This window comes from Polypterus senegalus, chromosome 6 (genome assembly GCF_016835505.1).
Source record: "Polypterus senegalus isolate Bchr_013 chromosome 6, ASM1683550v1, whole genome shotgun sequence".
Taxonomy (NCBI): Eukaryota; Metazoa; Chordata; class Cladistia; order Polypteriformes; family Polypteridae; genus Polypterus; species Polypterus senegalus.
In genome coordinates, this window is record NC_053159.1 from 93,819,909 (window position 1) to 93,880,445 (window position 60,537).

General features: G+C 37.2%; 1 protein-coding gene across 1 annotated transcript; it reads left to right on the forward strand.

Annotated features, from left to right (window-relative positions):
- Window positions 1-220: 220 nt before the first annotated feature.
- Window positions 221-56,792, forward strand: map3k2 (mitogen-activated protein kinase kinase kinase 2). The gene is made up of 17 exons (XM_039756522.1): window positions 221-550; window positions 18,838-18,911; window positions 24,870-24,988; window positions 26,601-26,641; window positions 26,780-26,879; window positions 29,498-29,611; window positions 30,832-30,928; window positions 33,680-33,810; window positions 35,344-35,423; window positions 43,134-43,201; window positions 43,405-43,497; window positions 46,904-47,113; window positions 47,941-48,089; window positions 48,288-48,419; window positions 50,165-50,294; window positions 50,428-50,605; window positions 53,162-56,792. The coding sequence occupies exons 2-17, from the start codon at window positions 18,908-18,910 to the stop codon at window positions 53,379-53,381; spliced, it is 1,866 nt and encodes a 621-aa protein (XP_039612456.1). The 5' UTR covers window positions 221-550; window positions 18,838-18,907; the 3' UTR covers window positions 53,382-56,792.
- Window positions 56,793-60,537: the final 3,745 nt, after the last annotated feature.

The window sequence follows — 60,537 nt, forward strand, 5'->3', positions numbered from 1 at the left end:
TACTGTACTTATAACGTAATAATGTTTACTTGAGAGTTTTGAGTCTTTTTACACCGACTCTTTTAAGATCTTTAATTAAATAGTTTTGAACAATTGCTGCATGATGCAGATAGACGATGCATAGGTGTACTATATGTGCTACAAAACAACAGGTCCGAAAGTGATCGAGCGCGCATGCGCAAGAAGTCGTGACATCACCAAGCCGGAGCGCAGGTTGGCAGTGACGCGCAGTATGTGACGTTGTGGGTTCCGTGAAGTCTGGCTTCGTTGACTGATTGCTGATCGAAATAGTAGCGCGTAGAGTGTCACCACCGTGGCGAACAGTAGTCTCCGGGACCCTAGACTGTTTTAATATATATCAGGAATTGTCTTTGTGGTACAGGTCCTGCAAGAACCATTGCGTGGACAAAGAAGGAAGCGCGGCCCGGCGCACGAAGTAGCCCCGGCCTCGATTGGATGGTACATCGGCTTGCAAAAGCCCCATTCGTAGCGGGGCCAAGGCGCTGTTGGTCGGCCTTGTGAATGAGGAAGTGGCTGCTTGGATCCCCAGGTAGGAACCGAGATTGATTCCTCACTGTTAATTCTATACGTACGATGTGACAGGATCAAATTGCTTGGTTTAAGGAGCATGCGGGTACCGTCAATAACTATGATAATGCACTCCCTCGAGATGTTGTGTGTGGCTTGACAGATCTTCGAAAAGACACATTAAGTTCCTGTCACGTTTTAATAATCACATCACGTGTAATACAAGAGCGAGCATTATTTAATTAAGTTGTACGTATTGCACAAATCCAGAGTTCTGTGCAGGAGTCTATTTTGTTTGGACTGATTTCTTCAATGAATTCTGAAGAGACAGCAATTTCGTTTTGCAAAAGGGTTCCTTTCTGGGAAGCAATAGAATATGATATACATTCAGGTAAAACACTAAAAAAGCTTATTCAAAACACCAGACAGAGCGCTTAGTATTAAGAAATAAATGATATTCTGAATGATTATGACAGTGGTCATGGAAACGACCAGTCCTTGACCCTTATGACCTCAAATATACAAGATAGCATTGAGTACATTTTTACTTTAGCGGTGTTATTATTCCCGATGCTACTTTTAGTACAGTTAAACATTATTTTGAATTTAACACATTTTAAATTGACCTGACATCTCAATATGCAATCAGGTTGGATTAAAGTCTGCCACTATTTTTATGTGGACTTGAAAAATCCAAATGTTTTCTTCTGTAAAGGTTCTGATGGGTTTGTTATTTTGTGGGTGCATTTTCATAATATGGTTGTAAATACAAACCTGTGCTGAGTGATCACGATTCTTTCCTGTGATGAAAAATCTGCATTCAGTATTCATTTGAATGGCAGTGCTTTTGCCTACAGGGTTTCAGAAGCATAATGGGGATGTAAACTGCATTTCAGCTTAGTAAATCATCTGATGTCATCCAAGTAGAATTCTTATTTTGGATGAGACTTTTAAACCACAGAGATTGATTTCTTTGTCTCAACCATCATCAAAAACACCTAGTGATGGAATTTCTCATGAAGGAATGGCATATCATCCTTCCAGCGCAATTTTACATTCTTGCAGAAGCTTTGACAAGGCTTATTCAAGTTTTTCTTGTGGCTTAGGTTGATACAGCTGCCTTTTAATGTAATTTACATGAATTTTATTATAAGTGTTATTATCTTTATTTCCTTAGCTATCTGTGTCTATATATAATACAAAGTTGACTGACTGACTCTTTTACTCAACAACAAAAACATTATTTTCCATTTAGTTAAAAAGCTGAATTTGGCAAGATTGTACATCTAGATAAGAAGATATCTACTAAGAAAGGACATTTTGACATATCAATATTTAGCGGTAACCACCCTATCCCCAGTGGGCAAAACTAAATATTCTAAAATCTCAAAAAAGCTTCAACGGATTAGATTGAAATTTAATGACATTATAGAAGGGTCAAAATTAGCCAACCCATTTTGTTTTATTTGTTGGTAAATGTTTTATTTGTTGATATTTATTAATTGTATGTTAACATGCATGTGCTGTGCTTAGGGGTGACTCAGTACTCAAAACACCCAAATCAGTAAATGTGCTAAATGACACCAGTAGAAGGCCGCACAGCACCCAACTTTTGACTGCATATGTAAGCGAATAATTAAAAGAAGTTTTCTGGCTTAAGTGGAAATTCAAGCATGCCATGCTAGAATATAGCACCCATGTTTTAACACATATACGTAAACTAGTCCAAAATCTGCAATATTTCTGGCCCGATGCATTCTGGTTTAGGGATGCTCAACCTGTATGCATTTGCATGTATGGGTTTTGACAGGGGATCCCCATTCCATCCTCTAAAATTGTTTACATTTATATATGCATCTGCTTACTTTGAACGGGGATGCTACACCTGAACTATCAACAAAAGCCAAGTCATTAGGTAAGCAGAAATTAATCTAATGCAGGATTATTTTACTCTTGTGCAATTAATTGTAATTAATTGCATGTTCAAGTGTAAGCAACTCCAGTGACCTAATAATCTTATTACCATTTCTGATTTGGCTGACACCTTTATCCAAGGCAATCTACAACACTTCAGATACAATTTTTTACAATTTCAAAAATGCAAAACTACAAATGTTTTATACAGATGTACCCTGTTAGATATATCAGATTAATTGATGGAACTATAACTGAGGCCCATTCTCTTTTGAAATTTCCCGAAACTAGTATAATATATAATTAAAACAAATGTGTTTACATTTTTAATTAAATTAATGTACTTTTTTGCTGGCTATAATAATTAAATAGTGACAACCACTGCATCTGCTGATTTTTTTCAACTTTCATTAATCTCTGTCACTAAAGTTTTACAATTCAAACTAATGAACTACAGAGGTATTGGATTTCCATTTGACTGGATGCCTAGCTATGTGAGTTGGTCTTTTCTGTTGAATGCATGTATTGCTTATAGATTCATATTATACAGTAGATTGTTGTCTCACTTGTTTTTATAAGTTATTAGTTTAAAATGTATAATTCAGTGATATTTGCCAGTTCAGCTAATGCCATAAATCACTTTCACAGCCTTTTACAACTGTAATAATTGTATACTGATTGGAGCTTTGCAGTAACTTGTACACTTGTAAATGCCTTAAATTTACAGCACTAACATGTTGTCAAATTCATATAGTCCTTTCTGAAATGACTGGAAGTCTGAGGTCTAAGTATGCTTGACAACTGCTAAATTTCACAATAATCTCTTGGTCTTTCTCAGTGCTATATGAATGTTGTCATGTGATTTTAGTAGTTCATCCAACATTGATGATGACTCCCTCACAAGGCAACACAACATAAAACTGTCTTATTGTTTTAGATTTTGCATTACCAATATAAAATGAACATGAAATTAAAATTGACAGTATAGAAAAGTAACAAGGAAAGAAATGTGTTATTTGTAGTATTCATTGCTTGCATACATATTTTGGCTACTGGACATTATAAATTAAGGAAAGCAGTAATAAAAAAACAGCTACAGTACAAACTGTGTATAGGTTTCTTACAAACATGGTTCTTCAGACCATCACTTATTTTGTATCTTGCACCTCAAAAGAACATTTGTTATTGTTAATTAATGAATTGTTATTTTTTGAATAATTTATATTACATAATTAGTGCTGCAACAACTAATCAGTTTCATTGATAATAATCAATATTGAAAACAGAGAAGAGCTACTTAGGTGCACTGCACTTCCCAGCAAACCTGGGAGCAGTGTGCCTTTGGATGGCTTCAGATTTACATGGGGTTGCTGTGTCTGTAGAATATAAACAACACGTCGCTTCTAGCTGAAGTTTGGCCTGACCTAGTTTGAAGAGTGACACTTGCTAGCCATTACGTTACCAAATGAATGGTGGAAAAATCTCCTAGAAATTTACCAAAGTTATCAAATGACCCTTGTATTTGTGTGCCTTAAATATATATCACCATCAGTTTAAATTGAGTGGGATTTGTGTGTTTGTTGGTTGTTAATTATTTATTGCCTTCTTTATTTGTTTAATATATCCTTTATTATCAATTAATTTGTGCTGCTGTATTACATCTCTCTGTGAGTGTGTGAGCTAGTTCAAGGCTGGGTTTGTTCTTGGGTTCTCCGAAATAAATTAAACAAATTGCTGCTATATGGCAGTGTGAGTCTGAGCATCGTGCATCTGCTACAGATTTTGGTGAGCCAGCCAGGATAATATAACACATCCTTGTAGTCCTCTCTTTCACACATAACTATATCAGAAGTCATATCTGTTAAGGGCGCAGTGCAGGGTGAGAAACTTGAATTGAGTGCACCACTTATAGATGTGCGACTGTCAGCTCATGGTCAGGGCCCCCTCAAAGGAGGAGTTGAGCCTACCTGCTTTATTGTGCATCTGCCATCTGGACCCTGCAGAGACCAGCAAATTATGGGTACTGTAAGATTTGTCCCTGTGCCTACAGCAATTAGAGGTACGGGTTGATGATGTCACCAGCAACTTTAAGAAAAGGGATAAGACTCTCCATGACCTCATCGATGCCACAGCCACCTGTGTATCCAGTGAGGCAACTGTTAGGGTGCAGCATCTTGAACAGTCCTTTGCATGGTCTATACAGTGCCATCTCACAGCCACTGATATAGTTGACCCCTGGAGTGGGCTGTGGGTAACAACTAGGAACAGTTGTCCTTGTTGATTGTGGTCCTGTGAATGGAGTTCCCTAAGCTCGCCCGTCAGAGTACACCAATAAGTATTGTCGACTTTGTAGAGGAGGTCGACCTGTTTATGGAACTACATACTCTGAGCTGTGAGGATACCTGAATTTGCCGGTCCACCTCCTGCTTGGTAATTTGCAGAGCAGCAGAAGTATAACTGCCTTTGAGCTGCCTTTTTGAACACTTCAGTCTGATGATTACCAGGCACTGTTAGAAGAGAAGCTCTGGCCCTTTGTGCAGAAACCATTGCTGAGTCTCAGGGACTTTGTCTTTGAGTTCCGGGCTTTGTACTTTAAGAGAATTCTTGACATGCACAAGGAAGAGAGATTGCGATGTGTCCTTAACGCATGTGACTCTTTGGTGGCAGCTACTCGGAAGAGGGTCATGAAATTGGTTGATGAGTTTGTGATGAACACCTCACAGTCTCTAAAGGGCATTGAGTGCAGTTATTTCACCATCAAGAAGTCTACACTGAACTCAGGGCTCTGACCTTGGCCTGAAGAGCACATCTAGGCTAACAAGTTGGGTGTTGTGTCTGTAACAGTTTGTATAACAGGTGTGCTATTTTAAGGGTTGTGCAAATGTTGTGCATGACACAATCTCCTGGGTACATGGGCTAGGTACCTGTGGTATGTGTGGTAATGGCCTTGGACCTTTGGCCTGATGTCCCTCTGTGCATGTAGAACATCATCCAGTTGCAAACCGCCAGTCCTGTATGTCCGGGATTGAGAGAGGGCTTTGGGGAGAGGCCTGACTACATGCGATTATAGGGAACTTCAAGATGCACTGTATTATTGAGTACCAACTTAGGATTGGGCTACCATTATCAGTTGGTAGTGCCTGAGAAACGCATGCCCAACTTCCTACAATACTAACACAACAGCCTGATTAGTGATCACCTTGAATGCACAAAAAAAACTGTTTAAGATCTTGGAGGTGGCATGATGGCCGATGATGAGCATAGACATCTCATCCCATGTTCCAACATGTACCACTTGTCATCAGTACAAGACCTCACCTGGGGCCTCATTTATAACGGCGTGTGTTGAACTTGCACTATAACATGGCATAAGCACAAAAGCAGGAATGTGCGTACGCACAGAAAAATCCAGATGCAGGAATCTGTGCATAGGCAAACTTCCACGTTCTTCCGCTACATAAATCCCTATCAGCGTGAAAAGTAACGCATGTGTCATGCGCCTGCTATCCCGGCCCAACTCCTCCCAGAATTATGCCTCTTTGAATATGTAAATCAATATTAATAACCCTTAAGCTCAGCGTTCTGTGAAAAGACAATTGCAAAACCACGCGGATAAACAGACCAGTTTCACTGAATACCAAGTGGAGGCACGGAAAAACATACAATTTGTTGGTTTAAACAGTGGTATAAACAAGAAAAGGAAGCTGATTGAGTGACATAGCGTTTCGGAGAAACTCGAAAGCTCAAGTTCACAAAGTTGCACAGTGCCCGAAACAAAAAAGAAGTCACATATCAAAGTTGCAGTGAAAAGGCGAGTTGTAGCCCACTGTCTGAGGGTCATATGAAAGCTTATTAGGGTACAGAGAAAAAAAAAAGGTACACAGTGGGGAAAAAGCACGAAATGTCAACTTTAATCTTGAAATTTCCACTTTATAATCATGTACAGTAGTTTATTTTGTCATTAAAGTAGAACATCATAAACTTAATCTTAAAATCATTTAATTTACTAGTTTCTCAAATCCCATCGTAACTAAAGTAGTACATTAAATGCTTTGTTTTGTATTTGATCTTCTATGTGCTCTATGTGTGTGAATCACTACGTGCTTCTTAAACCGGCTTTCTCTGCCTCCAACAGGACACAGAATCCATAACATTCATGATATTACAGCTCTCTGAATAACTAAAATACTTGAGATGTATACGTGATATAATTTTCATAATGATAGGAGTTAAAGCATGTTATTAAACATGGGAACATGGTGGCGCAGTGATTGTGCGCAGCCTTCGATAGAATAATTTATTGCAGCAGTACTGTCTCTTTCAAAAGTACTAACCTCCAATTCCTGTCCTTCCTTCTCTTTCTCCAAATACCCAATCGCCACACAATCAGCTGTGTAATAGATGTTAAACCATCTGTAAGCTTGCAACGCCGATTCTTCAAAACTTTTAAGGAACATTGAAATATCTTCGTAGTACATGTTTAATTATTCTATCCACGCCAGTCCTAGTGAAGCATACAGTGCGAGGCAGGAACAATCCGTGAACGGAGCGGCAGATCCTTGCTAGCGTAGCGACACCGTGTCCTTTAATTATTAACAATATATATTATTTAAACAAAGTTAACATTTTATCTGTATAATATAATAAACATATTTTGCTGCATTTCATCTTAAAAATGATATTGTCATCATATGTAAGTACACGCTTTATAAAGTGGCTCAGGTTGTGGAATATTATAACTGTATCACAAGTTTACAGTGAGGTAGTTGTACTTATAAGTACAAACATTTCTACAAGGAGCAGTTGATGGAATGATTGATTGCGTTTAGAGCTCGTGGGATGAAACTGTTTCTGAACCGCGAGGTCCGTACAGTAAAGGTTTTGAAGTGTTTGCCGTGTGAGAAGCAGTTCAAATAGGAAGCATGGCTGAGGCAGCGTGTGCTTGATGCTGTATACCGATAATTCTCTTTCCAATCAGCTGCTCCAAGTGGTGCAGCGAGAGTAATATGGAAAAATATGATGCGCTATGGCAACCCCTAACAGGTGCAGTGAGAGTAACAACGCTAAAGCAGCTATGGTATTTAGAATAGTTTGACCATTCTGTGGACCATTATATTGTTACTGGTTAATTACAATCAGATTCTTTAAACTAATAAACAATATATTATAAAGCCGTGTCAGAGATGTGGACCTAAAAAAGAAAGATAAACCACACAGGAACAGTAGCATTGCTGTGACGCTGGGTGCCGCCAGTCTGCAAAACCGAGCGGAGAACTTGCGTACGACAAGGTACGAGGTACCGTGGAAATGTGCGTGGCTTTACGCCAAGTTTAGGTTTTATACATCGTGATTTGAACGTGGAAATGTACGTACGCAACATTTCTGTGCGTGCACACCGTTTATACATGAGGCCCCTGGTCTCCCCTTGTTAGTTAAATGATTGTCACCGTCTGCATAAATAGGGTAGGATTTGCATTCGTGTTGGTTATTATTATTTTTGCCTTCTATATTTTTATAGTATAGTCTTTTTACCACCTAACCAGGGTACCTGTCAAAGACAGGTAACAAAATAATCAAAAAACATTTTCTATCTCTTGCCTGACGCGTAACTTCAGTGCCTTTTCTCTGACTTTGCGTGTGTGAATGTCTTTTAACCAGCGCTTCCTCCCTTGAGTGCATTCCTTGCTTCTCAAACTCTGTCATTCTTCCAAGGTACCTTTTTCACTACCTACCTGATATTATATCTGTCGTCTTTGAAAGTGATTCTCTCAGAAGGACTGGGCTGCCTTTACTTCTCCTCTAGTCTCTTGCACTTGCACTTCTTCTTTCTTTGGGTCACTAAAGCCAAACTGACCAATTAGATTGCTCAGAGGGACTCGCAGACCGTAGTGTTTTATTATATAGTAGATTCATTTGTGCTGCTGTGTTATGTTTCTTTCGCCACTTCAACAATTTTTAATTTAAAACCAGCTTCATGTTTTCTTCTGATCAAATGCTCCATCATAGATAAGGGATGCTCTTACGATAAAGGTGTATGAGGGTGTGAGATACACAAAACAGTGCAAACATTGCTTTGGAATAGTTCACTTAGGCACAATGCATATAAAAAAAAGGCAGTGTGCTCCGTGGTTAGCATTTCATAATCTCTTGGACCAATAGCATGAGTTTTCCACGTTCAACAACCGACATTTTATAATACCGGAAATTATATGGTAAAGTCAAGCCCAGACGTATCCGTGGAAGAACTTAAACGCAAGTATATAGGTAAACCAATCCCCTTTTTATGATGGTGTCAATCTGAGCATCTTGCAACTGCTACAGTTTGTTACATATGACATAGTATGTAGTTCACTCAGTATGAAAACACCATTTTGATGTGGTAGCATCCGAAAGGAAAATGCACTGGAATAATGGCAATCCATCAGTCACTTACACTTGGGGATAATCCAGTAGCACTCTGAATATCACTGTTTTTTCTGGCAGTTCAAATTCTGTGCAGAATTCAAGTCATCAACAATATGCAAAACATCTTTTCTAAAGTATTTCTTTTGTTAACGGCTAGGATTTGATAGTCAACTGTATATGAAAATGAGTCTTGAAATATGCAACATTCAGTTCATCTTGAGTGCTTTGCTGCTGTCTAGCAGATTAATTTAAACAGTACAGTTTCTTAAACTACAGGTAAAATTAAGTTATAACGAATCCCAGGGACCTAAAAAATATTTTGCTGTAACAAGATTCTGTATTTGTTACTATATATATATATATATATATATATATATATATATATATATAAAATTCACTAAGGGCACGCAAGACAGAGTGCCATGCCCGCCAACTCACAGAGCCCCGCCTACCAACTCTAAGACCATGGGATACGCTCGACAGAACCCCACCCGCCAACTTTAACCCTCCTACCACATCATGGGATACACATGACAAAACCACACACGCCAACTGTAACCGTTCTCCCGCGTCCAGCTTCGCTCTGGAGGCATGTGCACTGCCTGCTCATGTGCCCGCATGCAACAACTCGCCATACACAGCCTCAGTCGCTTTCATCTGTGCAAAAGTCCACATGCAGCTCTGAGCCACGTTGAATTTTCACTGCACAGAAGACAGAGAGCCCCGCCAGCCAACGCGCAGAGCCCCACCCACCAACGCTAACAGAGCCCCACCCACCAACGCTAACAGAGCCCCGCCCATGGGTTATGCATGAAAGAACCACGAATGCCCACTAACCTTCCTCCCACATCATGGGGAATGCACGACAAGGCCCCGCCTGCCAACTTTTACCCTCCGCAGGCTTCCAACATCGCTCTCGAGGTATGCGCACTACTTGCTCATGTGCCCGCCCCCAAAACGTCAACAAACGTGTCCTCACTCACTTTGGTCTGTGCTACAGTCCACATACAGCTGTGAGCCATGCTGACTGTTCATTTGCCTACCATGGCCAACGCCTCAAATGTATTTCATGAAAACAACATTTCTTTCAATGTTATACAAATTCCTGCTTCCGGTAACTGTTCGTTTCTGGCAGTCGGATATTTCTGGAAAAATGTCATCGACGAAAGTGTTGCTCTTGAACTTCGCAACATGGCTGTAACCTTTGTTTGCCAACATTGGGATAACTTCGCGGACATGCTGTCTGTTGTTCTTAGTTACGGAAGCATAGTCATGCAGTCTGCTCAACAGTACGCTGAGTACATGAATACGTCCGGAGTTTATGGTGGCGAGGCAGAAATTGTGGCAATGTCACAAATGCTTCCAGCTACTATCTCCATTCACTTCCAGAAACGTCATTATGCCTCTCCTCGAGTTTACAATCCGGGCCAACGTCTCTCCATATCCCTGCTCTTTAGCGGTCCTTTGGATCATGGGCATTATGAAGTTCTCTTGCCTCTCAAATACACACGTGATAACCTTCTGGTGCCATCTGTTGAACAACGCATTCCACACAGGACTTTCAATGCACCATTTGTTCCAAAACTTTCCGACTGCAGAGATATCTCAAAGCACATTTATAAACACACTCCACTGAACGAATGCTGCAATGTGAACATTGCCAGCAGTGCTTCAAAACAACTCGCACTCTGAAGAAGCACTTGCAAACTCATTCCACTAACACCTTCAGTTGCACATTTTGTCTTTGCTCAAAAACCTTCATGCAAAAGAAATATCTCAAAGCACATTTAAACACACACTCCACTGAAAAAACGCATTCCACACAGGACTTTCAATGCACCATTTGTTCAAAAACTTTCTGACTACAGAGATATCTCACCACACATTTAAAAACACACTCCACTGAACGAATGATGCAATATGAACATCTTTTCATTCACTGAGAGTTGTATCCTCAAACCCTCCCCATTTGGACAACTGTGTCTTTCAGGAAGTGTTCACTCATCAATAAATAATCATATGCGGCGTATGCTACACCGCAGGTTGGCTAGTAGTGCTTTATTTAACTTGTGCCCAGGTGTCTGCAATCATTTCAGTAGCTTCTTTTGTGTTAATTTTAATCTCCTCCTCCAACAAGTTATGCTGACGAGAATTTTTTTTAGCATTTCCTTGCGATAATACACTTTCAGGGTGCGAATGATGCCCAAATCCAGTGGCTGAAGCACTGCTGTGCAATTGGGTGGGAGGAATTTAACGCGAACACTATCTAAATGTGGAAGCATGTTGTGGGCAGCACAGTTATCAATCAGGATCCGAATCATCCTTTTCTTCATATTGTGAAGTTTTTGAACTCTTTTGAGTTCATTTAGGAATGTTTCTTGAACAAGCATCACTGAACCACATAAAAACTGCCTTTCCAACGCCTTCAAATGCAACAGTTCCCATACGTTTGCAACCCAAGGTTTTTCTTCTTTTTTGGCTCGAAAGTTGACAGCGTCGACGGCGAAATTCCAAATTCACTGGAAATGTCTTTTTTTGTCCTGCCGTTTCTGTAGGAGGGTGACAATGAGTTAAATTCCAATGGATGTTTTTCAAATGTTGACGAGCAATAAGCAAAAGGTATCACTGAAAACCGCAAGAAACAATAAATACAAAAAAAAACAGTACGAGGAAAGTTTGAAGAAAGAAAAAAAATTACAGCATTTCTGTTTGGGGGGTCGTTGTGTACAACTGAGCTGCGGCCACAGAAACTAGATGCTCTGTGAATGATTCATTCAGGCATTTCAAGGTCTTTTGTGCTCTTCGTTGTAAAGAAAGTACTGTATCTGCTGAATGTACATCATAGTAAAGAGATTTCTATAGACTCGCGTCATATGGGGAAACTGTCGGGACCATAAAAACACTTTCCTGTAATGAAAATTTCGTTGTAAAGATATTCGTTGTAATGGAATTTTACCTGTATTTAGGTTGCAGGTTTGTGCTGGTGTGTCTCCAGTCACTGCTGTATGTAATGGGAATGGGATGCCTATGGTTTGTGAAGTAGCTTACAGTGGATCGCCACATGTAAATTAAGCAGTCGACATTGTTTTAGCAGTCTTCCTCAATACAATCCCCAATTCCCCCACCCCACTTTGATTGGCAGCAAGTTTTGGCCATGCTTAAAAGGATACTCCTCCCTAAAATTATATATTTTTTTATATGTTAGTTACGCCGTGTAGTTTTTAGTGGTGGCTGGAACATGTTTGTAATCTCGTGTTTTAGTGGAGAAAGTACATGACACTGGTTGAACTGGACCCAGTAGTAACCAATAGTGTTGATCAGCAAAATTGACCAGAGCATTTTTTTGCAGCAAACATGCTATATTTGTTGATTATTTCTCTGGAAATTTACTGTGTGGCCAGCTTAGGCAAACATTTTTATTCCAAGCACCCCAGGATTGTCTTTATTTTTTTTCTAATTCAAAATGTGAGCTACTGTACTAAATATGAGCTTGTTTTCTGTCCACACTCATACAAGCAGCCTCCCCTTTAATTAAAGGACAAAATGAAAGGGTTTGAACTCACTAAGCAGTTTTTTTTTTTTCTTAATTTCTGCCAAATACATGCCTGTCTGCTCCTTTTCTTCCACTCCAAATTGAGCTGTAAAATATATACTTATTGCTGTTCTTCTCCATACATAGGATAGCTCCTCAGATTATATTTTCTAAGTTTATTGTTCCCCTTTCATTAATGTAAAAGCCACTATTTTAGTCTTCTCTTCTCCTGAAGCCTGAATTTCCGGCAGCAAAACTACAGGTGCACTTCCTCAAATACTTTAATATGTTGCATTAAAGAGCACCAAGACCAAATTACCATGAAGCTTAGTAAAGCAGATGCTGAAAAAAATCATTTTTTGTGATCAGTCAATTGTCAAATCATTTGGAGTGAAAATCTGCAGATTTAGATCAGAGCCTCACTAGTTATGTCCAAAATAGTATGGTAGGTGACTGCAAATCTCACACGAGAGGGCAGTGAATTTTATACATTATATTAAGAATGCCTTTGCTTTCTACTGTTTGGCCGGTTTGTGTGAGATAAGGTTAATGCCTGTTATGGTTTACCTAATCCAAACTATATGAGTGGTTGCGCCTGTGTCCCTGTTTTTATTATATCTGTTGGTCAGTTTCTTTGTTCTTAATACTCATTAAAATGCAGTTTCGATCAAAGGGTATTAGTTTATGTTGATATGTTCAGTACATTTTGCTGTTACATTATGTATGTAAATTATAAAAATATCTTTACAGTAGCCATATTACTCATCTAAGATGGGTAGAAATCTAAATAACCAATGTAGATCTCAGCATTAATGTTTGTAGTACACCATGCAATGCACATGTTTCTATTACATGCCCTTTGCCTTGGGATTCATGTGTCTCGCAGGGCCAGACACGAATTCTAAACGAGAATACACATCTGGGGACAAACAATTAACATGTTTGTAGTGAATAGCAGCAACATCCAGGACTGCAAATGCTACATCCACAGGACTTCTATCTAAAACACCTACCCTAAATTCCTCCAGGCCACGAAGTTTAAACCTCTGGGATTTCAGGGGGAGAGCAAAGGAAGCTCAACAAAAGGCTTGATACTAAGAGAAAATAAAAAGCTAAAATTACTGTTTTCTCACAAGCTCAGTAGAACAAAGTAACTGACACTTAATAATTAATTGGTATGTACATTGTAATGAGCACAGCGACAGGAGATGCGCACACACACACAAACACATAGACCACCAAAGCTATTTGGCTCCACAAGTTTGAGATGTGTTTATGTCTGTTGCAATATCTTTCTGTCGTTTTGACTACCATACATTATACATAGCATATGTGTTAAAATGGCTTGCTTATTTTCTGGCATGGCATGTTTGCATTTCCATTTAGTGATGAACTGATGAACTGTCACATATTGCAGTCCATTGAAATATTCTGGCATTGAGTGGTGTTGTTGAATTTAAAACTGCAAGAGTATAATCATAATTCTTTTTTGTTTGCCCTGGTCTCTACATAATTTATTTGCCATGTTTCCATTAACCTCTTAAATGTGAATTTTGAAATTGCAAAACAAGAAAATGGTAATGGAAACGTGAATTTAAAAAACAAAAGAGAGTCTTAAAATTTGCAAAACAGTTTATATGCTCGCTTGAGCTGGTTTTTCAGGCGATTCGACAAAACAATAATTTGCAAAACTGCAATGGAAACACTTTGTCACATTTTGGTCACATGACGTAAATTTTCAATACCTGCGCAAATATGATGTGGTGAATACAGGAGTATCATGAGCACTACCAGGTGACCCAACACAAATGTTCCCGATCATTAATCAGCGACTGCCTGCAGAACAATAGATGTCCAGCCTTTCCTGTTAACATAATTCCAACACCTGTCACTTGGTGCACGAACAGGGATATGTGAGCCATTGTTTGCACCATACACTTGAGGTATTTTGTGTCTTTTAAAATTCAAAACATTTTAAAGGAAAATGGAGATAACAAAATTCCTCATAAGTTGGCATCAGTAGGGGCCAACGTTGAACAACAGCAAGCAATATCAAAATATCGATGAAAAGATCTCGGATTACTCGTGTTGCATAATCTACATAACCCTGTGTCAGGTATCCAGTCATATGCTCACAGTGTCACAAGCACATGTGTTTTGGCTAAAATATTCTTAACTAAACTGCTTCCAGAAAATCCACACATGCATGAATGACGAGTACTTACATGCAGGATCAAGCTTTTAAATTGAAGACCCACCTCTTTCTCTTGTTTGTTAGTCATGAAGTCACACTGCTGTATTTCCAGGTTTGCTCATTATTAGTTTGTGATACTGTGCTTGTGAATTGACCTTCTCCTTGTTGAAGCACCTCAGATAAGCACAAGTACAACACATACCTCCCACCTGATATTGTTATTGCTGTTTTTTTTGGATCTCTATGTACCGCAGATTGTCAGACAATGAATGAGCTATAGCTGGGCCTGACTAAAGAATGAGGAGGCAAGTCTTATGTTTAAAATCTTGTTCTCATTTGAGTGTGTTCCTCCAATATTTTCCACTAGAGGATTTTCTAGATGTGATTTATTTATCAACATTTTACCCGATAAACATTTGTTTGGGACATTGTGTGCATATGTCTAGTCTGTGAAGTACATACAATACATTGTGACAGATAGGGGGCAGTATCGCTCCCTTGAACCCCTGTCCAAGACTCCAGACACCAGATAAAAGTCCAAAATAGGACTTTATTAATTTGCCACAGTGCACAAAGCACCCTCTCCTCCACTATACTCATAACCAAACACTAATCCCAAATACAATCCTCCAACTCCCAGACGCGTTGCCACCCTTCCACCAAGCTCAGCTCGCTGTCTGGGAGCTCTCACAGTCCTTTTATATTCCCTGACCCGGAAGTGTTCCCAATCCCCAGTCCATGTGATCCTGTATCACTTCCGGGTCAGGTAAAAAGTTCTTTTCTTCACCCCGGAAGCCGTCGCTCTTCCTTTGACGAACTTCCAGGTTATAGGGCACAAATAAGTGTTCGGTCCTCCCTGCAGCTCCCTCTTGCGGCCCCTGTGGTATCCAGCAGGGTCGTGTATAAAAACTACATAGTCCATGACTCCCTGCTGGTCTTCGGGGCACCTCCATAGTGCCTGGGGGTATTAGCCAGGATGACAAGCCGGCCATGTACCACAACATACATAAATAAATGCAGAGGTGTCTATATCTTTACTTTACTGTGCTATCTTCTTTCTCTCTGTCCTGCAATATTATGTGCTCCACAGCATTCTATGCCCTTCCACTACGTTAAGCACCTTGTTATAATTTTTCCTATGAAGTGAGCTCCTCCCTACGGAACAGATTAAGTTTATGCATTTAACATTAATTAGAGGCTGTTACCTGACTTTTTTACAGTCTGATTTTCATGTGGCTTTGACTTTTGCACTATAGTGGTATTGCCACTAGCTGTGGAGGTTATCAAAAAACTGTACCGACTGGTAAATAATTTGCTATTTATATATACAGAATTAAGCCTTTATAAAATACAATTTAAATGCATACAGGTACACAGCACTGCAAGTACTATGGAAAGCAACTCTGTATGCCCACTGTGTTTAAAAATGTTTTTCTTCTTTGTTATTCTAGTGCCACAGTCTCTAAATCTTTCAAGCTCATCTGTCAGTTCCTCCTCTCCATGCCTTTCTTATATATGTCTTTGCTGTCAGTCTTCCGAGATGGTATTTTTTAATAGGTTTTAAGATGGAAGTTGAGGAAAATTTATTATATTTTTGTGACACAGAAATTAAAGCTCTCCATAATACGTCAGTGACATGTTTCACAAGTTGCAGTGATAAAAAGTATGTCCCCCAGAAAGTCTACAGCCTTTCTGATGGTGGAAGTATAAAGAGCTGAGCACAAGGTCTTTCAAAACTATTGTTAACTTTTGATATCTAAATTCCTAAAATGCTGGTACTGTTCAATTTTAATAATTGTGTTTTTCTGTACTGTTTCAGTACCTGTATACTGTGCAGCACTAGTTAACAGGTGCTTCCCTACCTTTCAGGGATGCTTAAAAGATCATTGGACCATTATAATCCACTCTAAAGTAGTTCAGTTCCTCCTTCTCCATTGGCTTCAATGCATTTTGTTGAATTAAACGAAGTTCTGAACATTTCCACAATTTTGAGAGATTGGAACTCCTCTGAGTTCACATCATTGGTAATTGCTTTTACTCAAATAAAAGTAGAAACAATAGAAGAATGGTGATTGTTCATCTCTAAACAAATTATGTCCATGTTAGTACTGACTACAAGTGGTTATGTGACTTCTAGAAACAGTTTTTTTTTTTTTTTCAAGGACCTCTCTTTAGTAGTCTGCATGGATATTTCCCTCAATTCTGACCAGCTTCCTTGTCGATGCACCCCAATAGCATGGTGCTGCCATCAAAGCCATCATCATGCTTCATTGTAGGAATGGTATTGGGCAGGAGATAAACAGTGCTACAGTTGAACTCCAATCAAGTTCTAGACACACCTTCAGGATAATTAAAGCAAAGAGGATGCACCCGACCACAAGTTGGAGTATAAAAGTAAAGGGTCTGAATACTTACATAGATGAGAAATTTCAGTTTTGAATTTTAATTCACTTTGTTCTTATGGGTTACTGAATGTGGATTGATCAGGAAAAATGGCAAATGTATCCTTTTAAAATTAAATTTTCAACACTATAAAGTGTGCCGAATGTGAGCCCCTTCAAAATCAATTTGTTAGACAGTCTAGGTTCATTTGAAGCTGTGCATGCAGTAACAGTTAGATTTTTGTGAAATTATACATTGAAGTAAACTATATGGCAGATGAAATTTTAAAGTCATATGATTGCTACTGATATAAGGAGGTTTTTTAAATTTCTTAGTGCTAATATAAACAAGAAAATTAATAGTTGTGGAGTTGTAAATATTTTTTTGCCAAGCAGGACCATGTTGAGGAGTTTGCTGGCTAGATGTCAATAAGTGACAACATCAGTGTGAAGTATATTTCGCAGAAATTAACCCCCAGAATTCTCTGTTATTACAGGCAAATACTGTTAGTCAGATCATGGGGGTCAAAGAGAAAAAAAGAATTTACACCAAGGAGTTAACACGTTAGGAAGCGTATTTTGATTGGTAAAGGAGAATGTGGAGTCTTTACGTATAGCTCTTAGAAGTACATATTCAGTAAGTGGGACATAATGTATTGAAACAACTTTTCAGCTGCTATTTTATATATTAATTATGCACTGAAAATATATGCTTCTAAATTTAAATCTTAAAATTGGCAATAAAAATGAAACTTATCTGCCTGTAGAATCCTCTTATTGGGCTTCTGGACGTTTTTTCAGTGTCATGTTTCCTCCCTTTGTAGTTCAAATACTGTCTGGATTGTCAATTATACTGTAGCATGCCTAATACAGCATTCCTTGTGTTTTGTCCATAGAAGTATGTTAAACACAAGGATAATATGCTGTGGAAAATTTTCTGATTAGGAATACTTACTTTAGGTATCAATAATCAGGTGCATTAATGGCCATTAGCTTTTTGTCCTGTAGTATGAGAAACAGCAAGACATCAACATAAGTATCTGCACTATATACCCTTTTTATTTAATCAATTTTAAGTTTTTATGTGTCTGCAAGGAAGTAATCAATCAATAGTAACACAAGCGTGTCTCTTGGAAGTTTGGCTTTTATGCCGAAATAGGTAATGTATGAAGATCACTTTGAATATAGTTGCCTTTGCTGTCTTGAACATTCTTGATTTAAAGATGCAGGGAGTTGCCTACCACATATGTTGCTATGACAACATGGAGAAAGAAAAACAGCCACAAGTCAGACTTGGCAGTGCCATATCACATTTTTGGGTAATTTATTGTGTAACTGGCACCATAACATATGAGAAATTTTAGGAAAATTAAATAAAAAGCTCTTAAAAATGTCTTTGTACACAACCAATGGTTTCCAAACTTTGATTTTAAGGTCCTAACCTACCAGTAGACTCTCCCCTTTTCACCTACCCTGATTTATATTATAAAACTTCCTGTTTGTAAACTCTTCCTGGAATAGTCGAGCACAGCTTAATAATACATACAATGCAGCCCTTCAAACATAAATCAATATCTCCCTGCCTAAAAAATCAAGTATTGAATTTGTTTCAGTATTCTGCCAAGTTGTTTGCATTTCCCTCATTAACTGCCAATTCATTAGTACTGTAATTGTATATTTTCTATTAGTTTTAAGTAAAAATTAATTGTCCTGCCTGCACAAATACATTTTGTGAATTTAGAATATGTATATTTCCACACCTCTCTGTTCTGAAGGCTATCATGGAGAAAGAGAGGATTACTGTCTTATTTCTTACTACATTAGTGAAATTTGATGATGATGTATCATTTTACACATATTTATGGAATATTTCCATTTTTCAGGTAGAAAAGGGACTGCTAATGGAAGAAAACAATTTCCTTTAAGACTTGGGTCTATTAGCCTGCTGCTGCTATGGGTAAGTTTTTTTTATATATAAAGTTTGCTACTTTAATTGTGTCTCACATTGTCCTATTATTGTCTTTTTATTTTAAATAAATCTTCTTCTTCTTCTTTTGGCTTCTTCCATATCTTTCTGTCCTCTGCATCTTGCTTTGTTACACCCCTCACCTGCATGTCCTCTCTCACCACATCCATAAACCTTCGCTTAGGCCTTCCTCTTTTCCTCTTCCCTGGCAGCTCTATCCTTAGCGACCTTCTCTCAATATATTCAGCATCTTTCCTCTGCACATGTCCAAACCAACACAATCTTGCCTGTCTGATTTTGTCTCCCAACTGTCCAACTTGAGCTGACCCTCTAATTTACTCATTTCTAATCCTATCTGTCCTCGTCACACCCAGTGCAAATCTTAGCATCTTTAACTCTGCTACCTCCAGCTCTGTCTCCTGCTTTCTGGTCAGTGCCACTGTCTCCAACCCATATAACATAGCTGGTCTCGCTATCATCCTGTAGACCTTCCCTTTCACTCTTACTGATACCTGTCTGTCACAAATTACTCCTGACACTCTTCTCCACCCATTCCACCCTGCCTGCACTCTCTTTTTCACCTCTCTTCCCCAATCCCCATTACTCTGTACTGTTGATCCCAAGTATTTAAACTCGTCCACCTTCGCCAACTCTACTCCTTGCATCCTCACAATTCCACTGATCTTCCTCTCATTTACACACATGTATTCTGTATTGTTCCTACTGACCTTCATTCCTCTCCTCTCTAGAGCATATCTCCACCTCTCCAGGGTCTCCTCAACCTGCTCCCTACTATCGCTACAGATCACAATGTTATCCGCAAACATCATAGACCACGGGGACTCCTTTCTAATCTCGTCTGTCAGCCTGTCCTTCACCATTGCAAATAAGAAAGAGCTCAGAGCCGATCCCTGATGTAATCCCACCTCCACCTTGAATGCATCCACCTATCCTACAGCAGACCATACCACTGTCACACTTCCCTCGTACATATCCTGTACAACTCTTATGTAGTTCTCTGCCACTCCCAACTTCTTCATACAATGCCACAGCTCCTCTCGAGGCACCCTGTCATATGCTTTCTCCAGGTCCACAAAGATGCAATGCAACTCTTTCTGGCCTTCTCTATACTTCTCCTTCAAAATCCTCAGAGCAAACATTGCATCTGCAGTGCTCTTTCATGGCATGAAACTATATTGCTGCTCACTAATCAACACTTCACTTCTGAACCTAGCTTCCACTACTCTTTCCGATAACTTCGTGCTGTGACTCATCAATTTTATCCCCCTGTAGTTACTATAGTCCTGCACATCCCCCTTATTTTTACATATTGGCACCAGTACACTTCTTTCAAAGATTTCATTAAACAGTCTGCTTAAAAACTCCACTGCCATCTGTCCTAATCACCTCCATGCTTCCACAGGTATGTCATCTGGACCAACGGCTTCTCCATTCTTCATACTCTTCAAAGCTGTCCTTCCTTCTTGCTAATCCATTGCACTTCCTGATTCACTATCTCCATATCATCCAACCTCTTCTCTCTCTTGTTCTCTTCATTCATCAGCCTCTCAAAGTACTCTTTCCATCTGCTCAACACACTCACCTCTCTTGTGAGTACGTTTCCATCGTTATCCTTTATCACCCTAAACTGCTGCACATCTTTCCCAGCTCGTTCCCTCTGTCTAGCCAATCGGTACAGTTCCTTTTCTCCTTGCTTAGTGTCCATCCTCTTATACAACTCATCATACGCCTTTTCTTTAGCCTTCCACACCTCTCTCTTCACCTTGTGCCTTATCTCCTTGTACTCTTGTCTACTTTCTGCATCTCTCTGACTATCCCACTTCTTCTTTGCCATCCTCTTCCTTTGTATACTCTCCTTTACTTACCCATTCCACCACCAGGTTTCCTTTTCCTCCTTCCTCTTTCCAGATGTCACGCCAGTCACTCTTCTTGCTGTCACCCTTACTACATCTGCTATAGTTTCCCAACTGTCTGGTAACTCTTCATTACCACCCAGTGCCTGTCTCACCTTCTCCCTAAACTCAACCTTGCAGTCTTCCCTTTTCAACTTCCTCCATTTGAGCCTTGGCTCTGCCCTCACTCTCTTCCTCTTCTTGACCTCCAAGGTCATCCTACAGACCACCATCCTATGCTGCTTAACTACACTTTCCCCTGCCACCACTTTGCAGTCTTCAGTCTCTTTCAGATTGACTCTTCTGCATAGGATGTAATCTACCTTTGTGCATCTTCTTCCACTCTTGTTTATCACCCGATGTTCCTCCCTTTTCTTAAAATATGTATTCACCACAGCCATGTCCATCCTTTTGGCAAAATCCACTATCATCCGACCTTCTTCATTCCTCTCCTTGACACCATACCTACCCATCACCTCCTTGTGTCTTCTGTTCCCTTTGCCAACATGTCCATTGAAATCTTCTACAATCACCAATTTCTGTCCCTTGGGTACACTGTTCATCACTTCATCCAACTCACTCCAAAAATCTTTTTTCTCCTCCATCGCACACCTAACATGCGGGGCATATGCACTAACAACATTCATCATCACACCTCCAATTTCCAACTTCATAATCATTTCTCTGTCTGACACTCTTTTCTCCACCAAAACACTCTTGGCATACTGTTCCTTCAGAATAACTCCTACCCCATTTCTCCTCCTATCAACACCATGATAGAACAATTTGAATCCACCTCCAATCCACCTGGCCTTACTCCCCTTCCATTTAGTCTCTTGCATGCACAATATATCAACCTTCCTTCTCTCCATCATATCTGCTAACTCTCTCCCCTTACCAGTCATACTGCCAACATTCAAAGTTCGTACCCTCAGTTCAACTCTCTTTACCTTCCTCCTCACATCCTGCCTCCGGACACGTCTCCCCCTTCTTCTTCTCCTTCTTCTTGTTCAGCCAACAGCCGCCCAATTTCTGCCAGCTGCCTGTTGGTTAACAGTACAGGTGGCAATCGTTGTAACCTGGGGCTCAACTGATCCAGTATGGAAATTTGTATTGTTTTCCGCATATTGATTTGGCAAAATTTTACACCGGATGCCTTTCATAACTTAACCCTCCCCATTTATCTGGGCTTGGGGCCGGCATGAAGAAACACACTGGTTTGTGCATCCCCTGTTGCTGGATTCTTTTTATTTTAAATAAATAATGTAGTTATTTGTTTGATGGCATATTTTAATGTTTTTGCCATTTCCATTTTTTCATTAAAAAATATTCATGAGATGTGTAATTCTCTGAAACTGACACTTAATTTTAAATTCTAATTTGTTATTAATTTTCAATGCACATATTATTTTATCAACAAAATTTTTGTAAAAATTATTTTACTTCTTGTAAAAAGTGAAATGAACATGTGCTTTCATTAACAACTTCATCTTAATATGTTTTTAAAAGGGCCTGGATAATATCCTGAAATTGTGAAATGCATGTGTTTAAATAATGCAAGACAGAAAGAGAATCCTAACTATTATTTTCAGTCACCACAGGAACAATTTTTAATTAGGTGACCACCTAACACTTCTTGACCTAAATAGACTGTTTTGTTACACTTGCACAAACTGTCTTAACAGTAGCTGATGCATTCTAGTGAGATTTTTTTTTAAATTTAAAATATATGTATGGTTTTAGTTCTCACTTTTGTGTTTTTTTTCTAGTTTTCTGCCGATTAAATGGCCTCTTAGTATCTGTCCAGATTTCAGGCACAGTTTTGCTCCATGAAAACAAAATGTGTGAAACTCAGTCTCAATTTTTCTCTTCCCTGATTTGCCTTGTTAGTATGAAAAAGTGTCAGCCATCATTTTTCTGCAACTGGAAATTAAAGAACTTACATTTTTTTCAGTCACTTGGTTGCCCAGCTTGAAGCATAATAAATGTAAATCGATTAGGAAAAATATTTTCCATCCATCTGTCCACTCACCTGCACATCTTCTAAAGTCACGTAGTTCTTTTAAGGATCATAGAATATCTTAGATGATCCGGGCAGCATCAAGCATTTGGACATGATGACATTGTACAACAGGGAACACTCACTCATACAAACATACGTTTATCTGAGCTACCAGTTGACCTACATCTTGTGTCTTTCATATCTGGAGAAGGGACAAAAACACAAACGCATAGGAAGAATGCATAAGGTGCATTCAAAGCTGGGCAGAATTCAGCCTCTTGGAGCTTTATATTTATTTATTTATATTAGAACTGATGAATCTTTTTGGCAGTATTTAATCCATAATTAATTTTAAAAAAGCATATGTTTGAATACTAGTAATAACTGTTACATTGACTGAATGTGACATTCAAATATCTGCAGTCATTTTTTTCTTTTTACTTTGGGAAAGAGAAAGTGCACTAGAGTTGTAATATTTGCTGAAATATTTAAAACTCAGGCTTTCTTCAGACTTTAATGATTCTTTATTCATTACAGACTTCTAAACAAATTCTGCATGGATGCAGTTACTTTAAAGTGATATTATCTTCTGGTTGTTGCACTTTACATAATTTATGGCCAATAGTCTCACTCTTTCTCAGTGTCTAGAAATGTTCTGATATCTGATTTGTTTGATGTTACTCCCATGAAGAGGTCAGTAGGTCTGTTGTAATGCTAGCAGTATGCTAATCATCAGAGATTTAATGTAAGAGTGAGCAAACATATCGGTTTAATTGGCAATTTTTTAATTTAAATTATTTTTCTAATACTACTGAAGTCAATGTTCATGACTAAACAACTAAAAAGACAGTTAAATGGGTTTCCTTTGAGTGGTGCAAAGTAAAAACCCATGCTAACCAAGAAGAACTTAAATTAATGTCTTTAATTGCTAGGAATCACTTCGACCAGGGGTGTCGAGCTCCGGGCCTGGAGGGCCGCAGTGACTGCAGGTATTCAGTCTAACCCTTTTCCTAAGCGGTGACCAGTTTTCACTGCTAATTAAATTCTTTTCCCCTTCATTTTAATAGCCATGTTTTTAAGGTTTCTGTGCTTTGAATTGATTCTTTTCTTCATTAAATGACAGCCAAACAGGAATGAGACATAAAATAAGCCAAAAGAGGACCAGCTAAATTGGGGCTTCAAACTCCCAATTTCACTCCAGTTATTTTCTTAATTAGAAGCCGATTCTTGCTGTTAATTAAACCCGTTATTTAATTCCATGGCTAGTTTGCTGCTCTTATTCTGCTACAGCAGACATTTCCAAAACTGTTGATTTTCAATTTTTTCTAAGAACACAAAATGTTTTCATGAACTGAGAGATCAACTTGACTGAGACCTTCACCTTTCTTTATTTTCAGATATTTTGTGATGCGCACAGGTTAGCTGGTCATGTGGCGGCTCGTTTTGGTGCCTCACTATTATTTGGCTGCTAATTTAGGAAAAACAAACAACAAAGGGACCCGAGTCAAGTTAAATAAAATGAAGGCAAACTAATTAACAGCAAAAACTGGTCACTAATTAAGAAGATGGTTAGAATGAAAACCTGCAGCCACTGCGGCCCTCCAGGACTGGAGTTTGACAACTGTGACTTAGATGATCACCTGCAAGCCTAGAGGCATAGAGATGGCATTGTCATAGGTTGGTGAACCATAAATTCCACACAATATCAAAATATTGTTTCAGGAGAATGTGAAGTTATGTTTCCCGTAACCAAAGCAGAAATCTAAAATTGTTCTTTCATCTAAAACATGGAAGATACTCTTTTTCAGAATAGCAAAAAAAAAGTAAAATTGCTATTTTAAATGGTCTAGTCAAAAGTGAGTTAAAAATTTTTTTCTGCTACTGGCAGAGTAATGATTTATTGCAAGGATGCAAGCAGATTTTATAAATGTAGCATGTATGTTTACATGGTGGTGTACCTATAAATTTCATAATTTTTTTGTTTTATTAACTTTTATGCTAATGGTGTTCATTTAATTTGTCTTCTATTTTCAGATGAGCAGCAAGCATTGAACTCAATCATGCAGGATCTGGCTGAGCTGCATAGGGCCAGCCGTCCTGTCATGTCATTATCTGACATTGGAAAATCTAAGGCCTCTTCTCCTAAGAATCAGGTAATATATAGTAAGGAAATTTGAAATACATACTTTTGATGTTAAAGTTATTTATTTATTATGTCTTAAAATTGAATATGTTATCATGCAAAATACTTAGCTGGAAATATCTTAAGATACAGAAATAGACATTAGTAGAATTTTTAAAAAACTATTGTTAAGAAGTCCTTATTGTGAAGGACTTCACTTAGTGACTAACTTCAGATCTTCACTAAAGCAGAAAACTTCTACTTCAAAGTGAAAAGCTTTCATAGTTTGCATACTTTCAATTATAGTGTGCTTGTGAATGCCCCACTATTCAAATGTGCTACAGAAGAAAGGAAGGCAAGTTTAATTTGCTAATAAAGCAAATGAGGAAATGAAGTTGTTTGATATTACAAGTCATTTTTGTGAAATATGTAATGATGCCTAATATTCCATCTATACCAGTGGTGAATTGTGCTGGAAGATTCCCTATAAAAAAAGATCAACCTCGCCAGTTGATGCATTCATGGGGTGCTTTAGAAAGACTTACAGTGCAGTGTGTTACTACAAAAATCAAACCTATGTTTTCAAAAAAATTTTCTCTCACAAACTGCTGAAAAAAATACTTGGGTAGTGATACAAGTACTAGTTCAACACAGCCAGATAATGCGGGTAGTGATACAAGTGCTAGTTCAACACAGCCAGATAATAACACAGGCACTTTTACAGTAGTTGAAGTCATTCATAACCTACATGGGTACTTAATGTCCAAAAGGGAAATACCAGTTCACCAGCACAAAAGAGACACAACACAATTCAAAAGACTATGAAGTATGCTGAAAGTCAAGAGGTACTCTGTGTTAGCGAGTGAGGTTGTGCTAGGGATGTTCTTTGTTCTTCATTTTATTGATGACTGCTTGAAGGATGTTCCTGTTTCTCTATGATATGTGATGATTAGATGCTTCCTTATCAACATACTCGCACCCTCCCGTTCACAAATACCTTACGTTAACTTAGTCTGTAGTAATTTGCATTCTTAACTGCTTCTTGAAGGATCACCAAGAGCATTCACTACATTCCTCCATTTTTTTCGAATGAAGAGACACAGAGCAAGAGAGTAATAAGTTAGTAAAGACTATATAATTAAATTTCTCTGTATCAATGTGTGGCTGAAGATGTGAAGGTTAAATAACGTATTAAAGCAGCCACCTGTGTACTCCTTTAACAATGCAGAAGAAAAAGACTTACCAAAGACTTTCACTGCCCTGTAAAATGGTTTAGCTATAATGTGCCTGGTGTGAAGATATGGAGTGTTAACACTGCTTACGTACCAATTTAATATCAAATTCATATCAGTATTTTTCAGATTGGTAATGATTCGTTAAATAAATATAATGAAGCCTTTTTTTGTTATGCCTAGGTTATATTACTGGAATGTCCAGTATGTAGGAGTTTAAATATTCTTATTTTATGTTTCTATGCTTAGATTTTTTCCAATCTTTGTTTTGAGTATAACAGGACAACAGACAGAATTTTTCAGAAGGGTAATCAAAATTATTTATTTAACAGAATCAGTTGAAGATGACAGGAGTTTTTCTACTTAGTTTTTATTTAGGCTGTTTCTAAGCTTATTGTCTTCTGTTTACAGAATGATGTCCGAGTAAAATTTGAATACAAAGGTGAAAAGAGGTAGGACTACTTTAGGTCACAGGAAAAAATCTAGATGTTATTCTTAACTGTTTTAGAGTGTGCTAATATGAAAATGAAAGTTTCTTTAATGTTACTGTGGGATAAGCTCCTAATGATTTCTCCTGTTCTGATTTTAAGAATTCTTCAGTTTCCCCGCCCAGTGAAACTAGAGGACCTCTTTTTAAAAGCCAAAGTTGCTTTTGGCCAAGCAATGGACCTGCATTATACAAATAATGAGGTATGTTAACAAAGATAGCTACTTTTGTGCTATGTACTTAAGAAAGACTTGCGTTTCTAAGTAAAACTGATGATTTAATAGTAATAATAATAATAATATTACAACTTTTAGGGAAAATGCACAAAGCCCAGAAGCTAAGATTTCATTACTGTCATTTATTTTTTAATAGGATAAAACAATAGTAGGTTTGCATTATTTTATGGGCTTTTCAGGTATGGGAGTTTTGCTTGTGTAATGCTGTCATAAATTAATACATTTTCTTTTTTCACTTTAATAAATGAGATGGGCAGAAATAATAGTAGCATAAGAGTGCATGAGAAAGGGAGTTAGCATTGGTGGCCAGCATACTTGTTCTTGTGTGAATGAGATTGATTCTGCAAGAGGAAGAGACTTCATATAGTCATGTTAAAAAAAACAAAAACTTGCACTAGGAATGCAGGGTTATAGTATTTGATCTCAAAATGGCTTCTACTGAGTGATATTAACTAAATTTTATATTGAAATCATATTGTTGTGTACTGTGGTTGCAGTATACGTGATAATATAAAAATCCCAGAGTGACCATTTTATATGTGAAAACAATCCTGACAGGGTATTGGTTAGCCCCTAATGCATCTCTCAAAAATAAACAGAAAGCAATACCAGGTTTAGGAACCTTTATTAATTTTGCATAAAACATATAAAGTACATAATTTAAATGGTGTTGGTGTAGTTTATTATTTAATGATGTTGAAAGTGACAGTAGACTACATTTCAGTTTTCTGTAGAAACTTCTTTTACCTAAACATTAAGCTTTTTTCCACATGCAGTAGATGTTTTGATAACATTTATTTAAGGCAGGTGCTCTCAATATCTTGTCTCTCCATCAAGTTAAAGCATTTTAGTTGCTCTGTCTATATTTGAGCTGGAAGCAAAAATGTGTTTTTGGATTTGAACAAAACCCTACTTCACATTTAAACATATTTAATTTTTAATAATCTGCAATAAACCTAAGTATTTTATTGCCTTTGTAACTGGCATGTGAGGCTTATTTTCAATGATATCCTTTCAAACTAACCTGTCATGCACAGATTGTGATATGTCCAGCTTTTTTACCTACAGAATAAACAGCATACAATGTGAGTACTTTTTTTAATGAACAAGTGTTCAGTTGCTTGATTTTAATACTTATATGTTATTTAAACATATTGTCATCTATAAAACATTTTCTACATGATCATGTAATAGAATGATGTTTAGAAACTGGATTACCTAAAATGCTAAACATCACTTTATTCTTAGTAGATTTATTAACAGTATTCAATACAAAAAGCATTCAGATATTCCAAATATCTACCACCATTACTGTATGACAAATACAGACAATTAATAGCCTGTAATAACATTGGTGACACACAGCATGCAAATCTATCTTGATATAAATACAACATTATTTTTAATGATCAAGTCAAGTCAGGTTGGGGAGCATACACTGGTACAGTGCGTTGCCGCACCCACTACATGATGAAACAACTCGGGATCCCGGTTGGCAACCCCCCAGGCAGTCATGGGGTCCAGTAATGTAATGTAATGTAATTGTCTTGCACACTGTGTTTTCCTGTCAGCTTTTCTGTGTGTTTTAGTGCCTGAATAATCATCATCTTTCTTTCGGAAATGTAACTTTTGCCTTATTTTTTCAGAGTTGAAAAGATGACAAAAGTACCTTATGTATATTAGAAGATGATTTATTTTTTAATAGTAACTAATTAAAAGCCACCCATTACAATACAAAGGTGTTTCCCCCTTTTTTAAGAAAATGGTTGTAGTTTTATAGTTTTATCCCTTAAATTATTGGAAAAACTTTTGAATCTAAAAGAGATTCTTAACACTTGGTTCGTGGAAGTAGCTAATATACTGAACACGAAATACTTGTAATAGCTTATTTGCCTCTTTTTGACTGTTATTGTAATATAACAGGTTAACATTGTCCTGCTGCTGTAATAATATGATAATAAGGATTATTAACAATGTGAATTTCAAGTGTCCCTCTTGTGCAAAACAGAGTGTCACCGCATGCATAAGGATCTCACTTCAAACATGATTCTACAACTTTAGCTGTGAATGAGAATAATTATTGTAATAAAATTTAGATACAATGAGAAAAATCCATTTTGCGGAATATAGTTCATGCAATATGCCAAACTACAATTATGGTAGATAAATATATAGAAGACAAGTTTTTACTGGGAAAGAATTTCAGGGCGATTTAGGAAATCGAATATGTATAGCTTCTGTTTTTTTTTTTTAAAGTGTGTGAGGTATATTAATCAGAAAAGAAGCCACATTACTATGTTCTTTAAGAGAGAACTTTCTACTTTGTTTTTCTAAAAGATTGCTCGTATCCCTTCCAGTGGATTTGCACTAGCCTTTAGCGCCCCTAACAAAATCTTAAGCACATTATTGTATGTATATTAATTATTTTAAATACAAGACATGTTTTAGACAAATGCATTAAATGTGTTATTTTTACTTTTGTAAAAAAAGACATTTTCTTGACATTGATCTTTTTTTTTTTTCTTGATGTAAACAATCAGGTTTTCCGAATATAATAAAATCATTTTATTTGTTATATCCTGAAGTTGGTGATACCCTTGACTACACAAGATGATCTCGACAAAGCAGTTGAGCTGCTTGATCGCAGTGTCCACATGAAGAGTCTGAGGATATTATTAGTTTTGCAAATGAACAATCAGGTAAGAAAGAGCTTGAATAGAGGTATACATCAGTGTTATTTTACTGGTTAATTGAAAATCTTGGGAGCAATAAAGTCAGTTTAGCTTTCATGTGGTGTTTTTCAAAATAAAAAAGAGAAAGCAGAGATCAAATCAAGTCAGAAAGGCTGTTCTTTATGCTATCTTGGCTCACCCTGCTTCTCTGTCACCTCTCACTGTGTCTTAATTTTAATGCTGATCAAATGACAATATGGGAAAGAGAGCAGTTTATGATGTATGTGCTTAATTTGACACTGACGAAATGTAGTTGCACTCAGTATGCCCATGAAACCCACTGAATACATATTTACTCCCACTGTTGCTTTTCTTCTTTCTTTCTTACAGAAATACACAGCAAATTTAATCATATTCAGTAGTTACTAATCAACCTTGTGCCAGCTATTAAGGTCACAGAAATCTCACAAGTAGGTGAAACTGCAGTGTTGAAAGAAAGTTAATCTTAATCCTAAATAGCTTTAGGAGAGTGTATACAGCATTGTTTCACATTTGGCAGACACCATATTTGTCTGTAATCATCATATAACATTGGAGTGCACCGAGTAATACAACTGATATCAATACAGAGTAATTCATTTGAATACACAGATATGAATACAGATAATACAGTGGTTTAGTATATTATTTAATCATTCATCATAGTCAAAAATTATCTGCACATGATTCTTGTTATTTCTTTCAATTGTACAATTTCTCTTCATTCAGACATCACTATTAATTTTATGGTCTAAGGGAATATGAGCTTGACCCACTAGAAATGTGTACAAACTAGTAATCCAAATCACAGGGTCCTTACTAACAGAAATGCATACTGTCATTTTTGCAAGGGTTGGAGATGGCAGTCAACCAGAATGCATGTGTTTGGACTGCAAAAAGAAACCAGAATATAAAGGTGAAAACTATAGTATGTACACAGAGAGCATAAAAATTCTAATACAAAGGGAATTCTAGTCTTAAGTTAAACTGGGGCACATACATATATATGTCTTGACTGTTATCTAGGTAGCCACAATTCAGCGCTACTACAGACAAAGATATTATTTTCACTTTCTTTGATGCAATAAATGGAGACTGTTCAAAGATATAGTTTAACAGTTAGCTTTATTTTGAACCTTAACCATTTTACTATTTCCCTGTATCTGTAAAATTTGGACTGAACACTTCTACCTCCCATCCTGTTTTAGGTTTCTGCTAATACTATGGAGCTAATGTTACCATCCCTGGAGGACTTGGATAATACAGCATTTAAAGGTACTGAAAGGAATATGCTATCATTGATAGGTAAGTTGTGATTTTCTTCTGGTTTTGTAATAGTTTGTCTTATTTTATGAGTTTAATAGGATATTTTTATGTTAACTATTTTGATTAACTAAAATTGATGACATGCAATATTAAAGTAAATGTTAACATTCTAAATTTATTATATAACACATCAACACTAATAAAAACACTTATACATCAACAGTTTTGGAAATGGAAAAATGTATAATAATGTAAAGGCAACAAACTAGGCTATATTGCCAACCACTTTTTTTAGTCAGCAGAAGTCAAGTTTGGCTCTTTATCAGTACCTTAATGGAAAAGTAAATTGAGCCTTATATACCCTTGTTGGAAGTCTTTCATTGTTTCCATCCCAATTACCTGTATATTCAAAGCAGCAACAATATTCATTTTTTTCCTGGCAACAGCAGTGATTATAAAAGTTTTTTCTATAGAAATACAGGTGTATTAAACTATGACAAAAATGTGTATATATACCACAGCATACCATTATCTAAGCCCACCTTGTCCAGAGCAGGGTTGTGGGGGGCTGGAGCCTAATGTTTATGTATAGTGTATCTTTATATTTTAAGTAGTCAGTAGTTATTAAGATTTTTTTTTCATACTTATGCTTGAATTTATTCCTTCAAAAGTATATATGATTCAAGGATAGCAAACTAATTTCTAAGTTCATGTCTTTCACAAGTTCATGAAACTAATCGTGGGCTGTGCATATTTATTTATTCATTACATTTGTATTAAATATACTGATGAGCACAAAAATACAACATAAACTTAATGCTGAAACAGGAATACATCATGAACTTTATACAAAAATATACCTATATACATGGTAAAGCCCAAATAGTAACTGTGTCTTGTCAGCTGTGCTGTAGCAGTAATCGCCAGAAATTACTAGGTCTATAAAGTTTGCACGGTTTAAGACTAAGAAGCCTGTCGACTATTTGTATGCTATTGATTGCATACCCAGTTTTTTCTCTAGAACATGTAATTAGTGAGTCCTTTGGTTACTAACTTGGAGTATGGAGCTTTTTTGGGGATGGAGGCACTGATAAATAGTTAAACAGTAAAAGTAATAAATAAATAATGTGATCAACCTCATTTTTCAACAAAAAGGAGTACATACAAATTTTTAATTGAATCACAATCAAAAGCACAAGCTGCAAGGGGTAAGCTCAGTGATATGTACATGGTTAGGCCTATGGTTTTCTGTCAGGGAGGCTGCAGTTTGTGAGAGTCAATGACTTCACTCTGTACACCTCAGACTATACATTTAACACTAGGTCATGTCACTTGCATAAATTCTTTGATGATTCTGCACTTATAGGGTGTATTGATAAGGGAAATGAGACAGAGTACAGTATAAGAGTCAGGCGGATAACTTTTTTTGTTGGCACAGAAAGAATTATGTGCAACTTAACATCTTCAAAACCAAAGAGCTGGTTGCTGACTTTCAATGTACCAATGAGTCTTAACGCCTAGTCATTATTTAGGGAGTGGTTGTGAAGGTGTTGCATTGCTACAGATACTTGGAGGTCTACATCAGTGATAGGCTGGACTGGTCTCATAACACAGAGAAACTAAATAAGAAATAAGAAATTTATGGGAAACATTCCTGACCCCCTGCAGGTAGTAGCGAAGGAGAGAATTAAAACAAAACTGAATGCCATTGTAAACAATGCTACACATCCACCGTCTGACACACTATCACTGAACACACTTTCAGCCAATGAATTATTCAGCAGAATCATGTTAAGAATGGCTCTCCATTCATCTGTAACTGCCATATCAGAATTTTTTCTTTCTTTTTAGTCATTCTGGTTTATATTTGACATGGGTTTGTTGTTTGTCATAATATTATTTATTGATTGAGCTTGCTGCAAAAAGCCAAATTTCCCCCAGTGAAGATATAAAGTTTATCTGTTTCTCTATCCAACTATCTATACCTAATTCTAAGCATTCCATTAAATCCTCCAAATGATTTGATATGGGAAAAATATTATAAAAAGGACAAAGAGTCATCCAAGTTCATACCAAGGTTCCTGACAGTGATAATTCATATTATCTTTTCAGTGCACCTAGTAGATTTATATGTTATCTTTTACAGTGCTAGGTGTTTAATAAAATGTTTATTTATTGAAATTGCTTGTTTCCTTATAGTGTATAGAATATAAAATAAAGAAAAATTATGTTAAAAATAAATAAAATGCATTGTTTGTATTTCATTATTTAAATGTTTTATATAAGGGACTGACAAGTAAAGTTTAGTGAAACTTGTAATGCTGTCATTCCATGAAGTGCATTCCTTTTTTCTGAGTCTGCAATGTCATTATTTTGAGTAAAAACTTTGTACCACCATTCAGAAGTATTGATTTTGTTTAGGAACACAGGTTTCTTTTGGGAGTATAGTCTAAGCATTAGAATGTGCATCCATGAAGATAGTGCCCACAGCTATAAGTAAAATAAATTTATGTACTGTACATTTTCCAAAGAATAATTTGTTGGAAAATTAATGCAAAAGTTTTAGACATTGCATTTTGAATTTGTAATATTTCCTAATAAGAAAATTTATTGAGAAAAAATGTGTGTGATAGACAGCTTATAGTTCTGAATATGCGAAAACATGAGAAGAATGTATTAAGGAATGATACTTGAGGAAAATAGTTTCAAATAAAATATTTCAATGAAATTCATGGTTTAACATATTCAAAGATGACATAAAATTGAAATCTGCTGTATCTCTCTTCTTAGGTGCTCACTCCACAGATCGCAGTTCACCTCCTCCGGGATATGTGCCAGATGCCCAGCAGCAAGTAGCCCGTAACGGTTCTTTCACCAGCATTAACAGTGAAGGAGAATTCATTCCAGAGAGCATGGACCAGGTGAGCATGCTGCACACAGGAAGCTTCACGTCTGCTATAATTCATATAGTATATCATTCCTATTCATTACTTCTGTTATGCTGTAAATGTATTAAATTACAGGTGACAAAATACTTTTCAGAAAGGTCTGACCCCTTTTTTTGTTTAAACTTCTTGCACAATACAAAATAAGTACAGTGCCCTCCATAATGGTTGGGACAAAGATACGTTTTTCCTTGATTTACCCCTCAGCTCCACAGTTTAAAATTAAAATTCAAACATTTCAGACATGATTAAAGAGCAAATTGAGGACTTTGATTTAAGGGAATTTGATTACATTTTGGCCATACCAAGTAGAAATGACAGCACTTTTTCTGCATGGTCCCCCCATTTCAGGGCACCATAATGTTTGGGACAATTGACGTCTCAGAAGTTTGTGATTCCTCAGGTTTGTTTCATTGCTTCATTAGTGCAGCCATATGCTGCCTAGGCTTTCTTCTGTGCTTTGGAGTATGTAGTTGTCATTGTTCAATAAGTTCAATGAAAGTCAAAGAAGCAATTGATGAGCTCAGTAATACAAAAAGACTGGTATTCCACTGAAGATCTCCACTGCTGATGGTAGAAAAAATCTCACTATGGTAAAGAAAAAGCCACAAATGCCTGTACGACAAATTAGAAACAGTCTTCAGGAGGCAGATGGTGGATGTGTCAAAGACGACTATCTGCAGAAAATTTCATGAACAGAAACAGAGAGGCCACACTGCAAGATGCAAACCACTAGTTAGCCACAAAACACTTTAATCGTGTGTGAATTGTTTGATTTGTAAGTTTTAACTGTGGAGTAGAGGGCTAAGTCCAGGAAAAATGTGTCTTTGTTCCAAACATTATGGAGAGCACTGTATATGCCATGCAAATCAAGGGAACTAGGTTTGAATAACTGGCCCGGTCCTGTAACTGTGGCATTCACATATTTTCATCATGCTTGTATTAGTTTTTCTTTGGGCACTTTTATTTTCCTCTCATATTCTATTTGATGGCAGTAAATGGGCTTTGTGTGAGTGTTTACGTAAATTCATCTTGTGATATCCTGCAGCCACATCCTGAACAGATTAATGAAATAGTAATATTTTGTGAGTATTGTTTGGGTGTCTGAGCAGTACCTTTATATTTTCCACCCCGTGTAATTTCTAATTCCTTAATGCATTAAAGACTAGACTTTAAATAAAGTAGTACTAATCTGAACGGCGATTCTCAGTTATCATTTACTTCTACCACTTTTTTTAATGTGGTAATTATTTTACTAAATTCAGCCTCTTGGTTGTCATGACTCCCGTTGTTGTGTAAGCATGTCTTTCCACTCTAATTTTCAAAAATGGTTCAGTGAAATACTGCCTGGCTGATTGCTATCTGTAAATTTCATTCATGTAAGTGTGTGACTATTTTTGTGAGCTCTGCAATAGACTCCTTTTCAAGTCAGAATCTCTGATGTTCTGCTTTGAATGAACTGGGTAACATAAACTAATTTTTAGTTAAATTTGTACTTTATCCTTGTAGATGCTAGATCCCTTGTCTTTGAGCAGTCCTGAAAATTCTGCCTCTGGTAGTTGTCCTTCATTAGATAGTCCTCTAGACAGGTAAGGACAGTTGTTTTTTGAATTGATTGTCACAACAAAAGTGTTTGGTATGTTGTGGTTGCTGTTGTAGTTTAATTCATGCTTTGTTTTCTACACTTGCTTTATCCTGCTGCATCACTTTTTCCCCCACTAGTAAGCAAATGGTCTTCTGAACTTCTTTCCTGGCTATTCCTTGCTATGTCTTATAAAGCTGCCTGCATGAAACGATATTTTAGTAACTCTGAACAATTGTCATTAGTAAGGATGATCTCTAGATAAAGCCCTTAATTGAATTAACACAATTATGGCTCACTCATAATGGTATTGATGGCTACATTAAATTTGTAACACAATTTCCCACATTAGTTGAAATTAGATACAGTACCATGATTTGTTGGGCAAATATGAAGGGTACCAACAAGTAAATAGATCTAGTTATATTTATATTATGCAACATTCAAGGAAAACACTAGTTGCTTCCGTGGTGTTAAATCTAATTGTTATATTATTGTATCTCTGACTTAAAACTTCATCCAAATGGAAAGTTTGTTTCCAGAAAAGAATGTGTCAGGTTGCCAGTTATTTTAGTTTTTTTTGGCAGCATTTACCTGAATATTTTATTTGTTTATTTCCTTTGCACATGTCCACATTCACTCACTGAGCAAATTATTATGAACACTATACTAATACTGGATAGGGCCTCCTTTTACTCTTAAGACAGCTTCAATTCTTTGTTGCATGAATTCCACATTTATTTGAGATTCTTGTCCATGTTGATATCGCACAATTTATACAAATTTGTATGCTGCATAATCATGTTGCAAATCTAATTTCTATCACATACCAATGGTGTTCTCATGTTGCAAATCTACTAGATTCAGATCTGGTGGCCAAGGAGGCTACTGAAGAACAATGAACTCACTTTCATGTTCCTGAAGAAAGTTTATGATAACTTTTGGTCTGTGACTGTGCATTATCCTGGTGGAAGTAACCATTAGAAAGTGGGTAAATTTTGGCCACGAAAGGATGCACATGGTCTGCAACAATACTCAATTAGGCAATGGAATTCAAGCAATGATTCCCTACACCATACCACCACCAACCTGGACTATTGACACAAGGCATATTAGTTGCATGGATTCATGCTGTTGGCACAAAATTCTGCCCCTACCATCTGTGTGCCTCAGGAGAAATAGAGATTCATCAAACCAGGATATTTTTTTCTAATCTTTGGTGAGCTTGCAGCCTCAGGTTTCTGTTCTTGACTGACAGGCGAGGAACCCGATGTAGTCTTCTATTGTTGTAGCTCATCTGCTTCAAGGTTCGACATTCTAAACGTTCTAAAGTGTTTTTTGTGCTCACCTCAGTGAGGTTACCTGAGTTACTGTAGCCTTTTTGTCAGCTCAGACCAGTCCTGACCTTTCTCGTCAACAAGGCATTTCCATTTTTAGAACTACTGCTCAATGGATTCTTTTTGTTTTTCACACCATTTTGAGTACACACTAGAGAAAGGTCTGTACTTGAAAATCTTAAGAGATAACTAGTTACAGAAAAATTAAAAACAGGCCATCTACAGTAATGCCACAGCTGAAATCACATTTTTTTCCTCACTCTGGTGTTTGATGTGAACATTAAATAAAGCTCCTAACCTATATCTGCATGTGTTAACATACTGCGCTGCTGCTAAGTTATTGGCTGATTAGATGATTGCAAGTCTACATTATTCCTAATAATTTTCTCCTATAATATTTTTAGTGTATATTCTTATTTCAGGATGGGTAATATGCAGTCCCACTGCTCTTTTTGTAATGGATGGTGTATTCATTTGTATCAAGACATTTGTTGTTGAATCTAAATATCATGAGATGTGTATTTCTTGACTTAGAAACAAAAAGATTCTGTCCTGCCAGGTTGTATAATTTTTGTAATCTTGTAGTAATGAGAAGAATAAACAATTTTTTGTCTGCATTTGCAGGTTATTGTGGTTTTACCTCTTTGGTGATTGTGCCAAAATTGCAAATAATACATTAGCTAGAATAAAGATTTCTCAACACAGTGCAGTGAATTTATTACATTGTTTGGTCTTATGAGTTTGCGCTTCTGTGACCTTATAGTAGCAAAGCAAATAATTTAATAAAGCTGTAGATGTTACAGTTATAGGGTCCCAGCATGTGAAATTATAGATTCGTTAGTATCAGTCTTCTGCTAAATAATCCCCAATCAAAGTCACTCAGATCCTTATGTTTGTACTTTTTTCCTGCTTCCACTGCATCACTTTCAAGAACTGACTGTTCACTTGCTCCCCTATATATCCCACCCATTGACAGTTGTCACTGTATCAAGATAATCAGTGCTGTTCACTTCACCTGTCAGTGGTTTTAAAGTAGTGACTGATCGATGTATAGTAGACACAAGACGTAATTAGAATTAATGCATTGTTGCATGCTGCTAGTAGACTCTGTCCTTGATCAGTGGTGTCTCTGCTCTTGAGTAGAGTATTGTAGTGAAAAGTGCGCTCATTTAACACTAGAATTACCAGAGCCAATAAAAAACACGTAAATCTGGCACACCTTAAATCCCTTCACACCTCTCTGTCAGCATCTTTTTTCTTCTAAATGTGTCGATAAGCCCAAGCAGCCTGCTATACCCCCCCCCCCCCAATCTGTTGTGTCTTTTGTGTCTACAACAATCTATGTAAACACATCATTAAAACGGAAACAATTTTCATGCTTTAGTAATAAATATCAAAATGTGGATATAAACTGTATAATTGTGAAGGCTGATGGCCAAATATCAAATAAACACTTTAACAAAAGGTACAAGTACAATATGACAGCTTCCGTGGTGCAGCAGTAAGGTCTGCTGATTTATAATCCGGAGGTTGTGAGTTCGAAACCAGCTCCCGGACAAATTTATTGTTTTGAGTAGTGAGCTGCTCTTACTGTAAATATTATACAATAAAAACATACATTTGATTTGTGTCTGTAACAGCTGGTGTAAATTTATAGTACTTGTAAAAGTTACCGTTTTTTTCTAACTTTTATTCTCTCATTCACGGTACAACACCAAACTGCAGATTAAGCTAAGCATCTGCATAAACTGCCACTGCAAAGGTATCCTCAATAAACAAGCAATGTCTCTTTGAATTAAGGTTGAATGGCTTAATTCCTACCTTTTTTGGTGTATAAAGAGAACCTTTTTTCCCATTTTCAATACCTAGTGATCATTTCTGGTGCCGCTCAAGTGGCAGCCATTCCAGCAGCTCCATGTATGATTTTTATCTTTTTACCTTTTTTCTCTATTTTTCTCTATTTCACTGATCACTTCTACCACTTTCTTTTATGTGGAATCGCTCCCTGGACACTATTTACTATTATTACTACTTGACATGAATTTTTACACTCTGAGACTCCCCCATTCAAGTAGTCAACTTAAAGCACTGAGAAGAAATGCCCACGCCGGTGTGGTTCCCTATTTACCTGACGAGGTAAGAAGATGATATGGGGGCAGCCGAGCTGGCGCAAAGATAAAAGATAAGATAAAAGCCAAGCAGCTTGCGAGAAAATGATGTTCTAAACCATCTGTGCCTTCTGTGATCCTTGGAAATGTGAACTCACTACTAAATAAGATCAATGAACTGGCTGTGCTAGTGAAAAATGTCAAAACCTACAGAGAATGCAGCTTGTTGTGTTTTAGTGAAACGTGGCTAACAACTACTATCCCAGATGCTAACGTGGAGCTACCTGGGCTTAAAACAGTTAGAGCGGACAGAGACGCAAATACCAGCGGGGGAAAAAAAAAAAGGAGGGAGTGTCGCTCTCTATGTCAATACAAAGTGGTGCAACTCAGGGCATATAATCATTAAAATCTCCAATTGCTGCAGGGACATCGAACTGTTGGCCGTAAGTCTGCGTCCCGAGCAGTACAGGAGAAAGCTGGAGCAGAAATTGCAGAATGACAGCATGAAGGAAGTGTGGGATGGGATGAAGATCATCACTGGCTGCAGCTTGAAGCGGGGTGCCACCATCGAGAGAGAAGTGGAGAGAGCAAACCAAATAAACAACTTCTTTAACAGGTTTGACCACCCTAACCCACTCTCACCTCGGAGTACTTCATCCTCCAACCTTCCTTCTGCTGATACCAGCATAGGTGAGACATTCCCACCCACAATTACAGCAGCACAGGTGAGCATAGAGCTGAGGAGACTTCGTGCCAGCCATGCAGCGGGTCCAGATGGTGTATCGCCACGACTGCTGAAGGCCTGTGCGTTGGAACTGGGGAGTCCTCTACAGCACATCTTCAACCTGAGTCTGGAACAAGGAAGAGTCCCGAGGCTTTGGAAAACATCTTGTATCACCCCAGTCCCAAAGGTATCACGTCCTAGTGAGCTGAATGACTTCCGGCCTGTTGCTCTGATGTCACATGTGATGAAGACCATGGAGCGGCTGCTGCTTCACCACCTGAGACCACAGGTCCGCCATGCCCTGGACCCTCTGCAGTTCGCATACCAGGAGAAGGTGGGAGTGGAGGATGCCATCATCTATATGCTTACACTGATCCCTCTCCCACCTGGACAGAGGCAGTGGTGCTGTAAGAATTATGTTTTTGGACTTCTCTAGCACCTTCAACACCATCCAACCTCTGCTCCTTAGGGACAAGCTGACTGAGATGGGAGTAGACTCACACCTGGTGGCATGAATTGTGGACTATCTTACAGACAGACCTCAGTATGTGCATCTTGGGAACTGCAGGTCTGACATTGTGGTCAGCAACACAGGAGCGCTGCAGGGGACTGTACTTTCTCCGGTCCTGTTCAGCCTATATACATCAGACTTCCAATACGATTCGGAGTCCTGCCACGTGCAAAAGTTCGTTGATGATACTGCTATTGTGGGCCGCAGGAGGAGGAGTACAGGAAGCTAATTAAAGACTTTGTTAAATGGTGTGACTCAAACCACTTACACCTGAACACCAGTAAGACCAAGGAACTGGTGGTGGATTTTAGGAGGCCCAGGCCCCTCATGGACCCCGTGATCATCAGAGGAGACTGTGTGCAGAGGATACAGACCTATAAATACCTGGGAGTGCAGCTGGATGACAAATTGGACTAGATTGCCAGTACTGATGCTCTGTGTAAGAAAGGTCAGAGGCGACTATACTTTCTTAAAAGGTTGGTGTCCTTCAACATCTGCAATAAGATGCTGCAGATATTCTACCAGACGGTAGTGGCGAGTGCCCTCTTCTACACGGTAGTGTGCTAGGGAGGCAGCATAAAGAAGAAGGACGTCTCACGCCTGGACAAACTTGTTAAGAAGGCTCTATTGTAGGAATAAAGCTGGACAGTTTAACATCTGTAGCAGAGCAACTGGCACTAAGCAAACTCCTGTCAATCATGAAGAATCCACTGCATCCACTGAACAGTGTCATCTCCAGGCAGAGGAGTAGCTTCAGTGACAGAGTTTTGTCACTGTCTTGCTCCACTGACAGACTGAGGAGATCGTTCCTCCCCCACACTATGCGACTCTTCAATTCCACCCGGGAGAGTAAATGCTAACATTATTCAAAGTTATTGTCTGTTTTTAAATGCATTTTTATTACTCTTTAATTTAATATTGTTTTTTTTATCAGTATACTGCTGCTGGATTATGTGAATTTCCCCTCGGGATTAATAAAGTATCGATCTGTCTATCTATCTATCTATCTGTCTATCAAACCAGAAGCATGGCTATGTGAGCTTCACAAATTTTCCTTGGCATAACTTTTCAAACTATTTAGTATCTTCCAAAGTATTGTGTGGTGTGTTTTAATTTAAACGCCTTTTCACATTAGTTTAGTGAAAGTTGCTGCCATTTGCCTGCCACAGAATATCTGTATTTGTCTGATGATCAATTATGGCCAGGGAAATCCAAAGAATAAGTCACTGACAAGCTTTAAGGCTTTGATTTGTAACTTTAGTTCTAGAAGGAAAAGCTGACTAATGGGTGCAGTAACCAATTAATCCATCAGATAAAGACGCCAGCAGTGAGGGATACTTGCACACGCACAAGAAATTTAGAAATGGTCATAATATTTAATAAAATATTTAATAAATATACCATTAACTGCTTGCTTGCATGAACATTATGCCCAAAGACTAGAGTGGTGAAAATTAAAATTACATAGTTTAATTTTCTTGTTTTTATTTAGTTGTTGTTTTTAGAGATTTTTTCATTTTTATTTTAGTTTTAGTTTAAAAATTTTTTTTTCAGTAATGACATATTTTGTTGTCATTTTTCTAAACAATTATTTTAGCATTGACAGCTAAGTCTTGCAACAAGGACCTTTAAATTCTCATTTAAAATTTTAATAGTATTAAGTAATTAAGATTCTTGGAATATGGTGTGTATGGTACATTTTAAGTGACTGAGATGTCAAGTATGAATATGAATAGTTTGTATAAAGATTTTTAGGTATATTTATGATAAAATATTTTGTAGCACAAGTATAGGTTTTTTGAAGACTACAATTTACAAAAAGTGGTAGGCCATTTAATTTTTCATCCATATGTGGAGGCTGAGATGCAGTGATCTCTAACCTCACAATGTCTGTTGCTTTAAGCCTTTAAATATACTGCCTATGTAAAATTGATAGTATTTTCAAATTAAACACAAATACACTAATGACCATTCTGATACTCTTGTCATTTCTACTCATTTTTAAAAAATAAGTGTTGGTCGTGGTTCTTAAATCAGCGGGTTGGTTGTGAATTAGTCAATATCTATTATGAGCAACTAGCTGAGTGCAGTATTATTGTTAGGAGTACAGGTATGCTGTGGTTCTTAAAAATTAGACAATCTGAGGGCTTTCTCTTTTAGTGCAATGAAAAGTATTTGTTGCTAGTGCCGCTGATGCAGAAAGCTGCAGCAACAAAATCATATAAGGATTGCCAACACAATATGCTAAATAAAGTGAAGACAATTTATAAAAAGCAAGCAAAAAGCAATGAACATGTACCGATATTAATAAATAAATACCAGATATAAACATGCTTTATTTATGATACAGAACAAATAATACACAATTCAGTCAACTGAGTTATGGATGGTGTGTTATTTTATTGTCTTTATTTAATGTGCTGCATCATCCAGTACTTAAAGTCATTATATTTATTTCTAGGTATTGTTTAATCACTTGGCAACAGTGGTGGTGGACCCATATGTAGTTTCTGAAAATTAACTGTGCCACAGTCCATTTAGAACTGGACCAAAACACACCTTTTTAGATATATTATCATCTTCACTTGGTATATGCCAAGATAAAATTGAGCTTTAACCACTGTGAAAACAATCAAAACATAGTTGTTTACATGGGGAAAAAATTAGCAATATGTGTTAACAATGATCTTTACATTAAGACAGATATGCAAAAAATAAATCCCTGATATGTTATGCTTATTTGTTTCAAAGAATCTGTGTATCTTATTTCCAGACACACTGAATGGGGACATAATGCTTTTGATTTGTTTCTTGCTAACCAAATCACCTCAGTAACTACTATAAGGTATACTGCTGGACAGATGGAATCATAAAGATGCAACATTTTTTAGTAGAAAAAGTAATTACAGCTTTGAAATATATGTATTATGGTGAAGTAGATCAACAAAGGTAAATTGTTGTAGATATTTTTTTTTTACCCTGTGAAATATTTTTCCTTACAAGATCAGTAGTTCATACTTTCTTCTTTGCTCTACAGTGACAGTTATCCCAAATCACGCATGCCAAGGGCTCAAAGCTATCCAGATAACCATCAGGAATTCTCAGGTGAGACTGTTAGTTTTTAAATAAAGTCTATTTTGATTTATCTTTTTTTTACATCACACACAAAACCTGATCAATATGTTGTCTATGCACTCTCAAGATAAGCTAGCTGCTCATTGCTCAATTAATTTTATTTTAGAGCTATATTCTTCTTATATCATTACTGCTGTTGAATCTATGTTGGTTTTTCATTTTTTTTTTTCCAGAATATGACATTCCTGTTTTTGAGAAGTTTGGAAAGGGTGGGACATATCCCCGAAGGTATCATATCTCATTCCACCATCAGGACTACAATGATGGCAAGTATCCTATATTTGCTATTACAAAATCAACAAACATTCTATTCTGTCAATAAAAGTCAATACACTTTTATTGACAACTATCATTAAAGTGACCGATAGCTGCAAATGAAAGTAGGCAGTTTCATATCTGTGTCTCTTTTGTTTTATCATCCAAAATGTCTCACATTCGTTTCCCAAAAGAGAGAGAGACCGCGCAAGTGGACCATCAACAAGTACTAAATGCTGAAAAGCAAGGAACCTGGCCACACTGTATAAGCATATATAGATGGGTTGTAGACTTGATAAATTATGAAATGGTTTTACACTTTTGCAATTAGACAATATGTAGTTTACACTTTGTCAGTTTCTGCAAGTTCTTTATTTTTATTGTCTGATTCTGATTCATTTAGATCTTAGCCTAACACTTGGAGAGACTTTTATTTGCATAAATTGAGCCTAGAGAATCCCCAGTATAGCCAATGCCACTGCCATTCCAGTCATCAACAGCCATCAAACAGCCCTTTTGCAGTTGTTCTTTGTGCACCGTAGGAGTTCAGAGAGAAGAATTTTGCATATTGTACTCTTTAACGAGGACTTTAATACATTTTTTTTCTGTACATGATCATGTAGCATCTTGTGTGAGTACTACATACAGTCAATTTTGGTGTCTACAGTAAAGAAAACTCACAGGGCAAACTTTTACTTTTTACCCTAAAGATAGTTCAGTAGTAATTTACTAGAAAAGGAAAACACATGGCTGAAATACCACCCTTGTAATGAGCCACAGGTTCAGATATAAAAATATGTAAAAAAATATAGTAAGCATCAGCTCTCTTTCTGATTTATTCATCTTGAGGAAATAATTGGCAGTATTAACAGCACTGTATCGATCTGCCCTGTAACAAGCTATGTAGCAAACAGTTACACAGAATTACTCAGGCCTGTTTTAGGTCCCAAGTTGTATCATTGAACTCATAATGGATTCCTATTAGCAGAAGCAACTGTACCACTATATTTGGTTTTTAAAAAGTGTTTCTCTTTGACTATGCATGTAATACATAAACTTTTAAAAAGGGAAATTGTATTTGGGCATATATATATATATTTTTTAACTTTTACCATATTTTCACATTTTACTAAATTAAAGGACTACCCCTTGTAATTTGTAGTGATGGCAGAAGAAAATGTATACGGTAATCTTATTTTTCGCGCTCAACAGAGATAATAAAGTTTCTGATAAAACAGGTGTCTGTAGTGACCAAAGCTGAACAAAAGTAAACAATATCAAAAATGTCCAGGTAAAAATGTCATGTTACTTGTGTCACATAATCCATTTTAAATCATCAGGTTGTATGCTCATAACATTCCAAATACATTTGTTTTTACAAAAATATTGTTAAATATACCACTTCCAGAAAACACTCTTGTGAACAAATATGGTGTATGCATTTGAATTGTAGACCCGCCACCCATGGTCATATTTGTATTCATAGTGGTGTGCTGCAACTTGAGTATCTTGGAATTATTTAGCAGCAGTCTGTAAAAACTGCACAACTGAATTGATCTTCTGCATCTTGTATATGCACATGGCACATTATTTTCCTGGTAATGTTTTCACTTGTGTTGCTCTGACTTTTTAATTTTTTTTTTTATACCTGTCTCAGAAAAACTTTACATTGTTGATATCATATAAAGTACAGTGCTAGCCGTTGAATAAGCTGTTAATGGACTGAAATCATGACCAATGAATGTGGGGGAACATTTTCATTTGAAATGCTCAGTTGAGCTTAAACCCATTTTGATTTAATTCACAAGACTGCAAGTAAACCTAGATTTTCAATTTGTAAACATATGCAATCCAATATGAGGTCACAAGAATCTGTACAGAGACGTAAAATTGACACATTATTTGCAAAAACAACCAAGGAGAGTACAGTATACATTATATAATAAATTCATTAAACAGTATTGTATTGGGTAACATCAGTTGTTACCCATATTCTTTCATAAAGTTAAATTAGTTGAGTTGCGAGATTGGAACTTTGTAACTTGACAGGGTGATTGATTGTTGTTGGATAAATTAATATTTGAAATGTCAAAGTGCTCCTTATTTTTTGTGTGTAACGTTTGCCCATTAAAAGCATTCACAACAGTACATTACCAGAATGAGTGTGGTCTTTTCCCACTCATTTCACCTCTGTAGTACTCTAGCGCCGTGTTGTTCATTTAGTCTAAAATCTCATATTACATTTTTTGGCTGGAAATCACATGCTTAATACCTGTAATAGTGTTGGTAAATGTAGCTTTACAAGGAATGTAAATTATATGTGGTTGCATTATAGAAACCTAAATTTCCTAGTAATGGTAAATCTATGTTCTCTTTTATTCAAGCAGGATTTGATAATCATTACTACTTACTGTTTTTCATTGCAACAATGGTTCCAAATTAATTATAATTATCATTTATTTCCCCCAGTCATTTTTTTATTTATTTATTAATAGAATGATTTAGGTCCCAGCAGATCCATTGCACTTAAAAACAAACTACAGTAATCCCTCCTTGATAGATGAAAATCCGCGAAGTAGAAACCATATGTTTGTATGGCTATTTTTATATATTTTAAGCCCTTATAAACTCTCCCACACTGTTAACGTTATTAGAGCCCTCTAGACATGAAATAACACCCTTTAGTCAAAAGTTTAAACTGTGCTCCATGACAAGACAGAGATGACAGTTCTTTCTCACAATTAAAAGAATGCAAACATATCTTCTCTTCAAAGGAATGCATGTCAGGAGCAGAGAATGTCAGAGAGAGAGAGCGCGAGAGAAAAGCAAACAATCAAATAATCAATACGTGCTTTTGGGCTTTTAAGTATGCCGAAGCACCGCGATAAAGCGGCATTTTTTAGAGGAGCGTCCGTATCCTCTAGGCAAACAGCCTCTGTGCAAACAGCCCCTCTGCTCACACCCCCTCCGTCAGGCGCAGAGAATGTCAGAGAGAGTGAGAGAGACAGAGAAAAGCAAACAATCAAGCACCGCGAGGAAGCATATCGTATATCATTGAGGAGTTTTAGTTAATACGTAATACATGCTCTGATTGGGTAGCTTCTCAGCCATCCGCCAATAGCGTCCCTTGTATGAAATCAACTGGGCAAACAAACTGAGGAAGCATGTACCATAAATTAAAAGACCCATTGTCTGCAGAAATCTGCGAACCAGCGAAAAATCCGTGATATATATTTAGATATGCTTACATTTATAATCCGTGATGGAGTGAAGCCACGAAAGTCGAAGCGCGATATAGCGAAGGGATCGCTGTAATAACTTAGTGAGCTGCAATTTTCTTTGGAATTCTTGAAATAAAATGGCATGGCTTTTTTCCCTTTTATTAACTGTAAAAACTGTTTTCTTACTTTTTTACAGGGCGTAAGACATTTCCACGCGCTCGGCGTACCCAGGGAAACAGTTTTCGTTCAGCAGTGAGCTTCAGTCCAACAGATCATTCTCTTAGCACCAGCAGTGGAAGTAGCATCTTTACACCAGAGTTTGAGGACAACAGGACCCGAAGAAGGGGTAGTGATATTGAAAGCAACCCAACACTTAGCGTCATGGACATTAGTCCACCTAGCCGTTGTAAGTACAAGAGGGATAGATGCCGTCCTGTTTTTTCACTATTTGACACAATCTGTTTTACATGTAGTCTTGTTTAGTATTCTGCATAGAATAACTGGTTTGATGGCAGTTTTCAAACTCTTGCATGGATTTTTGGTTAATACCCCAAAGAGTAGTATTTGATATTAAATGCTGACATGTTCGTCTAGCATTTTGCTCAAATTCAGTTTTTTCAGCATGGCTATGAAAGTACTGGTAATTGATGAAAAAAAATACAAATGCATATACAAATGTATGTACAGTATGTATGTATATATGTGAGTATTTTGTGATAGATCATGGAGAATGGCTTGCAAACTTTGGGCAGCATATAATAACAGGGTAGGTGCAGATCAGGCCAGATTTTGTTATTAATAAAGCAGTCTAAAGACTCTTTTTGGATGTTTTTTATGTAAACTTAATATTCAGGTATTAAGATACACTGCTAAAATTCATTGGGTGGATGTCAATTGCTACAGAATGACAAATATAAACCTCTGTTGCTTTATGCTTAATTTCTATATGAATATCTGTCTCCTCAGTCAGGTTAGTGACAGCAGCATTGGCTTTGGATAAGTTTGTGTCACTGTCCTTTTCTTGAACTAGGTCTACTCTGAAAGCAGTGGAAAAGCATCCATCATACATATAGCTGTGCGCCATTCATGAAAAAAATATTTAGTTATATCAGCATTTTTTCTGAAGGAGTTGTTTATTTAACTTTCATTTTGAATTGTTACCCTCCCTTGCTTATGATGTGTTTTTAAGCTCCAAATTTTAGTCACAGATTAATTAAGCTCTCTCTGTTGTAGCACCCCGTGCTCCCACCAACTGGCGCCTCGGGAAGCTGCTTGGCCAGGGGGCCTTCGGCAGAGTGTTTTTGTGCTATGATGCGGACACAGGCAGGGAATTAGCAGTTAAACAAGTGCAGTTTGACCCTGAAAGCCCAGAAACTAGTAAGGTGAGTGCCATTGAGTATATTATAGTTTTTAAAGCAAAATGTGTTGTAAATGACGTAAATCAGTCTCCATATGCAATATGCAATAAACCAACATTCTAGGTCCAAACATCTCACATATAATTACAGTGCTTTCTTTTTTTCAGTAACCAACTTTTAGTTCAGTTTGAGTTTAAGCAGGTACTTTTTCTTGGCCCATAGGAGGTGAGCGCCCTGGAATGTGAGATCCAACTTCTGAAGAATCTTTTTCACGAAAGAATTGTACAGTACTATGGCTGCTTGAGAGATACTCAGGAAAGGACCCTTTCCATTTTTATGGAGTACATGCCAGGGGTAATGTATTTTATGTGCATCTTCTGAGATCTTGTTTAAACACAAGCATATATAACATGCTATTTTAAATGATTAAAGCTCTGATTGACAAAACATTACAGTTGATACTTTTTATTTTGTTGTTGAATAATAGGTTTTATTCCCTTTTTAGTTTACACACTGACCCTGTGATTGAAAGGGTTTTTCTTTTATATACTAAAAATGTACATAATGAGTTTGATGTACTGTATGTCTACTTCATGTGAAAAACTAGTGTTGTATTCAGGGATTGTTCCTGCTTTGTGCTGCATGACATTACCAAGCAACCTCACTATGTGCCCTGGTCTTGTCATCTGGATCTTCTAAACCTGTGGAAGCACTTGCTGTCTTCTTAGTTCCACTAGCATTGTCAAGCTCCTTACCTTATCATAGAGAGCAACCCTGAACAGGAAGTGTATTTTGAATACTGTACTTGTTTCTATGATTTCATTTTTTCTGTTACTGCTCAGAACTTACAACCATAAGTGAGGAGCTGTAAATAGATTGACCAATACATCTGAACTTTTATTCAGAAAACTTAGCTTTTCACTTTATCTAGTGGACTGTGCCAGTCTGCAAAACTGCTGCCGCTGAACCTGCTGTATTCATTGGTCAACCTTATGTTTCTTAAACAAGACCGTTGTGTACCTGGGGCACTTGCATGCCTCTTATTGTCTTCCCTTACTTTTTCATGGGAGAGGACCATGCCCTTGAGATGTGAAGGTGTTTATTTACATCCAAGCTATATCAAAAAACATTCATTGTTGTGCCCATGATCTCAGTCTGATGCATCCAAGAGGACAACATCATCTTCAAACAGCAGAGATGCAAACTTTCCATAATAATTATTTCCTGTTTCAGCTTCCAAAGCACCTTGATATCCTGTTCAGGATACATTTGACAGAGCTCAATGCCTACATGGACCTAACTTGACTTGGACATTTCTCTTACTGGTACAGTACATGCCTATTTTACCCCAGATGTCTGCAAGTACAAACAGGTGACCAATAGCTGGGATAGAATTCACATTGTGCTTGCTATTTCTCAGATTCAGTTATCAAAGTCCATTTCCCTACCATGTGCTTATCTTGTATAGTCTGAGGAGTCGGATCGCTCAATAACTCAATTGGAAACTTTTCTAATATAGTATGTCAGTCTCAGGGCACTGTTCCTGCCTTCCAGTCACTTTTGAAGAGACATGCTACCACTATATCATTTCAACATTTTTAGTCGACGCTCATCCAGCTCTGCTGCTTTGCTACTACAGAGTTTTTTTTTCACCACAGCATCTCAGCCACACCTAAGGGCTCAACTCCAATCAGTCTTTTTGATGGCAAATGTCTGGTGGCCAGGTGACCCAAGTACCTCCATTTGGTTTATCCTGAAAAACTTGCATGGAAAAACTTTGTTGGCTGGCCATCTACAGATTAGAGGGTGAAAGTCAGGTGCAAAGTCAGTGAGGTGGTGGATGAGAGAGATTGGGTCATACTAAACTTTAGCAATGAAAACTGGCTCTTGAAACATAGAACATAAGCGGATAACTCAGAAGAAAGTAAAGAAAGCATTAATTCAGTATTTCATTTAATAAAAAGAAAATCTTTTGTTGAACCCAAGACAAAGGGAATGAGTTTCTTTTTTCAGACTACGTAACACTGTAATAATTATAAAGAAGTACTACATGTTTTCTGATATTGTTTTAACAGTTTTGATCTTCATTCTCTACCTAGGGATCTATAAAGGACCAATTAAAAGCTTATGGTGCACTTACAGAAAATGTTACCCGAAAATATACACGGCAGATTCTGGAGGGTGTGTCTTATTTGCACAGCAACATGATTGTACACAGGGATATTAAAGGTAATGGACATACAACTAAATTACATTGTAAGGAGATGTTAAAAGTTTGGGTTTATTATTAAGTCTAGAAGGTTATTAGTTTAGACTTGTAAATATTAAGGTCATGCTGTCATTTCTATTCTTTTACTACCAGGAGCAAATATTTTGCGGGATTCAGCAGGGAATGTTAAGCTTGGGGACTTTGGGGCTAGTCGGCGTCTTCAGACTATCTGCCTTTCTGGTACTGGTATAAAATCGGTGACTGGTACTCCTTATTGGATGAGTCCAGAAGTGATTAGCGGTGAAGGCTATGGTAGAAAAGCAGACATTTGGTGAGTTTCCTTGTTTTTATATTGCCTTTTTTGTAGTTTGGACTGTAGCTAATTATCCTCTTTATATATGGTATCTTCAAAATGTATAGCAGTATTTCTCAACCTTTATAGTCTCATAATCTAGTTTTCCCTTTCAAAGTATTTTTGTGACTCATAAGAGGGGTGGTCCCACTTGGTGAAACGAGCATACATTTAAAAGCGGTATGCGCCCTTGCTAAAACGAGTGCACATTTAAAAGCAGATAGAGGTTTGGTTCCCATTTATGTGACAATCATAGATAAATGCGGAGATAAACATCACACAGAGCTGTTGTTTGATTAAGTAGCATGCAACAACCCATTCATACACCAAATGAGAGCAGTGTGCCATCTCAGAGGATGAGAAACACTGCTTTAAAATGTCTTGGGAGTTCTATATTCACTAGCAGGTGTGATAAAAATATAATAGCAATGATGTATGTTAATATAGGATGCTGCTTTCAGGTTGTTTTTGGTGTCACAGAATGAGTCCTTTATTTAATTTTTAATATTTTGCCTGTCATCTGACCTGTTACTATAAAACATAAAGTCAGTTAAATATAATTTGGACATTAACAAGTCGACGTGCTGAAACTGAGTTCAGAAGAGTCTTACTCCAGCTCAGGATAAGATGTAGGGACAGGTTGCAAAACACAATACTGTAGTAGAAACCAGCATGTAATAGCAGGTCATACAGGTGATTACTACTGATGTAAATGTAATACTTGTATAAAAGCTCAGAAGCACAAGATAAAAGAGTGGGAATTTCAGAGTGATTGATTGAAGAAAACAATATTAAATTCTATCATGGAATTCAAATGCAAATAATCATAGAAACAAGAGTACTTCCCTGAAATTCATGTATCAAAATATTTGGAGATAGAATATTTGAAAACTATTAATTGGACAGGGCTCTCAAACCAATTTCCTTAAAGCCAAACTCAGGCTTCACTTTAGTAATAGTTTGATTCCTTTGCTCACACGATAAGAGAAAATGCATTTCACCATGTGAATGACAATAAAACAATAACATGACAACAGAATTCATGTATTCCTGGATCTCTGTGTGGATCTGGCCCATTGATTTGTCTCTACTAATGACTTTAAGAAACAAATGTGGATCTTTGATATCACATGTGCATTAATGCTTCATGTTTGACTGAAGATTATAAACGGGCATAAAATAAAAATCTCTGCATGACCCTCAAAGAGATGGAGATCTTTCAGAAAGATGCATTTCTGGCCATCACCCTTCTGAGGAAATGCTTAAAATAAAAAGTAACTTTAAACCAATTGGAAATAATAAAATTTCACATAACAATATTTCAAAATATGTTATCCAGGCAAAAATTCCTAATTACAGATGTTCTTTTTGTTGATTGTTCAGTTGTTTGTTTTCTTGTTTACTCATCTAACTACTGTATATTATTTAAATATGTGGTTCAGAACATGACTTTAAATTGCATATTTCCTATATGACATTATTGTATTGCACCAAACAGCAGACTATGCAAATGAGGATGACTTCTTGTCTGAACTAACCTTAAATTGTTTTTGACATAATCTTGTAGAAATGCAGACTTTTATGTTAGACATTTTTACTAGTTGTAGTAGTGTTTATGAATGATGAAAAAAAAAATCATGTTTTTATTGTTAATATGTTAATTTTTTTTAACTTAAATTAAATCCAGTGTTTTGCCTGTCTAAATCATTATGGCTGAAATCTGTCTGTTAAAATAGACAGATTTCTATGTCATTGAGAGCTGAAATTGTTCCTTTCACCAGCGCTTCAGGTTATTACAAGTGCTGTATGTTTGCATCGTTATCACATTATTTAGATCCCTAATTATAGACACAATTTTTAGGCAGAAATATTTCTTTCATTACCTGCAAATTACAAATTTAGTTTTTTCTTCTATTGAACAGCGCTACAGATTCAGATATAATTGATGTACAATTTCCAAATCTAAAAGTAATCTCTATCTTAGATGTTGAAAGGAAGAGCTTAGCATTCGCTGACAGTTAATTGAAGGGCCCATTTCAAAGCCACTGATCTGTTTGTGGGCACTCTAACATTTTACCCAAGACTTTGTCTACCCTCTAGTCTCTTAACTATGTATTTTTGCTTCGACATCCACTCTCGCATTCACTAACTGCACTTTTGGGAACTTTTCTAAATACAACACATGTCTTCAAAGGATATGTAATGTATTAGCCTTTATCAGGCTGCTAGCTTACTGACTAACCTTTGTCAGCTAAAGGAACCCAACAGAAACAACCTATTTGCAGTGAATTGCTAAAAAGACATGCTTTAATTATTCTATAAGATACAAAAATGTCAAACAAAGCAAAATTTGCATGTTAGTAAAACTTTATCTGTTTCAAAGTTCTCATTGTATGGTATATTCTATTTTAGATGTTGAATAACTACCAAGTTTAAATATTATAACAGACATATTAACCCAGCAGATCTTCATCTGTTATTTGTGGGAGACACTCTGATACAATATGTTTTAACCTTATTTCTTTTCTCTTTAAGGAGCGTAGGATGCACTGTTGTGGAGATGCTGACTCAGAGGCCTCCATGGGCAGAATTTGAAGCCATGGCAGCCATCTTTAAAATTGCCACCCAGCCAACAAACCCCCAGTTGCCACCACATGTGTCTGATCACTGCCGTGATTTCCTCAAACGTATCTTAGTAGAAGCGAAGCTGCGACCATCCGCCGAAGACTTGCTGCGCCATACCTTTGTACAATAGCAGTGTAATTATCCTCCACTCTCCTAAATCCGCAACATTTGTTAACTGCACTTTTATATTAATTCTAAAAATTATACCTAAGAATGGGTAGGCTAGCATGGTTCAGCCGCTCCTCACCCAGTTGTGTCAAAAGACAGTAAAAGAGCCAAGTTATGCACAGTACTTGTGTGCTGTCAAGACTAGCTAATGTTCAGAATGTAGCAGAAAGAAGTTAGGTTAATGTGTGAATCTAGTCTTAAGTTGAGTGATTTTAATTTAATAGTATCCTCTGTATTGTATGTTTTTATTGCACTTATGCACACGATAATCATCTGTGTGCACTGTATACACAAGGGTACACATATCAAAGCTGTACTGTTCAAGACATGTTTTTATCTATAATGGATCCTAAAAAACAGAAATGGGCTGAACACTGTTAACTAATAGTTCAGTGTTGAGAGTGTTACAAAATGTAACATTTTAATACATAGCTACAAAATTCTCCAACCTAATGAAGCAAATGTGGAAATATTTTAGCACTTGCTTATGATTTTAGGCAATCAGGCAGTATCGATATAAAAAGCACATTCATTCAAGGCACACCGCTATACCGAACAGTAAACTAGCTTCTGTTGAACTTTTTGAGCAGTCTAATGCTCAGCACCCATTGAGAATTAAAAATTTCAGTACAGTTCCATTAAGACTGTCTTTCCTCTGATGTGTCAGTTCTAGTTAAGCCTTTTTCAGCCTTTATGCCATATAAGAATAAAATAAAATAATGAAATAAACACTGTTCAACTAAGTAATTTATAATGATACATTTTATAAGTTACTTTTACTTGATAGGTTTAATTCATTGTTGTCAGTCAGCAAGACAATGCCCCACACATCAGTTGAAATGAAAGAATTTCACCAAATAAGCGTTTTTATTTACTAATACTTAAACATTACTCAAATGAAACATGTCAACAGAACAACCTGCAGTTTCTTACAAGTATGGTGGGAGTAAAAATGTTTTAGTGTGCACTTTCAAATGGTTGCTTTGCTGTATAGCACGTAATAGTAAATAGAAATCATAAGAGGACTGATGACTCATAAGTTTATATAAGTTAAGCACCCTGAAAACATCATGCTTTAATATAGGTGTCACCAGACCAAAACCCCTCCTTTAATATGGTAAATTGCATTGGTCTCTATTTAATAAATTCCAGAGTGCTGCATTATAGTTCTTGAAGTATGCCACACTTGTCTGATGTTTTCCTATTATATTTTTATATTCTTGTAAGTGCTAGTAAGTTTTCAAAAATTCATTTTCTTTTATTGTATACTTCAAATTTAGTTGTGGATGTGACTTGGGTTTCAATACCTAATTCAAATTAGATTTGAGGCTCAGTTGCAATAACTGGATGTTTTAATAATTAGCCATCATGATTTCCAATAACGGAAAGCACTTTATTGCACACATTATTCTTCTTTTTAAAATCATACTGATGCTGTTTGACCTTTACCGGCTTGCTATTTTGAGGGGGTCTTGCACCATTCTCACCCATCTGAGAGCATGTCTCTCATTCCCGATGCCTTGACACAAAGATATCAGCACTGTCAATTTCAGCCTTTGCTAGAAACATCCTGATCATTTTAAAATTTAATGGAATATACACAATCACAATCAACTCAGGATGAACTCACACATTAGTAAATACCAGATAACAGGGGAAGAAGCATTTCAAAAAATATGTGGAGTGGCTAATAAAAGGGAAAAGAGTGGCATATAAACTGTTAATTTTACAAACCAATTGCATGTTCCTTCATTTTTATTTAAATTTTCAGGGGGAAAATGTATGGAAATATTTGATTTTTCAGTTTTCTCTTCTTTACCATTCCTTTTTGTTAGGTTTTCCTTTTATCCTTAAAACAATCTGACTACATTCATTGCTCATGTGTGCCTCACAGCAGCACTAGAGTGCAGTTTGAAACATTTTATTTAAAATAAAAAAGCACAGCCTGTCGGGGTAGACTAAGCATTTTTGATTGCCCACACAAGGAGTTGACTTCTCACACTTTTCTGATGCTGAATTGTACACAGTGAAAGATGTCTGCATTAAGACATAAAATATGTCTGCATATATTGTTAAATAACTGTGCTTTGTGGCTGAAAGTGCAGACTGTCTTTCATTCACAGCAGTCATTTGTGATTCATATTGCACTCTAGTGCTCGTGACTTACACGTAAAGAGTACGTAGTTAAACGGTGCCAACACAAAGAGAATGTTTAAAAAATTTTCCTTACGCAGTAATATTATTTTGTTTGTTTGATAATAATGTATTTTTTTTAAAGAAAAATAGAAGTGCTAATTACACTTAAATGCATCTCCTATTGGAGAGAAAGTGAATGCATATAAAAGCCTGTAAATTCACAGCGACACGAAAAGCATACTTTCTGAAGTGCTCACAACGTATGCGTTTTCACATACAGTAAGTAGTTTTTCTTTTGTAAACTGAGTATCAAGGGATACATTGTACATTTTTCTTATATATAGCTTTTAATTCTATATTTGATCTAATGGTTAATATCTGTAAATGTATTTTTACTCTCACTGTTGATTGCTGAGTGTAGTGTATGTATGTATGTATGTATGTATGTATGTATGTATGTATGTATGTATGTATGTACAGATTTTTTTTCTATTGTTGACCTTTTTGCACATTTTTTGACAAACTGTATAATTTGTACACTGATTTAATACTCTATGGCCAATTGATGCTGGGTGTGCGAAATCTTAGTTTATGCGCACTTTACTACTGTCTGTATGTCTGTGTCTCTTGGGGATTTCTTTGTAAAGATACCTTGGCGCCAGCAGCCTCGCAGTGTTAATATTCTGCACTCTCCAATAAACGGGCCAGAGAAGAATGAGGTCTACTCAACTAACAAAGGTTTGCTGAAATAAAAATTGTTTTACATAGTTCACCATCTTGTTCCTCAGGACAATGCACTTAATTATGAAAGTAACATTTTTGCAAATCCTGGGCTGGCAGGTATATGCTGAGAATTTTCACATATGTGAATAGCCACATTACTCGGTGGATTTTGTCCACTTTTATTTTATTACTACACAGACACCAATAATGTTTTTCCTATGTCTGCTGTACTTTGGCAGTAGAATGGCAAGTTGCCAACTCTCTTCTTTCAAGCCAGTTAGATGTGGAATAGGGGCCTTCTGGGCTGTCTCAGGTACCTTAGCCAGTGGGATGCCAATAGATCCCTTGAGCCCTTACAGTCTAGGATTAGGGCAGGATCTCTAGTTTGGGCGCTTCAGGGAACTTTTATCGAGTTTGCCCACTGTGTCACCTGCGGCCTGCTGACCCCAAGTATTGAATGCACTGTTGAATGTCTCTGATGACTGTGTACTGTATTTAGTTTTAAAACAAAAAAGCTGGTGTACTCCACATTAGGACTCCACTGCTACAGAATAGGTTTTCACACTCTCCATGCACATTTTGACTCTGTAATGTTTTAAAAAAAAATGTACAGAAGTGTAAATTTGAGAAGGTACTTTTTATTTACACCTCCTGGTACACTATATACACACTGTGTTCTGCCATGCAAGTGTAGAGGGAAGAATACTACATATTCCTTTTCTGCTTTCCTGAAAACACTTGCTGAGACACTTGTTGACAAGGGTCTGATTTTGGATCCTGTCTGCATATGACTGTCTGACAGAGTACCCCATCTAAAAGGAGATTGCAAAACAGGATGTGCTGCCCCCTTGCAGGTGGAATCTTGCCTACATATTTAAGCTTCTGCCAAGCCAGCAGTAAGTGCATCACTACAGATGTTAACATGCTAGGTATTCAGGTTCCCTATTGGCATATTTTCCACTGCAGCTTTTGGAACTGCAGACTTCCATCTGGAGAGTCTGCCAAATTAGGGTGCATATCTGTTTTGCAGGAAACAGGTGATAAAGAAAAGGCAGAGTAAATTTTGCCAACAGTTAACCTTCATATATACATACCCTCTAAGGAATTATCACGGTATTCTTCCCTAGCATTTGCATGTGAGAGCACAGTGTATTAATATATACGTATGCATAAAGTTTAGTATGCATATATCATTTTTTATTTGTTTTCTGTATCTATTGTAAAAGAAGCCATGTTTATATTTGGTTTGTGACCAATAAGCTTGTTTATATGGAATCTGTATATCAGTGGTACTTTTTCAATGTTGGGGGGGAGGTGTTGTTTTGTTTTTACCTTTTTTTAACTTTTTTTTTATTTTAATGACTGATTTTATGCATGATGAGGTCTTCAAGATGTAATTGACATCAAAGCAAAAATTTTGCCTTTTGGAAAATCACCCTGGTGAAGTCGCAACCAGTGGGTGTATTAAAGGCCCATAGTCTGTGCAGCGTGCGACTATGACAGCTGGAACTTTGCAGAGTGTTAATAAAAAAGGTATTTATTTCATTTTTGGCTACATGTTGTTTTGTTTTTGCTAAATGTAAAAGTATGCTGAATGCTGGATTTACTGCCTGAATGGAGATTCAATATGTATTTTTACCATTTTCTGTCAAACAAACTTTCTCAGTTTGTCTGGGTCAGATTTTGCAATCAGTTTTTTACCCACTTTTACTAAACTGATTTCCTTCAAACTTTGCATGCATAGTGCATACAGTGGGTATAGAAAATAATCACCCCCTTCAAAATATTCATATTTTTTTTTTTACTTTATAGCCTTAAATGAAAACACAAGCAAAAAAATTTCTTCCCAGCTTTACTTACTCAATGCGACCTATAACATCCAAGTGAAAGATATCACAGCTACAGTTCGGAAAAATTATAAAATATCAAAAGCAAGACATACTGAAATTAATAAAGGATCACCCCCCAATGTCAGTATTTTGTTGAACCATCTTTTTGCTTTAATGACAGTCTTGAATCTGTTGGGATACTTCTCTATCAGCTTGGCACATGTAGATTGAGCAATATTTGCCCATTCTTCTTTACAGAACTGTTCAAGTTCGGTCAGATTGGATGGTGAGTGTTGGTGGACTGCTATCTTCAAATCTTTACACAGATTTTCAATGGAATTTAGGTCTGGGTTCTGACTGGGCCACACAAGGACATTCGCTTTTTTCTCCTTCAGCCACTGTGTGGTCAATTTTGCTGAGTGCTTTGTGTCATTGTGTTGAAAGTGAACATTCTGCCCATCTTCAACTTTCTGCCGGAGGGTAGCAGGTTTTCCTCAATAATTTGATGGTATTTTGCCCCATCCATTTTTCCTTCTACCCTGCAGCAGAGAAACACCCCCACAACAGGATGCTGCCACCTCCAGGGACGGCTGAATCCAGGGAGGGTCCTAGTAGTACCAAACACTTGCCACTTCTTTATTATGGACTTTACCATGCTCCTTGGGATTGATAAAACTTTTGAGATTTTTTTTGTATCCATCTCCTCTCTGTCTGTCCATAACTCTATCCCTGGGATCTTTTGAAAGTGGCTTTTTATCCATAGTCAGTTGTTTGCTGTCATTTGCACTACCAAGCAAGGGAATGCTCCTGGAACAGCTGTTTTTATGCTTCACTAATCACTCTGATTACAAGTGATCGCAGGTGGAAGCCAGTAACCATGGTCTGCAATGGAAATGGTGGTCACTTACACCTAAATACGTTTACAAATATTGATTAGGAAGAGGGTGATCCTTTATTAATCTCAGCATTTCTTGTTTTTTATTTTTTTTTTAATTCTTCTGAACTGTAGCTGTGATCTCTTTCACTTGCATGTTATAGATTGCAATGAGTAAGTAAAGCTGGAAAAAATATTGGTTTGTGTGTTTTCATTTAAGGCTGTAAAGCAAAAAAAATTGGAATATTTCTAAGGGGGTGATTCTTTTCTATAATCCTAAAAGTATATATAGTGGTTTTAGCCAATACACACATATATCAATTAGCGGTCGACTCAGTTGACTGAGCTGGCCTGTAGGATATCCTGAGACTTTGCGGGATTCCCTCAAGGTTGCTGGATATCTTGGCTGGCCTGTACACTGTACTGTGAGTGCAGAGTGGAGGCAGAACCACTGCGTTTTTCCCAGTTACTTCTGGAGTGGTTCAGAGGTGTGTTATTGCTCCTACTCTATTCAATGCTTGTGTGGACTGGGTGTTGGGCAAGGTCATGGGGTCCAGCAGCTGTGGGGCATCTGTTCGCGAAGAAAGATTCACTGATCTTGACTTTGCCTATGATGCTGTGATCTTCCTTGAGTCGATGGAGGCTCTGATTGGGATTCTTGAGAGACTGAGTGAGGTGTCTGAGTGTCTGGGCTTGCAAGTGTCCTGGATAAAAACAAAGATCCAGACATTTAATGACCTCTTATGAACAGCCATCAGCAGTGTGTCTATCTGCGGAGAGGGTGTCGACCTTGTTGAGAGGTTTACTTACCTCGGCAGCAATATTCATGTCTCTGGTGACTCTTCTGGTGATGTCAGTAGATGGATTGAGTGAGCATGGCGGGTCATGAGGTCGCTGGAAAGATATCTGTGCAAATGGACAAAGGTCCAAGTCTTTAGAGTCCTGGTGCTTCCTGTCTTGCTATATGGTTGCGAGACATGGACACTATCCAGTGACCTGAGATGAAGACTGGACTCCTTTGGTACTGTCTGTCTTCGGGGAATCCTTGGATACCACTGGTTTGACTTTGTGTCGAATGAGGAGTTGCTAATGGAGTCCAAAATGAAGCACATTACCTGCATTGTTAGGGAGTATCAGTTACGGCACTGTGGCCACCCCCAAGGGTGATCCGGCTTGCAGGATCCTCATTGTTGAGGACCTGAGTGGCTGGAGACCAGGGGACAGCTATGTAACACCTGCCTGTGGCAGATGGAGGGTGGGACTGGACCTTGTGTCTGCCTGGGGTGTTGCCAACTAGGATCCCAACCTGTTTTGTTGTTTGGTAGGTGCTGCAACATGTTGTACCAGTGCATGCTCCCTAACCTCAACTGACCAGGTCTTGGGCAAGGGGTTAGCATGTTGGATTTTCGATGAAACAGTTGATGATTCAAGACCAATCATTTTGATTAGTTCATAATGTAGTTTTGTCATTTTACTTCAATATGAAAATAAAGCAGCAGCATTGGACGTTTATGGGATTTTATTCAATGCCCTCTCTATTTTTCTGGGTCAAATTT

What these genes read in the sequence shown, in the direction of transcription:
- map3k2 (XM_039756522.1), top strand. An exon ending in GAATACAAAGGTGAAAAGAG is followed by an intron (nt 26,642 to 26,779) that starts GTAGGACTACTT and finishes TCTGATTTTAAG; the next exon opens with AATTCTTCAGTTTCCCCGCC. An exon ending in TTCCAGAGAGCATGGACCAG is followed by an intron (nt 33,811 to 35,343) that starts GTGAGCATGCTG and finishes TTATCCTTGTAG; the next exon opens with ATGCTAGATCCCTTGTCTTT.